The following is a 72,089-nucleotide window of genomic DNA, read 5'->3' on the forward strand; positions in this document are numbered from 1 at the left end:
CCCATCCTCCTACGACGAGTGGCCAACCAGCTCACTCACCAACCAATCTAAGTTGCAGCTACGACTGCATGGGCGCCCTATTTCTCTCTCTCTCTCTCTCTCTTGTCTTCACTGCCACAGGGTTCTCCTTCTCTCTCTTGCATGGGGCGGTCGATCGACATGTAGCAGCCTATCGACTGGTTACCACCCAGTACCCTGCGATGCTAATATCTTTCCTTCTCTGTGTCAGCGCCAGCACCCCAGCACGCCATGCAGTTTAGTAGTACCTATGTAGTGGCGTAACAGGCCTTATGCGCCTCAAGTCCGGATCATGAGCTCGGGACTGCAGACCCGTAGTACTCTCTCTCTCTTTCTCTCTCTCTCTCTCTATGCATGCCGAACACAATAGTGGTGTCCACACAGGCATGTAGCCCACTCTCTCTCTCTCTCTCTCTCTCTCTCTCTCTCCCCCAGCTACTCTCTCTCTCTCTATACAATAGCAACTCTTCCCCTCGTCTGTGGCTGGTGCTTGCATACATGTGGCATGAACTGGCCGCTGCTTCCGACAACATGCATATATGGTTTCTCTCTCATAATTAACTATAGCCATTGACGACGAGATGGAGGGAGAAACCCTAACTTAAGAGACTGCCTTCTTAGCTCGACCTTAGTCATGCAGCCCGCTACCACCCACCTTCACTACTGCATCCCACTCGAAGTATTGAGCGCTAACCATTGACCATCACTCTTGTGTTATGCATGGCGCCAGCATTGTTAACCCAGTCTCTCCCTCGGATGCAACCAACTACACCACCCACCGCTCACACTTTGGTGTGTACCTTGTCCGTAGTAATATCTCACCGCTACAATGCATGCAAACGGATACCACCCAGTTGGATTGTTTTTTTTCTCAATAAAAAGAACATATATAAAAATTATTATCATGTTATTTTCTTTCTCGACTTGCTCGCCAAGTCATTGTCTCCCACTCTCTCTATGGTGGTATACCAACCACCAACTTTCTCTCTCTCTTTCTCTCTCTCCACGGCTACCACAGGCTGCCCTCTAACAACCCCTTATCATCTCTCTCCTCATCTTGCCCTACAACAATTGAAAAACACAAATGCACTACTTCTCTCTCATTCAGCTAACAAGCAGGACCATATTGAAACTCCCTCCCAAACGCCTCCATCTAATCTCTCACTATCTTCCTTGGCTAATGGAGTCATCATCATTAACTCTATAATTCACATTGAGCTCAAATGCAAATGCTAGCTGCAACGGCGGCTTGGCGCACTATAACCTGCAGGAATTCCACCCAGTAGGCAACAAACTTGAATCCCACCCTCCACTGAGATCAAGATTCTCAAGGCCTCATATGCTAGCACAGCTAACCAGCGCGGCTGGCCTCAGTCTTCACAAGTCATGTGGTACGATGATGACATGGGCCACATAGTGGCGGCCACCAGCAACACCAAAGTTGTCATCGATAGCCCCACTGCAGACCAATGACGTCGCTCACCATCAAACAGCGTCGGCAAACAGAGTGACGTGGTAACTAACGGACGGCAACCATCTACACAGCTTCCACAATTGCATGGCGGCTCTTGCTTCTCCACCTTGGCATGCTGACTGCAAGTCCGTCGAACAAAAATTCGTGCCTGAAATGCTTCACATAATTTTTATAGTTTTTGAAGCTGATTTTGTATTTCCGCTTTCAGTTTGAGCCATACTTGTAGACACTTATTATGAAAATTAAACAAAAAATTAAAAATTAAAAAAATGACATAGTGTCTCACGATCGTCATTGATTGCCTGGAAACGTAGTACAGTTCTCCCTTGCTCTCAGCCATATGGTGGGCAAGCTGCAGACACTCAAAGGCATCATCACAACTAGGTCACAGTGCCCGTTGTCGAGTATTCTCAAGCATTGATGATGCTCACGATGATTTTTCCAGTCTTTTGCTTTACGACATTTTCTTTTTGTACCTAGGCATTAGATTAGATCCACAAGGATTGTAATTGTGGTCTTTTTAAGAATGTTAATATAACAGTTCCTTTCATTTCTTTTTCTTCCCTCTTCGTCGATAGTCGATGACATAGACGCATCGGACATTGAGGAAGCTCTTCGACGACCACTGCAATACTTTCTTAGACAAACACCTAATGCTCGGCATCCACGAGAATTGACAACGACAACGATGATTTTAGTCTATTTTTTGTATTAGATTCACAAGGATTTTCTCACTTTGTGTTCATAGGTAATTTTGGCATTTTAAAGTCGATTACTATAACATTTCATTTTATTTGTCTCTCTCTTCACAACCCCCCGTCACCTCCCTATTGTTATGTTTTTGTAATTGACGTCAATCATGTTAGATTTTTGGACAATTACGCAATGTATAATAATTCACTAATTGCAATAAAAATAATAATAATACATTCAGGACCACGCATCTACCTGGTACTTGAACAACGCAAAAGGCACGGCTCATATATATAATTTGGACACTAGTATCATACACTAACCACCCTCACAATTGACACTTACCTCGAGCACCTTTGCTCATTCTAGTTGAACATGGTCATTGAGTTAACAATAGTTTTTTTATGAAACTTTAAACCAAAATTAGGTGCTTCACAACTGCCTGAGCACAAGGTGCCATGCAACAACTTGCACTTCATTCTTGTATTTGTTTTTGGTTAGTGTGCCATACAACAACTTGCACTTCATTCTTGTATTTGTTTTTGCTTAGTGGCACTAGTTGATCTATGCTATTTAATTAGAAGAGTCAAAATTTTCTGTAATGGAATTGGCCTATTTAACTTGAGAGTAGCGGAAATTAATGAAAGTACTTTTGAGAAATGACTTTGTGAGAGTATTTCTAAAGTTTTCAATTTCAAGTTGGTTTGCAAATACGGGATGGGGGAGATAGGGGATAACTTCGCGGAATTGATCTCCGTGTTGTTTGAACCGAAAACTCTACAAGCTTCCATGGAGATGCCCCATGGATGGCAAAGGATTGCAAAACCTGGAATCGACAAAACGGGGATTGAACTTAAAAAAGTTGGCATTTTCGAAAAGACATTAACCATCAAATGCCTATGGCAAAAACTCACTTGTATTTTCTAAATAAATTTGGTTGGTAGATAATTAATGAAAGTAGGAATTAAGGTTGATAAATGAATGAACCTGGAAATTACAACTAGGAGTTAAAAGGAATCTCGAGAGGTGATAGGGATAGCCCATTGCAAAACATAGATTTAACTAGGAGTTTTGAAGATTGTCTGGAAATGACCGGGAACCAATATGGATCTTCTTGGGGTCAATTTGATTGAAAGGCCGGCCCATTGAGAGGATTCTCTTGGGGAACTTGTCGGTGATTGGCCCTTTTTGGCTAGGGCACGTAACTGGTAAGTTTTTATACCTAGGTCATTCATGCCCGAGGGATAAGGGATGAATGGGTTTGTTTTATTTTTGCCCGGCCGAGTGAAGTACCCACGATATCTTATTGGAAATCGGCCATAATCCGGGTATGGCCTGATGCCAATAGTTGGATGAGAAGGTTATACTCAGGGAGGATGATGTGAATTTAATTAAGGAAATTTGTTCAATTTGGTTGCTTAAAAAGGAACTGGAAAGGCTAGGAATATAGGGGCTATCCTGTGCATCTGTCACCAGATGGTGCTATATCTCTCGAAATAAAATGATTAGGAAGGAATGATTAAATAACTTGATGAGCCTTTCCCAAACACTTAATTCTGGGAAATATGGTGAAGGTGCTGCCATTTTGATGGCTTGTAACCGATTATCTTGGCCTGAATGGGGAGGCAAGATGAATTGGTTGAAACTAAATGTGTCGCATGATTAGTAATAAAACTAGTTATAGGCTAATTATAGCAGATAAAGGAAAGAAAATGAATTAAAAGTTTCTAAATAAAGATCTGGTGGGAACAACCATATGAATTTCCCTGAACAAGGGTATGCAACAGATTGCATGCTGCTTGTTGTTTGATGATGTCTGATAGACTGTTGTCTTCCTGATTTTGTAGTAGTTAAGTACTACCTCGGGAAGGGATTTTCATGAAATGGTTCGGTGGGTGGGCGGATCCGGAGGGTTAGATGGCCGGATTTTGATTTAAATTTTTATGTTAAACGCTAGGACTACGTGGGATAAAAATGGGTAATCGAGGACGAGCGAGACCACGTCGGATTGCAAGATCTCTCTTCTTAGGGGAAAGTGATAACTACCATGCCAGAAAAAGGGGTCTTCGCCATGAACCAAGGGAGAACAAGAAAGCAAGAGAAGATCCTCAAGTTAAAGATCAAGAGAATCAAGACTAAGTACCACGATTTTGGGTGCGAAAAGCTGTCAAAGACAGATTGATTATGAGAAGCGGATATAATCATTGAATGAAGGGATGTACCCCCTTGGGTTGGCAATCGAGATATGTTGGAGTCATGTCTGAGTGTCGGTCCCAAGTGGGAGGGATACCTGCAGATAGATCTACGTCATTCCCTGGAACGGTCTGGAGGACTGAGGGAGGTGAATAGGGTCAAGTCTGGGTATGGCCCTGACACTCAAGCACCAAATGGACTAGTCATCCATTCTGGAACGATGTCGTAGGGTAACATAGGTATCCTCTACTCGCTAGGAAAAAGGAATAATGAATATGCTTTATCTTCTACAGCATAGTCGAGGACGACTATGATTTCAAGCGAGAGGTAATGTCATAATAATCAATATCTAATTCTCCCAAATGATTTTCCATGTTAAACTGATCATTTAATATGGGAGAGTGCTAGGGGAGAAAAAGCTAGAATATTGGTTAAGCTAGCAGACCGACGATAGTAGGGATCCAAAAGGGGGGCCATCTCCAAAAGAGCAATGTGCACCAATGGGCTTAAAAGACCCTAAGGTTCAACCCATTAAGACTTCCAAAATGCTAAGGTTCCAAAATTCAAAGGTTCTATCCAAAGGTCAAAAGACTAGGGAAATTGGATGCTTTGTGTGTGTCCCAACTTCAACCATCCCTACATAGGAGGGGGCGAGCCCTAGAAGTAGGAGATGAGAGAGAAACTCACACACTCACACACACAAGATCCCTTTACACAAAGGGAATGAGGGACACATGTCAGCTCCCTAGCCTAGATGCCCACAAGGTGTGCTCACTTCCTATCGGATGGCCTTGGAGGTGGACCAATGAGAATTAAGCTAGAGTAAATCTAGTTTAATTAATTTAAAAACACTTAATAAAAGAACCAATAAGAATTAAGCTCTCTAGAAGACTATTGGTGGACAGTCTTCCAAGGGGTCCAAAGAGCATTCAGTAGCCCAATGCCTTGCCCTATTCCTATTGGCCAAGAGGAAAAGGGGTCTAATGAGAGTTTAGTTGAATTAAGTAATTACCTAAAGCTCTCACAAAAGGGGAAAGGGGGACACATGTCAAAAGACTATCACTTATGCGGCTTAATTTCCATTGGCTAGGCCTGGGGAGGTCCAATGAGATGTGAGGATCAGCAAATAGCAAGAGGGGTGGACCAAGAGAGAGAGGGGGCTGATTTTTGGAAGTCATTATATCACACACACTCACACAATCTCATGTGTGAAGCAAAGAAGACTCTCTCTCCTTTTCAAGCTTTAATGGAAAGCTTACCACCTACTCCAAGCTTGTGAGAAGGGAGGCCTACACCAACAACTCTTGGCTTTGTGATGCAAATCCAATCAAGAGCCAAGATCCAATACATGCTCATCTCCTCTACCATGCTAATTACTAAGCTAAGCTATGATAATATGAGTGATTATCTGAGGAGATGTACATCTTTCTCGTAAGAATACTCCTTCTTCCTCTCAATCTACTCTCATACCCCGCTAGCTTTCACCATCTTTGAAGGTGTGTGAGGTCTTGGGTCTGAGACCGTGAGGGAATTGATGTTGTGTTTGATAAGTGTTTTGCTTAGTGCATGAAGTTTCCATCTTCATTGCACTAGCTAGTATTGAAGGAACACAAAGAATTGTATTGTAAAATGTCTCTCTTGATGGGAGAAACCATAATACAAAGCCTTTTGGAGGGAGGACCGCCAGCTCCATGCAAATCCGGGCCTCAACTGATGTCAATTGCTTAATTTCTCTATCTTTTAAAGTATTGTTCATGCTATCTAACTAGGTGTTATGCTTTTTGTTGCTCTCCCCCCAAGCACTCTTGTTATTCTCATTAGGAATATATTCTAGTGATATGCTCACTATGTTCATGCTATTTTCTGCTAGACACAAGTTACTAGGCCATTAAATGTTACATCACAAGCTTTTGAATCTCTTCTTGAACGATCTTTGCATACTCAGGATTCATTGGGTAGGGTCGTTATTGAATTGGTTTAACTATGCTATCCATGAGGATTGTGCATTGCACCACGGAAGGTGGAACACCTTTCATATCATGATATGTCCAAGCAAATATATTCTTGAATTCCTTTAGAAGTTCTTTAAGTACTACTCCTCAGTCTCTGTCAAATCTTGGGCAATGAAGACAGGTTCGGACTTCTCACCTGGGTCTGCTAACTCTATTTCCTTAACTTTTGCTGGACCATCATAGACTCCATTGCTTCCATCGTTGGGTTTTCTTTGAGCCTTTGTATACATGCCCCTATAAAATTATGTATAGGGTGTAAGTCTGTGGGGTCTTCTTGTTCTCTGGATTATGAATTCACTTATGCTTCCTTTTATTGTTGAGGTAACTCTCAATTTCGTTGTCTCCTTACGGGACAACTCAACTTTGGCTTCTCTGTAGCCTCTAGTTGTGCGATGTCAATGGGTTGTGGACTACACCACGTAACGCTTTGAAGGTATTCACCCCAGTTATCTACCAACTTTCGATGAGCATCACATGCCCCTATAAATTTAAGCCATTCCGAGGTAGATTTCTTTTCATTTGATCTAGCATGGACATTTGCTCGATAATGTTGCCCCTTATACCTCTTAATCTTTTTGTCTAATTTTCAATTACGACCAATTTCTAGTGAAGAGTCACTAGATGAATTGCTACTTGTGTCTTCTGCAGACTCTCCTGGATAGATTGCCATCAAGGGTACCACTGGGCCTTGAATGGTTTGTCCCCACATTTGCACCAAGATTTAACTCGGATTATTCGTCTTGGGAGTCAATTTCAATTGATGAGTCTAACCCCGAATCGTGTGGGCTATAGTATTGTGAGACGCTTTTGGTTCCAATGCCAGTAAAAAACCTTCATCTTGTAGGTCATCAGAAGCTATATGCATTGCTTCTAGCATGTTTAAGGGTACTAATGGTGGCATTTCATCCCCCTCAAGTTTTAACCAAGTCGTCCCCTGTTTCCCCAGCTGTCTATGGTTGCTGCTAAGTGTACCCAATCTACATTGTCTAACTCAATCATCCCAGGTAGTACATCCATATAAGGAGAATCTTGCCCAACATCAGTGTCCACTTTATATGTGTAACAATACTGCAATAGGGCCAAGTGAAGTGTGGTGTCACATCTATGATCAATTATAAACCTGTTTCCTAGAGGATGTGTTGGACCAATTACAAGATCCACTCAAATGACAGAATCTTGGAACTGCAAGTAGACATGGTTTTTAGACCAATCATGCACCATTTTTGCTTCCCTCATGAAAGGACATCCTAAGATCATCTCAGTTGTCATAGTGTGGTTGGAGAAATCCATAACAATGAAGGTATTTCTTATTTTTGTGTCCAAAGACCTTGATCTTGAGATCTTCTAGCATCCCAATAGGTTTAACAATAGACCCATTGGCCATCTTCACTACTATGGTTGTTGTCCCAAGGTGAGGTCTTCCCATAGTCTCTCAGATATTTTTAGTCACAATGCTAATCCCAATGCCACCATCAAGGATTCCCTTCACAGTTAATCCCTTGGTAGTGATTCATCACCCTCGGTTCGGATAAATTCCTATCTTCTTATTGGGTCCTGGCCATTGTGGCTCATGACGATCTTCCTTGTTGGTCTCCATGGTTTCACCTGAATCAAAATCCTCCTTCAGTTTCGTTCATATATACGGGGTCATCACCAGTCCCTATGTTGGTCTTTGAACTAGGGTCTAGCTTCGCTACTTTTTGGAATCTCTTCCTTCGTGTTTTCTTCTTCTTGTGAGATTGGGTAATTGATGTTGTGTCTCTTTCTTCAAGAATATAATTTTTTTTTGGAGCATTGATCGTGTAAGTACATTTATTCGTATTACAAGTGTACTTTGTGATGGCTCCTTGGTAACCTCAATCAAGTTTAATGGCGCGATCTTCAGTGCATTTTGATTATTCAAACATTGGGCATTCAAATGATCTATGCCACATCAGTTACACATGAGTATTGGCATTGTAGACATGCTCGCTTGATTGGTTTGCATCAGTGTAGCATCTTTTTGTAGACCAATAGGACACTCGGCTACACAATGTGGACCTCCATACTCTTAGCATTGAAGAGGTGATCTCTTGGTAGTGTAATTGATATTTTGGCCTCTTGCCGCAAGAGCAACTACTTAATAGACAAGTTTGACTTGTCCCCAATAGTCCTCCATGTAATATTGTGGACTTTCTTCAAGCGCATCAATCCCATAGGCAATATTAGGGTCTTTATCTTCCTCACAGCTTTCCAAACAAGCAATAGATGACTCACAACCCACTTGATTCACAGAAGTAATTCTCAAATGTGGTGGTTGTGGTCCTAGCATTGGAGGTGGTAAGGGTGTTGTTTCAATAACATTTTGGGCCCTAGGCACCACGTGTTGTGACGTTTCTTCAAGAGGTGTGGCCGACATGAATGCAGACACTCAAGGTGTGTCCATCCATGCTAAGGTTGGTCTATTGGCCATCGCACGCTTAAATACTATGCAATCCTTAGCTTGATGACCATACCTCCCACCGACATTGCAATTCCCATTGAATTTTACTCTAAAAGTAGGGCATTCACTGGTACTATGCAAACCATAGCATACTGAGCACCATTGTTGCTCCCTTCTTGGATACATATGATTGTTTTGCGGATCACGATTGTCTCTAAGACTCTCTTGAATGGCCTTGGTGAGATCTTCTAAAGTCATCTCAGATATCTTTGGCTCCTTATCAATAGGCTTTAGGGTCATGGGCTGATGCCGTGATGCTTGCGAGCTAGTAGATTTAGGCTCAACCAACACTCCTTCTCCTTAAATCATTAAATTGTTCTCCAATTGGATCTCATTGGTGGTGACTGCTTCCCAAGTGGTACCTCTAATAGCCTAATGAATCTATCAAGCAATTGGTTATTATTGAAGCGCTCATTTGGATTACAACGAGAATTTCAATGCTTCAAGCGACTAAAAAAGTCTCTCACGGACTCTCCTTCCTCTCGTTGGGCTTTCTGGAGCTGAGATGCTACATCCCAAAAAACTCCCTCTCGTATGTATTCTTTCAAGAACAATCTCCTAAGAGTAGGGTAAATCGTTTTTTCTTCCACCCTTAGGGTTCTATACCAATCCCCAGCCTTCCCACTTAAGGTTAGGCTTAAAGCGTTACTCTTATGCATGTCATTTTGTTCTCCTAGAGAATCGCATATTTGTTCAAACACTTTGATATGCTTTCTCACATCCCCGTCTCCACTAAATTTTTGTGTGAGCTTGGCTATTTGTACTGCCTTACTTCTAGGCTCTCTATCAGGCATGTTACACATATTCTTAGCAATAGAACGACTGATAGCTTGAGCAAATGTTGCCAAGTAACCTAAGTGAGCAGGCATCATGGGTGAAGGCGCTCTTGAGACTACATGTGGAGTAGGTATTGGCATTGGGATTGGCGCATAGGAAGCCCTTGGCTTCCAAGTTTGGTACAGTGTTGTGCCGTGTGGTGGCCCAATGTTCATATGTGTGGCCCTAGGCATAGCAGACGTTGGATGTAACATGCTAATGCTAGCGGCTATGGTCCCATTGTAATAAGAGCTTGGGTGTTGTGGTTGTGGAGCATAAATATTTGAAACAATGGGAGGGGTTGGAGGTACATGAGTATGAGGACCCATAGGTGTATACGATTGGTACACACTTGTAGGTAGGCATTGAGCTACCATGTAGCGGTGCTTTACTAACAAAAGAGGTCTTGGCATGCCCATCACTGGGGTAGGCATGGTAGCCATGGTGTCATCAAGGGAAAGATGAGCTAGACGTGGGAAAGTAAAGCTATCACTTGTGGGCTCAAATTGCACTAAGACCCCTGGCAAAACAACATATGAATGATCCATCGAATTTATCTAGGGAGCCTTTATTTTCAATAAGGTTGGTTGTTTAGCCTTCCCTGTATCCAAGAATGTCATGAGACCCGTTGAAGGCATGTGGATCCCCTTGTTCTGTCTCTCTAGCTCAATAACCCTATGGATGACCCCACAAACTCTTTGTTATTGATCCTCTACACTAGTAGCACCCGTTGTGGATTGTAGGACATCTAACCAACCCATGTGATAGGTGTGACCTGTGTATAGGTCGGTTAGAGTTGCCGTTTGTAGTTCGTACTCCCAGTTCTCATTTAGGAACGCTCCATCTAGGATTGAGGTGCTAGGGGTGTCCTTTGAACTAGATGTAATGTGGATCTCTATGGGTTGACCCTTAGTGGTTGCTAATTCAAGAGCACTCGATTGCTCTCGTAGCAAGGATATTGACATAGGGGCTTTCAATTTTACTCTCTTCGTCGCTCCACCTTGTGTAAGCTCTTGATTTCCTTTTTCCTAGCCACAATGATATACTGCTCAACCTCTTGCACTTCAGCAAGGCTTCTACCATCAGGTAATATAACCTCGGAGGGGAATAGCTCTGAAGAGTCAGGGGGCGCAGTGAATGGAGTATTAACGTGCACACTCTCCAGGAGAATGGGGTCTACGTTGGTTATGAATGGCGAATTTACTTCTCCACCCTCCTCATTTACATTGTTAGCTCCATGTTCGGAGCGAGTGGCTCTACTAAAAGTCTCCTTCAAGCAGTTAAGCATGCTCGGCCCATATCGTGGGCCCATGGCATGTATGTCTTGGCTTGAGCTATCGGGATTAGGCATTGGGTAACCCTCCATGACATCGTAGTCAGAGGAAGAGTCACTAGACGTAATATGCAGGCCCTGAGTGGTACTGCCTAGGGTTCCCGTTGAGGGCCTAGAGCCTATGGTAGAGGAATAATGAGTGCCCGCATAAACGAAGACAGTCTTGATGTGCTTTTCGTCTAGCACACGACCAGAGCATAGGTGCATGTGACCTCAACAGTCTAGAATTGCTCGTGAGTGCCCGTGAAGGCCGCTCACCTAGTTGTTAAGGTGTTTACAACCCAATTTTTTTGGTATTTTTGATCCATTTTTTTAACCGAGCGATGGAATATGGTGGATGATAGCTCAAAACAAGTGTTTTGGCTAGGGGGACGTGCCGTGCTTTACAGCCCCCGGTTCGGTTACGTACAGCTCTCGGAATCCTAAAACTAGTCTTTTCCTAGGTGGGGAGAGGGCTAGAATTAGTAAGTCCAAAGGGTGAGTGGGAAGGGGATGGTGGAGGACTTGAGGAACTTGTGCCACATACCCTCCCTTTATTGAGATCCTAGTCTTTATATATAAGGTAGTGTGAGTGGTATATCATAAGACTGAGGACTGAGGCCTGCGCTTGGGCTTGGGCTTGGGCTTGGGCTTGGGCAAAGATCCCGATCACTTCCTTTTAGAATAATATTTCTTTAAATTTAATTTTTGAATTTCTTTTTGGTCCCAAGTATTTGGAGCGTTTTTATTAATATTATTTTTAAAATAAGTTTTTTTCTGAGGATAATGTGGCCGCATGGACACCGAGTGCCCAGGCGGACACAACACCTCCTAGGATGTTTAACCTCCTTGCAGCTAATTAACTGTCTAACAGAGAATTGCACACTCACACAGTCAACTCTGTTGCTCATTGACTACTCTACTTCTCACTGTCTACACTCACTAACAACTCTACTAACACCTGTACAATACAGATCTTGCAAATTAACAAAAACCAGTACAATGCAGCACTAACAGAGCTTACAGTTACTAACAAAATCTGCCAAAAACTTGCTAATCTGCCCTTTACAGTCACTAAACAGTCCTCACAGAACTGAGAAAAAAATAGAAAACAGATGGAAGAAAAGCTTCCAGAGGTAGCACTGAGTGGTCCTCAAGATTAATGCAAGGCTATTCCCCGGCAGCGGCGCCAAAAAATGTACGCTTTTCCGTATGTGTCGAAGGCTGTAGACTTGCCCGTGCACTGTGTGCCAACCGCAAAATTTTGCAAACACACAACTAGAGACTCCTAGCAAGCTCAAAGAAACAATGGTGTGTCACTCACCGCTCAATGCTTTCGTCGTGAAGGATCCTGTGCTGGGAAGAAGAAGGAGTTGTCGCTGATGCTGCGCTCAACCGCCTCACCGCCGTCGATACCGCTGCAATGCTCTCTCTCTCTCTCTCTCTCTCTCTCTCTCTCTCTCTCTCTCTCTCTCTCTCTCTCTCTCTCTCAAGCGCACGCACGCGCATGTGCACACACACACACACACACATGTGAGCATACGAGGGAGAAGGAGACAAAGATGGAGCAAGAGTATTTCGTAGCTTACACCTCATAGAATGAGGATTTTAGGTCAAAATAGACCTTTTTTAAGAGTTTAACCCATTCACATATGGGCGCCCACAGTGGCTGGTCAAAGTAAAAATAGTATCCAATGACATATGTGGTGCACCTCTCATAAGCGATCACCCAAGCACCTATAGGACCGAGAAGCCCAATCTCCGACTCAAAACAATTTGATATTTGTGGATGTTTACTGGGCCGATGACCATTTGCCAAGGTCAGCACCAAGCGATGGGGAGAGTTGGGCAATCACCAAGCCTCGTATTCACTCGGTGCTGACTCCACTGTTGCAAGTAATGACTTTATAACTAACGTCAGCACAACCAAGCGATAAGGAGCGTTGGGCAGTCCCCAAGCTTCCTATTCACCCAGTATTGACTCCACTGCATGACTTGTAATCTCATCACTAAAAGGGTCTCCATCGTAAGTTACACCAAGGTCGACATCAAGCGATAGAGAGCATTGGGCAGTCCCCAAGCTTCCTATTTGCCCAATAGTGACTCCATTGTCCCAAGGTATTTATTGTGGCTTGTAATGGCTTGAACACCAAGGTCAACACCAAGCGTTGGGTAGTCCCCAAGCTTCCTATTCGCCCAGTATTGACTCCATTGTCTAACTTGTCGGTTAACAGCCTCTCATTGGCTCCTGCAAAGCTTAGCCAATCATAAATTAGAAGAATAATTGATAGCCTCCTGACATGTGTCCCCCTTTCCCCTTTTGTGAGAGCTTTAGGTAAATAAAATAATTTATTAAACTCTCATTGGACCCCTACTATCCAATAGTCTTCTAGTGACCTTAATTTCTATTGGTTCTTTTATCAAGCATTTTAAAATTAATTAGACTAATTTTACTCTAGCCTAATTCTCATTGGTCCACCTCTATGGCCATCCAATAGGGATTTGAGGGAAGATTGGGGGCAACTGGCCTAGGAGTCTTCCATGTGTCCAGTATACCCTATGGGGGAAGCTTAGTGTGTGTGTGTGTGTGTGTGTGTGTGTGTTTCCCTCGCCTCCCCTACTCTTATGGCTCGCCCACTCCTTGATAGGGATGTGGGAAGACTTTTGAGTCTTCCCTCCACCATCCAATTTTCCAGACTTTGACCATTTGTACTTTTCAATTCAAATTTTGGAACCTTAGCCTATGGAAGTCGTGATGGAGCTGAACCTTAGGTCTTTTAAGCTCCAGTGATGCACATTGCTCTTTTGCAGACTGCCCCCCTTTGAATCCCTATTTTTTCTCCTTTGGATCCCTTTAGAAACTGGTCTGGCAGCCTTACGAATATTCTAGCTTTTATTCCCCTGGTACTTCCCCATATTAAATGATCATTTTAACACGAGAAATTCATTTGGGAGAATTAGATATTAGTTTTTATGACATTACCTCTCTCTTGAAATCATAGTTGTCCTTGACTTTGAGGTAGAGAAGATAAAGCCTAATCATTAGTCCGTTTGTAGCCGGCAGAGGATCCCTTACCCTACGACACCGTTCGAGAATGGATGACTAGTCCATTTGGTGCTTAAGAGCCTAAGCTACCGCAAGCATGTCTGCACATTAGTCCGTATCAATCTTCCATAATAAAGTGACAAACTCTATTTGGTGTTTGGGAGACGTCGTCTCCACAAACATGATCCTAAGTATGCATACTTATGAACATGTGTGCACAATAAAGAAAAGAGAGTCTTATAAGACAGACACTTTGTTCATTTATACGTATTTACATTTGCTTACTTTAGGGAATCATTGTAAGCATTGACAAGGTTTAGATTATCCTTTACTTGTATGCCTTGCATCCATCTAGCATCTTTAAAAGGATAAATTTTAAACTTGGTAAGATATTGTAGGATAGTCTTACCGCCTTGTAATACCTTGTCTTCGTGTCAGAGAATGGACTCGAACTGCAACACTTCTTCTTGTTCCTTGATCTCCAGTGGGTCTTCAATGGTTGCTTCTTGAGGTGGCTCTCCTTTGTAAGGCTTTAGTAGGCTCACATGGAAAGCATTGTGTGTGAGCCAATGGTTGGGCAACTTGAGTTGATAGGTCATCTCATTGATTGGCCTAAGAATCTGAAAGGGACCATAGTACCTTTTCGCTAATTTAGCATAGTAGTTTTGGTGTCCTGTAGGCTTCCTCCCCGTTGTGTGCCTTAATCGAGCCTTTGGAAACTTAAGCAAGACCCAATCATTTTATTTAAAGGCTAGGGCTCTTCTGTGCTTATTTGCAGTAGCCTTTTGCCTTTACTGAGAGATCAATATAGCATCCTTAATCTTTTGAAAAAATTCTTGCAGGTCTTGGCTATATTCATCTGCAACAAAGCTCTACCCATGTACCTTGAGTAGCAAGGGACTTTTTTATCTTCCCTCTATCACCTCAAAGGGTGCTTTTCCCATGGAAGTATGTACAATGTTATTATAGGCATACTCCACTAAAGTAAGTACTTCTCCCATTGGGACTTTTGATCTACTTCTCTGACATAAGCTTTTAGTAGATCAAGAATTATAAGGTTAGCTATTTCACTTTGGCCATCCGTTTGCGGGTGATAGGCCAAAGAGAAATTTATAAGGTTAGCTATTTCACTTTGGCCATCCGTTTGCGGGGATAGGCCAAAGAAAAAATTTATCCTTGTACCTAAATTCTCAAAGAGACCCTTCCAAAAATTACTGGTCATTCTAGGATCTCTATCCGACACTATGGACATTGGCAAGTCGTGGTACTTGAAGATTTGTGATATAAAGAGAGTTGCCATTTGATGGGCCTTGATAGTCTTTTTGACAGGTATGAAATGTGCTTGTTTGCTAAACCTGTCTACTATCGTCCATATTCTTGTATTCCCATGGATAGACTTGGGCAATCCAAAGATAAAATCCATGGATATGCTCTCCCATGGTGAATTAGGAATTGGCTAAGGTTGAAGCAACCCAGGTTGCTTCCCTCTATCAAACTTTGTCTTTTGGCATACCACACATCTTGTATGTTTGCTTTCATGGCAGGCCAATAGAAGTATGTTTCTATCCCTTTTAAGGTAGACTGAATCCCTCTATGCCCCACATAAGGAGGGGCATGTGATTCCTACATTACTTTCTCATGTAGTGAGTTAGTAACTCATAGTCTATTGCCATAGAGAAGATAACCATCTTGTAGGGTAAATGGTTCTTCCTTGTTCCCTAGTGCAAGGGCTGAAATCACATCTCTCAAATCGGGATCGATAGCGTACTCATCTATCATAGAAGATAGATAAATATGAGTTGCTATGGATATCACATTCACTCTCGGTCGTTGTGAGAGTGCATCAGCCACTTGGTTATGCTTGCCAGCAATGTGAGCAAAATGAAAATAAAATTGTAAAAGGAAAATTTTCCACCTCATTTGTTTGTCGGAGAGCTTGGCCCGCATCATGAAGTACTTAAGGCTTTGGTGATCCATTTGTAGAATGAAAAGAGTCCCCAATAAATAGTGTTTCCACGAGTCTAGAGCATGTAGATTTGCTAAGAGTTCCTTCTCATATATCCCTAGAGCTTGCTCAACAGGGTCGAGCCTTCGACTTTCGTAGGCTATAGCGTGCCCTTCTTGAAGAAAAACAGCTCCAAGGCAATCACCACAGGCATCGCATTGGACCTCAAATGGCTTTGAGCGATCCGACTGAGTTTCCTGGAAGAAGTTCAATTGCATGGTTGTCATCCCCTCGTTTGGGAGGTAGTTCACAAGGGATGTCGTCAATAAAAACATCTTAGAACCCCTTGAGGAAAGTGGATAACTCTAATTCCTTTTGATTGTTTATATTTTCTTTTGCTAAAGCATTAGGTTCATTTTGAAAATCTTTAACAAAAATCATGACACGGAAATGGAGCTCTTTATTGACTTATTGAAAGCTTGCTTATGTACAATGGGTATGGTACTACCCAACTCCTTAGCATCTTGTACATATCTTTTTCCCTGAAGCTAAAGTAGATTTGTCTTTCAGGGAATTTAACATTGGCAGCCATGCAATCAAACCATGGTGTCCCTAGGATTATATCCTCATGCTTGAGAGGAGAGATGAAGAAATCCTCCTTGTCGACATAGCTTTGGACATGGAGCCTCAATTTACCAATTAAGGGAGTGATTGAGGCTTCTTGCCCCTTGAAAGCACCATCGGCAGGTAGGACATCTCCCATCTCATAGGCTTGGATGCCTAGCTTGGTGGCTAGCTCTGTGGATATGAAGTTGTGAGTAGAACCAGGGTCAAAGAGAATGAAAGCATCATGTTATCTTACCTTTCCCCAAGCATGACATAGAGGAGATCCTTTGTGATGAGCATACTCTTGTTGAATTTCGACCAAGGTAGCTCTAGGAGGCTCATTTCGTGTATTCTTGTGGGGGCAAGCACGATAGGCATGCCCTTGCTCCCCACACTTGAAACAACAGTTATCTTTTCAATAACGTTCTAGCTCTTCAGGAGAGAGTTTATTTTTGCATTTATAAACTCCCTTCTCCTTAGCTTTATTGTTGTTGGCGTTGCCTTTGGGAGACTTTTGGACATTGTCCTTCGCCTTAGGCTCGTTACGGTCCTTGTTTTCCATGGGCTTAAGATTTCTCTTAGCCCCTTGCTGGAAGTTGATTCTTGAAGCCACCATGGTATGGTGTATGACTACGTAGATATGGTGCGTGGCCTTTGGGAGTTAACATACTCTGCCATATCCTCAATTAAACCCGCACAAAATTATTGTTTTTGCTCTCCAAAATCCATCATTTTGAAGATAGTGGCTTTGAGGTGTAAATCCCAAAACTTTTATACATATTTGTGAACAGATTCGTAGGGAGAGAGGTTCAAGCTTCGCCATTCAGTGATTACTTTGTCTTTGGAATCTTTCCATGTTCATGGAGCTTCATCGTTTTCTCCTAGGCTAGACCACCATTGTCTCGTGGAATTTTGAAAATGCATAGCTACATGACGTAGCTTAGAGGACTCCGTGAAGCCCTCATCTCCAAACACCGCATTGAATTGTTGGGTAAAGGCCAAGACTTTGTCTGTAGCACCAAAGGTGCCATCGTAGGTAAGAAAAGAGATGTTCTTTCCTCCCGCTTTGAACTTTTTGAGCTTGGACAACCTTTTCCAGGTGGCATAGGATTTCCTATGGCCTCTTCTTTTGGGTGGTTCAAGAGCTGCACCATCACTTTCTTCAGAAGAGGAAGAGTATGAGGAGGATGGAGAAGAGGGTGACCTCTTTCTTAACCTTTTTCTTCCCTTGTTCCTCCTTGTCTGCACCATCACTTTCTTCAGAAGAGGAAGAGGATGAAGAAGATGGAGAAGAGGGTGACCTCTTTCTCGCCTTTTTCTTCTCTTGTTTTCTTTTTTCCCTCTTTGAATTATGGTGTAGCGAAGTATGCAATCATATTCTCCATTTAGGGGGTGTTGGAGAGCGTTTTGCCCGCCATCTTCGTGGAGTCATCTCTGCCAAGGTGGCATGAGACTCACTTCTTTCTCGTTCTTTTGGTGGGGGCTCTACCGTTGAAACTTGGGTTCTCCTTTGGGAGGGAGATGCCTCATCGAGAAGTAAGTTTTTGAGCCCTTCGTACGGATCCTCCTCTTCTTCCCTTATCTGAGAGAGTCCTCTTTTGGAAGTCTCACCAAGAGCTTTCCTAGGTAATCTCTCTTCTTGATGGGGAGTTTGGAGAATACCATGGGTGCACAAGTGCTGTAGCACTTCACCTTGGAGGGATGGATTGCCCAGGGCTTGTTGGAGCCTAGAAACAAGATAGTTTACAAGCATAGGGGAATCATTAGTTGCTCTTTCATCAGCAAAATCAAAGCTATCACCATTAATTTCAATCTCTTTTCCCTTGTCATCCATACTAGCAAATTTTAGGTGTAAATGTTTAGTTGTACTTTGGCACTTCAAGCCCTAGTTGCTACTCCTCTTTACCTTCAAAGATAATCACTCAAGCATCTATACCTGTGGCTCCAAATATTATTAATTACAAGGAATAGAAGAGAGGGTTCAACAGAGCCAAGACAGCAACGGTGCTTCTAATAGGTCAATAATGGTGGAGAGAGAAATAGAACAATTGACAACAGTTGAGGACCAGATTTACATGGAGCCAATCCCCCCTACATAGAGGCTTTGTATTGTAGGTTCTCCCATCAAAGTAGACTTTTGTACAATACAATTCTTGTGCTCCTTGACAAAACTCATTGGTGCAATGAAGATGGAAGCTTCATGCACCAAATATGCTTGAAAAACACACCTAGTGTCCCTAGCCTCAGTCCCAAGACCTCACACACCTTCAAAAATGGTGAGAGCTAGCAATGAATGAGGATAGATTGAGAGGAAGAAGATGTATCCTATGAGAAAGAAGTATTCTTCTCACATAAGCACTCTAATAGCATAGCTTAGCTTAGTAATTAGCATGGTAGAGGAGATGAGCATGCCATTGAAGCTTGGCTCTTGGTTGGATTTGCATTCCATAGCCAAGAGTTGTTGGTGTAGGCCTCTACTTCTCAATGCTTGGAGAAGGAGATGGAGTTCTTCTTGCACACATGAGTTGTGTGTGTGTGTGTGTGTGTATAGAAATGTGCTAGACAAAAATGCAGCCCTCTCTCTCTCTCTCTCTCTCTCTCTCTCTCTCTCTCTCTCTTCTTGGTCGACCCCTCGTTCCAATCACTCATATTGGCCTCTCATTGGCTCCTACAAAGCTTAGCCAATCACAAATTAGAAGCATAATTGATAGCCTTGTGACATGCATCTCCCTTTCCCCATTTGTGAGAGATTTAGGTAAATAAAATAACTTATCAAACTTTCATTGGACCTATTTGTCTTTTGGCCAATAGGAATCAGGCAAGCCATTGGGCTGCTTGATGTTCATTGGACCCCTTGGTAGACTGTCCAATAGTCTTCTAGGGGGCTTAATTTCTATTGGTTCTTTTATCAAGAATTTTATAATTAATTAGACTAATTTTACTCTAGCCTAATTCTCATTGGTCCACCTCTATAGCCATCCAATAGGATTTGAGTGAAGATTGGGGGCGACTGGCCTAGGAGTCTGCTATGTGTCCAGTATTCCCTTTGGGGGAAGCTGGGAGTGTGTGTGTGTGTGTGTGTGTGTTTCTCTCTCCTCCCGTACTCTTAGGGCTCACCCCCTCCTTGATAGGGATGTGGGAAGACATTTGAGTCTTCCCTCCACCATCCAATTTTCCCAACTTTGACCATTTGGACTTTTCAATTAAACTTTTGGAACCTTAGCCTATGGAAGTCTTAATGGACTCGAACCTTAGGTCTTTTAAGCTCCATTAATGCACATTGCTCTTTTGCAAACTTCCCCCCTTTGTATTCCTATTTTCTTTCCTTTGGAACCCTGCAGAGACCAACCTGGCAGCCTTACCAATATTCTAGCTTTTACTCCCTTGGTACTTCTCCATATTGAATGATCAGTTTAACATGAGAAAATCATTTGGGAGAATTAGATATTAGTTTTTATGATATTTTTTTTCATTCCCATCACTGGGGTAGGCATGGTAGCCATGGCGTCATCAAGAGAAAGATGAGCTAAACTTGCAAAGGTAAAGCTATCACTTCTAGGCTCAGATTGTACTGAAACCCCTGGCGAAGCAACATATGGAGGATCTATCGGGCGTACCGAGGGACTCTTCATTTGTGATAAAGTTGGTTTCTTAGCCTTACGTGTATCCAAGAATCTCATGAGACCCGTTGAAGGCATGTGAATCCCCTTGTTCTACCTCTCCAGCTCAATAACCCTATGGATGACATCACAAACTCTTTGTTGTTGCTCCTCTACGCTAGTAGCACCCATTGTGGATTGTAGGACATCTAACCAACCCACGTGATAGGTGTGACCTTTGTGTAGGTCGGTTAAAGTGTCCGTTTGTATTTCATACTCCCAGTATTCATTTAGTAATGCTCCATCTAGGATTGAGGTGCTAGGGGCGTCCTTTGAACTAGACGCAATGTGGCTCTCTATGGGTTGACCCTTAGTGGTTGCTAAGTCAGGAGCACTTGATTGATCGACTAGCATGGATGTCGACATAGGGGCCTTCGCTTTTAACTCTCTCCATTGCTCTGACTTGCGTAGGCTCTCGATTTCCTTGTCCCTACCTGCAATGATATATCGCTCAACCACTTGCACTTCGGCTAGGCTTCTACCATCAGGTAATATAACCTCGGAGGGGAATAGCTCTGAAGAGTCAGGGAGTGTAGTGAATGGAATATTCACATGCACACTCTCCAGGAGCATGGGGTCTATGTTGGTCAGGAATGGTGAATTTACTTCCCCACCCCCTTCATTTACATTGTTAGCTCCATGTTCGGAGCGAGTGGCTCTACTAAAAGTCTCCTTCAAGCGGCTAAGGATGCTTGGCCCGGACCGTGGGCCCATGGCATGCATGTCTTGGCTTGAACTATCAAGATTAGGCATCGGGTAATCTTCCATGACGTTGTAGTTAGAGGAAGAGTCACTAGACATAATATGTAGGTCCTGAGTGGTACTACCTTGGGTTCCCATTGAGGGCCTAGAGCCTAAGGTGGAGGAATACTGAGTACCCGCGTAAACGGAGACACTCTCTATGTGATCGACCTCTAGCACACAACCAAAGCATAGGTGCATGTGACCTCAACACTCTAGAAGTGTTGGTGAGTGCCCGTGAGGACCACTCACCTATTTTTTTAGGTGTTTACAACTCAAAATTTTTTGGTTATTTTTTGTCCTTTTTTCTAATGAAGCCACGGAATATGGCGTGTGATAGCTCAAAACGAGCGTCTTGGATAGAGGAATGTGCCATGTTTTACAACCCCCAATTTGGTTAGGTAAAGCCCTTGAAATCCTAAAAACAATCTTTTTCTGGTCGAGAAGAAGGCTAGAATTAGTAAGTCCAAAGGGGAGTGTGAAGGGGATGGTGGAGGACTCGAGGAACTCTTCCCACATGCCCTGCCTTCACTTGAGGTCCCAGTATTTATATATGTAGTAGTGTCTATACTATATCATAAGACTGAGGACTGGGCTTGGGCTTGGGCTTGGGGGAAGATCCCTTCCTTTTAAAATAAGATTTTTTTCTTTTTTTTCTTTTTGGATTTTTTCTTTTGTTTTTGAATAAGATTTTTTTCTTTTTCCTTTTGTTTTTGAATTTTCTTTTGGTCTCAAAATTTTTTGAGCCTTTTTTTTTGAAAAACTTTTCTGTGGATAATGCTGCACATAGGCGCCAAGCTCACGCGCTCACATAACTGTCCCTGGCAGCTCTGTCTAACCTACTTACAACTAACAGAGCTAATTACGCTAATTATCTATGCTCACACACTGCCTAACAGTAAAATACAGACTGTCTACACTAACTACTGTACATTCTCTATACTTCCTACCACATCAAACTGCTCACTCACAGACTACTCAATCTACTCACTTTCTACTATAGATTACTTAACAACACTAACAAACAGACCGGCTAACACCTGCACACTACAAATTACTTAACAACACTAACAAACAGACCTGCTAATACCTGCACATTACAGAAATTAGCAGATGTATCAAAACATGTATATTACAACACTTAACAGAGCTAACAAATCCTACTAAACCTACACATTGCAGCCACTTAACAGATCTAACACAACTCAACAAAAAACCAAAAATGGTAAAAGTGAATGGCTTTCTGAGGTAGCACTGAGTGCTCCTCAAGCTTAGTGCAAGGTAGTTCTCGGTAGCGGCCCCAAAAATGTGCGCTTTGTCGCACATGTCGGAGGCTAGGAACTTTCCAAAACACCGTGTGAGCGAATGGCTGCAAGCACACAACTAGATAGTCCTGGCAAGCTCAAAGGGGCAATGGTGTGTCATTCACCACTCAATGCTTCCGTTGTGAAGGATCCTGTGCCGCAAAGAAGAAGGGGACACCGTTGCCGCCATGCTTAACCGCCCCACTGTCGTTGATGCCGATGCAATGCTCGATCACACACACACACACACACACACACACACACACACACACACACACACACACACACACACACACACATGAGCACACAAAGGAGAAGAAGATAGAGGAGGAGAAAGAGCACTTCTTGGCATGCACCTCAAAGAATGAGGTTTTTAGGTCAAAATAGACCTTTTAAAAGAGTCTGACCCATTCACACATGGGCGTCCACAGTGGTCAATCGTTGCAAAAGTACTGTAAAAATAAGATAAGTGGCATGCCTCTCATCGAAGATCACCTACACACCTATTGGACCGACAAGCCCGGTCCATGACCCCGGTCCATGACTCAATCAAATAAATAATAAGGCGTTCGTCGAAGGTGATAGGGTGTCTGTGAGGCTTAACATAAGGCACCGCTAGAAGCAGGAAGAGAATGTGGATGGCCGGTCAGAGCAGACCCGCCTTGGCTATCAAATCCGTTTCACTGCGAGCTTGAAGTCCACCTAGGCAACCTTTCGTTGTTAGCACCCTTTGTTGACTGTACCTTGGCCTACTATTTTTAGGCAGTTCCCACGATATTGAAGAATTTAGTTCCTGCCAAAAAATTCTTTTGATCATTAAATGAAGCTAAAAAGCTACACACACACACACGTACTTGAATTGTTGCAGTAGAATGGTACATACAAAAGCTTCACACACACACACACACACACACACACACACACACACACAACAAACACAAACACACACCTTAAAATAGGAAATCAAATTAGATGGGCTAACTGTGTGCAAATGAAGAAGTTAGGGGCTCAGTGGATTGTTGTTGACGATGGTTTGGCATTCACATACATTACACAAGGCAATGATGCCTAGAAGGAGAGCAACAATGATGCAAAATGGGCTCAAAATGAGTACAAAATGCACACTAATTGAGAAACTGCACACACAACCAATGCTAAATGCGAGTTCCCCGTCACTTAGTTGCCAAAGGGTAGTGGAGCATGCTCTTGCCCAAATGGTGATTAGGGATTGGGATTATTGAGTGAATGTAAGTAAAAATAGGGAATGCTAATCACACAAATGCATAACGAGAAACTTAGCTAGCATAACCTGGTGCTCTGATACCACTTGATGGGAATGGGATTGTGCTAGCTAGGGTGGATGAAAGAGAAACATCATGCACACAAGTGAGTGTGTGTGGCTAGATTATCACTCAAGCAAATTAGGTTCCAATATCAATTAACTTGGACTCATAAACATGATCTTGAGTAGTTGCTAAGCCATCACAAGCTCACCATAAACAAGAGAGATGTAATGCAAAATAGAATGGTTTGTTTATTCATGAAATGAGATTTAAGTATCATTACAACCTTGCACCAATACATGTGGGATAATTCCACCTTTTCCCCCCTTGACTCATACTTTACTGACTCTAGGACAAATCTCACACCTTACAATTTTATGATGCGCAATTTTAGACATGTACCTAAGCTTGGAAAGAGTGAATAGCTAGATGATTCAACATACACTGCATTCTTGGGGAACGGATCTTGGATGATAAGAGTAATCTTGTGGTTTGCTAAGGTCATAAGCATGGCACTCTTTACTCCACACATGTGTCTTACATAAAAGATGATTTTAGTTCTATAGTCGAGTTGGCATCTACCGAGTTGTGGTATAGTCGGCGAAGGCCATACAAACCATAAGGGAATAAAAACTCTAACATGTTCTTGTTACTTATCTGTTTTGAGTTCAATGTATTTTTCACATATGAGCATTGTATTTATTGCAAACAAACTAAGGTATGTACCCTTGCTATTGGTTAGAAAGCATCTTGAGCCACTAGAACTTGTACATAGCCAACCAAGTATCTAGGGGGCTAGCTATTTTGTGACATTCATAGATGACTCTACTAGGAAGGAGTGGGCATATCCTTTGAAACATATTGACGAGGTTTTCTCTGCATTTTAGAAGATTCTTGAATGAGTTAGGCAAAAAGCTCAAGAGCTTAAGGACTAAGAATGGGGGAGAATGTCTCCAAGGACTTTATAGAATTATGTGCTAGAAGAGGGATTTGGTGGTAGTTTACTATGCTTTACACTCCTACTTGAAATGGGATAGTTGAAAGAATGAATCACACGATTCAGGAAAGAGCCACAACTATGCCTTCTATTGTTATAATTATTACTAATTTTGGATATTTTATCAACTTTGCTTATGTTTTATTCTCAAAAACCATTCAATAGAAGCAATCAAATAGAACTCTCCTTTACCCACTATTCTTAGAGTTTAAGTGAAAAGCAACCACTTCTATTTTTGGTTTCATACTTGAATAGAGAAAGAAAATTTCAAAATCGCGTCTTCACGTGCATTGCACTTTTTCAGCAGGAATTAGCTTCTTGACTCTTTACGAGAAAGATGAGTGCTCCAAGAGCATCCTAGTGTTGTACCCCCCTTTCAAGCCAACGGAGCCATCAAAATCTCCATTAGAGCAAAGCTGCAAAAGATACAGTTTTGCCTTATTTTATGCTTATTTTCATCAATAAAGAGGTAGAAGCCAAGTACTTAATCATATTGATTGAGAGGGATTGTTGGTACCTAATATGGTGTCTTATGTTTTGTTTCTTGTTCATGTTGTTCCCTGTGTATGTTATGATTATTCAATCAATTGTTTTGCTGAATTTATTTTGCTTTAATGAATCAAATATGTGTTTTAAAATTTGGGAAGGTATCAAGAAGCCAACACTGGTATCATAGCTTTGAAAACGCTCTAGAACGTGTGTAGAAGCGAGAAGAGTGCTTCTTGTGGGCAAATCAAATAAATTTTGGCATGAAGACTCTTAAGAAGATCGCTTTTCAAACGATCTATAGGACAACAAGCTTCCTCATCTCAATAGTTTCAATCACAACTATGAGCAACCTCTTGGAAGAAAATGATGCAAGGAATTGAAGAAAAGCAAAAAAGGTAATTCATGCATCGCTTACACTCTCAAAGAACAACCACAAAGTGTTTAACATTAGTTTTGTAGTCGAACGCTCAAGTGTCCTGAGACACTAAAGTGTCTAGTTTTTCCAATAACTTGCTATAATTATTTGGTGAAGCTATAAAAAAGAGTTAGAGGTCACATTTATGCATTAGGTTAGTTATGAGGTGAAGAACATAACTAAATTTTGATTTTTCCAAAATTAATACCATTATGGTAATAAGTTTTAAGATGGAAAAATCATTAAAAAAATAGTGAAATTTTAACAAAATTTTAATAAGTTGAATATAACTTCTCATAGAAATAATATTTTTCATAGTTATTCAAGTTGTATGAAAAAAATTATTATAGTAAGAAATTAAGCTTCATAACTTAGTTGTGAGACTAGATTTTTGGTATGATGAAAAAAACCCAAATCTTGAAAGCACTGACAAAGAGGAAAATTTTGGTATTTTAAGGCTTCTTTCATTAACATGATGAAGTTATGGGGCAAAACCTAAGGTCTATAATATATCTATAGGTCAACACCCATCAACTAAGCATTTTTCAAGGTTTTAATCCCACATGCATCTTGTAATTTATGCTCATTTAAGAAAAATATTTCTTGAAAAAAAACATTTCTTTGAAAAACTAATGAAAGTGTGTATATAAATTCTCCAATTGTGTCCATATGAGCTATTTGTATACAAATAAGTGATATCAACGAAAAAATAAAAAAGTGAACTTTATTTCAAGTATAATCTTCGATAAATAAAAAAGAAGAATTATAACATGCATAGTTTTTGGGATATAAGATAAATCACCAAATGTGGCTTGCATAACCAAATTTGGCTTGCTCATTTTATTCTTCGACTAGAGTACGAGTTTTAGTGACATTGACTACTCTTTTGCGTAGGTGCTTTTCATGAGTGCAGTTTCTATCAAGCTTGTGTACAAAAGTGATGGATTATAATTATTATGAGTACTTTGGATAACCTTACAAGTTTGCAAAAGCATTTCTTAAGACGTTTTCTAGATTTCATGTATAATTTTATTTAAATTCATGAAAGAAGGACACAAAAATGTCCTTATTCGTACCAAACTAGTGTTAAAATTAGCTTCAAAGTCAATCAAAGTACCTACAATCATCAATGAAACAAGAAGAGGCTCTCTCAACTACTTCTATCCCACCATTTTGGATTGTTTAAAGGCTTTGCATATTCATTGGGGATCTTCTTGGAGTTTTTTGGCTTGTTCAACATAGAGAGATATCACCTTGTTCATTCTTTTATACTCTTTTTTTCTTTTTGCAATTTAAATCTTGCATATATTTTGGCTTTACATCTATATTTCAACTTTTCTTTTGCTTGAGATAGCCAACTATGACCACCCAACATTCTCTTGTTATGGATCAAAAGATTGATGTTCTTTTCAAAGACTTGAATAGGAATACACTGCATGTAATTTTCTTCAGCAGAAGCTTGAGAACTTACAAAAGTAGAGTTCCCACAAGTGCAATCATGAAGATGACAACAAAGACAAGTGGCTTATCAAAGTGATTAGGCATACTTTGGATGCTCAAGGCAAGGCAAGACAAAACAAAACAAGATCTCTAAACAGCCATTTATTTTATAAAGTGAAATGGAAAAAAAGATGCACGTATGCTTCTTTCTTGACTACTTTCAAGGAGAAAATTTCAGAGAATGAAGCAAAATCAAGTGTACAATAACCTAAATGAAAAAACATGCTTCTCTTTGGTGGGATGTGACTCCCAAACAACATATAGAACCATGAACTTGAAAGAAATTTCAAGGGATGATAATGAAGTAATGTTCCCTCTCCAACGTAAAGAGAAAGCTAGACGTGCATGGGATACTCTTCAATCTGGGACATGAAAAAGTGTCACACAGTACACAAAAAGATTTCAAGAAATTCTACTTGCTCTTCAAAATTTAGAGAAACTTTATTGCTCTACCTTCATGTTGGGGTTAAGGCCTATGTGCCTTGACCGGTCGCCCAGGTCATGGACGCCCGCCCACTGTTACCCTATACTTATAGTGAGTATACTGTATAGGGGGAGCTGCCACTTCACAGTCTCCCCACCCACATTGTGTGTGTGTCTCCTTCTCTCTCTCTCACTCTCCGTCTGTGGTTCTCCCCGATCCCCTTCAATTGGTATCAAAGCTATGGTGACCGCGGAGAGCACGACGGCTTTGAGAGCTTCGAGGCGATAGCTCGCTCACTCTCGACGGTAGAGAGATTAAGAAATCTTGGAAGCTTTGTGAGAATGCAATGGGAGCTCAGTTGAGAGTGATGTATGCTCTTGTGGAAGCTCAGAAAGGAGTGTGGAAGATTGTGTGTAAGTGAAGGTGCTGCCCTAAAACTGTGTGCGCAGCAGCACTGTTTTTAGATTCGTTTTTATCCTTGTAGAATGCAGATCTGAGAATTTTGTCCGCCTGAACCCATTCGTTTCGACGTGGTCTACAACTTTGCAGAAGAAACTTTTTGCAAATTCCTCACCGTTTTGCTGATATTCAACTCAGACTGACTGTATACAGAAATTCCAGATTTTCTGTTGTCGCATTGTGTGCCAGTTTGATGCACTTTTGGAAGCACGGGAGATGCTTGAAGTTGAGTGCATAAATTCCGAGCTGAAGATGCAATTGCAGCTTATGTTAAGCTTGTGGTTTGAGGATTTTTTGGTAGACTTGGGCAACGAAGTACGGAGGCGTTTACACACCACCGAGGCGGTCTCTTGAGAGACGCAGTTTTTGGAGCACACAAATGGAGCTTCTTTCACTAGTTTTCACAGAATACTTTGGCAGTGATTTTGTGCTGGGATTCATGGTCTTTGCGGATGGTTTGCATATGGTTATGGCGCATGGTTGATGTCCATTATACATGCATTTTAGCGAGCACTTTCAAGTGCCTGTGAGCTCTCTTGAGAGCATTGTTTTCGCATTGATCAAGTTTCTGGATTGCAAATCTTTTGGCGCTTGCTTATGCGCTGTCACTCCGTTGATGTACGTTGAGTGCGGATTGCCATTGTATGTGAAAATGTGGAGCCATTTTAGCATTTCTTCTCATTGGCATTGAGTAGTGTTATGGTTTATGGTAGAGATTGTACTTGAGTTTTTTGCTCAGTTTTCAGGGGAAATTCTGTCGGATTTTTCCCAGATTCTCACCATAGTTTGTGATCGAGTGTTTACTCTCACTTTGACAGGTTTTGTCAGTTTGGACACAATTTTGTGTTTTTGTATCCACTCTCGCAAGAGTGTGAGGAGTTGTGTATCTTTCTTTGCTTGAGACAGTGGTTTGCTCTCGGGTGGGAGAGTCTTGTGATCTCGAGCATTGTTTTCCATAGTTTTGCAGAGCTTATGCATGTATGTTGAGTGTAGTTTGATGCGCATTGATTGCTCATTGTATTGAGCTTGCAACACAATGGTTATTTTGTGTTGATAGCCATTGTGCGTCGAAACTCTGGCGAAATTTTCCCAGGATTTTATGTGTATCATTTATGCGATCTAGGTAGAGATTGCGGATTGCACTCAGCATTTGCGTGCGGTGTTCTCTGCAGTGGGTGGGAGACTTGTGTGTGTGTATACATCGATACCGCATAGTGTGGGCTTGGTGATTAGTTCACAGATTGTAGTGTGATACTAGAGCAGGCGAGGCTTGTATTGACATTGCGGGAGCTCTATTTTGGAGTGTGTCTCACAGGGTTTACATTGTGTTTCTGGCCATATTTGTAGACAGCTTCCAGGTGTTGTTGGTGAGGTGGTTTTGCTTTCTAGTTTGCTACATTGTGCTCATGGCAAAGACAGGTGATCGCTCAGATTATGATCTCTCCGAAATGTGCATGTTTGATGGGTCAGACTTTGCAGCATGGAGAGAGTGTATGCTTGATGCATTGACACAACGAGGGTTGCATCGACCATTGAGTGGTGATGCAGGTAGACCTTCAAACATGACTGACGATCAGTGGCAGGAGCTAGAGGAGATGGCACTATCTACACTCTCTTTGCACCTTGCGGAATCTGTATATGCTCTTGTTATGTATGAGACTACTTCGAGATCACTTTGGCGCAGATTACATGATATGTATGATAGATCTGAGTCATCACGGACTCATGTGAGACATGTACATTCACGAGCACGCCGACAGGTGACATGTTGGTATTGTGATCATTTTGCACACGTTAGACGACGCTGTTTTCGTCGTATGCGACATCATAGGAGACATGGCAGTCTCAGAGATGTATGTAGTGATGCCATGGACTCAGTTGCTTTGACAGTTGAGGTAGATGTAGTGTCGGAGTATACTAGTGATGGGGATGTCACTTTTACCTCGAGCTATGCACGAGATGCTATACATGTGGATAGTGCACTCCCTTCGCAGTGGTTGCTAGACGCAGATGCTATGTTTCATGTCACGTCAGATCGTGAATGGTTTTGTAGCTATTCTAGCGGGATGCTTGGCAGTGTACATTTGACCGATGGATTGGTGCATGCGATAGCAGGTGCAGGAGATGTGAGAGTGTCATTACCGAGTGGTGCATCTTACTTGTTACGACATGTGCGCTATGTACCAGATTTGACAGTGAATTGGATCTCGATTGGTCAGCTTAGAGATTGTGGATGTCAGATTTTGCTACGAGAGCGAGATTTTGTGATGCATTTGGGATCGCTAGTGATTGTGAGAGGTGCTAGGAGTGGTACAGGTTACCCATTGCATGTGGATCACGGGAGAGACGGTGTTGTCTCTGTGATCATGCAGCCAGGTAGAGAGCGAGAGAGCAGGCGAGTCTCTTTTGCTCGTGGGTTGCAGGATGCTTTGCATGGAGTGCAGAGCAGTGACCTTGTTGTGCAGGTTGCGTCTACGGATGCACAGGTAGAGCGGGACAGCTCTAGTGAGTCACAGCAGGATGAGTCATCAGAGGTGATGACAGAGATGACTCACATGGATGCTGAGATGTCGGCTATTGTGGAGTCATTTCTTGATATGCTTATGCCAGAGCTTGATGCAGATTCAGGACAGATGGATACTCTTGGTACACATGTGATCTGTGGTGGGCACGAGGAGTCACTCCAGAGCTCGGAGTCAGAGTGCCATGGTCTCTATGATAGGGGACAGGATTTCCATGAGTTGAGTTCTGAGTTGGAGGTGGCAGAGGTTGCCAGGGTTGCATCAACGTTCGGTGTCCTCATGTACGAGATGCTGATCTCGAGGCTCGACATAGCAGCTGCAGTGGGAGCATTTGCAGCAGGGTTGATTAGTTGTTCGATGACTGATCTCGGCATAGAGCATAGGGGAGGTTTGCAGGTATTGGACCGATACTTGCAGGAGTACATGAGCTCTTGTAGACTCTTTGCAGAGCTTGGAGCTAGCTCTGTGTGGCTTCCGCAGCGGGATGTTTGTATATCAGTAGAGCCGGATGCACTAGCTCATCGAGAATCAGTGGACATAGGTTGAGAGAATATCTCACCTTCTATTAGTTGTACACTAGTAGATTTTTCTTAAAGGCACATTGGCCTTTAAGTGGGAGGTTGTTGGGGTTAAGGCCTATGTGCCTTGACCGGTCGCCCAGGTCATGGACGCCCGTCCACTGTTACCCTATACTTATAGTGAGTATGACTGTATAGGGGGAGCTGCCACTTCAGAGTCTCCCCACCCACATTGTGTGTGTGTCTCCTTCTCTCTCTCTCACTCTCCGTCTGTGGTTCTCCCTGATCCCCTTCACTTCAAACCAAAAAATATTGCCAGCTTGGAGTATACTTTGTGTGGTGAGGTCAATAAATTTTTTCATAAAATTTAATATCTACTAACCCAAATGATTTTCTCATATTAAACTAATCACTTAATGTGGGAGAATAAATGGGAACAAGAATTAGAATATAGACATGTGATTATGGATCTATCTCACCACGGAACCAAAGTCAATGGGCCCGAATGAGAGATGGTCTATCAAAGAGCAATGCTAACTAAAGGAACTTCAAAGAGCTTAGGGTTAGCTTCATTAAAGACCTCCAAAGGTTAGTGTAAAAGTCCTTAGACCTTAGGTTAAGCTAGGCCTATGCTTGATGTGCTTGATGATTAAAAGGCATGTGATGCTTGATAACAAAGGTGCATGCTTTAAGCAAGGCTTGTGCTTGAAGGTCAACCCAAATACCTACAAGGAGGGGGCGATCCCTTGAAGCTAGAGAGAGAGAGAGAGAGAGAGAGAGAGAGAGAGAGAGAGAGAGAGAGAGAGAGAGAGAGAGAGAACCCATGCTCATGCTAAGCATGTACGTGCTGGACTAAGGTGCTTGAGAAGATTCCCATGCTTAGAGGGTAAGGTGCTTGAGGGGCTTGAGTCAAAGAGGAACCCTACAAAGGAGGGCGAACCCCAAAGCTAGGGGAATGTTTGACTTAACATCTCACTCACCCAAAGGGCACCCCTTCCCCAAGGGGCACAAGGACACATGTCAGGTTCTCGTTATGCTTAGCGACATGGTGTGCTTAAATCCTATTGGCTAGGCTAAAGAGGGGTCCAATGAGCATTTGTTTTAATTAAATTAATTGTTTATTCATTATTCGAGCCCTCTCTCTCAAAGGGGAAAGGAGGACACTTGTCCAAAGGCTACCTCTACTGCTTGAATCGACTTAGGCTTGAAGGAGCCAATGAGCATAAGGCATGAGCTACAAGAGGGCGTCGAGCCAAGCATGTAGGGGGCTAGCTTGCAACATATACACTCTCCCACACACACACACACACAGATTGTGTGAAGTGCTAAGTGCAAGAACTTCATCTCCTTCTCCAAGCTTGTTGAGGAGTTGAGAGCCTACACCAACACTCTTGGCTATGGAATGCAAATCCAACCAAGAGCCATGCTTCAATGCTTGTCATCTTCTTCTTCATCATTACTATGCTATTATGCTATGCTGAAGAGTGATGATAAGTGAGGGACTATTTTTTCTTGTAAGAATGTTTCTTCTTCCTCTTCCCTATCCTCATTCCGTGCTAGCTCTCTCCACCTTCGAATGTATTTGAGGTCTTGGGATGAGACCGGGGACAAGTTAATGCTTTCATTTAGCTAAGTTATGGGCATAATTGTGGTGCATGAATCTCTCTATCTTCATTGCACCATCAAGGTCTCAAGGAAAAAGCTTGTATTGTATCAAGTTCTCTTTATGGGAGAAATTATAATACAAAAGCTTTTGGAGGGGGGACCGGCTCCACATAAATCCGGTTCTCAAATGTTGTCAAGTTCTCTAATTCTCTCTCTTACAAAGTATTGTTCATGCCAAGTTAATTTAGTATAATGGTTATGTTGCTACTTCTAATTAAGTTCACCCTATATTTTCTCAAAGTAGTCTCATAAAAATGCTCACTATAGTTCTCTTACTTCACTATTCTCAATGTTCATAGGCTATTTACATTACATTGGCATCAGAGCCATTGGTTTGTATTTTCTTGGTTAAGAAGAGAGGTCCTTCAGTTGACCATGAAAGGTTGGACCTATTCATTCCAATAGTGTAAGTGGGACATAGATCTATTATCTTGGCTGAAAAGGACTTAATTCCAGGTACACCGTTGGGAACTATAGACTTAATAATGGAGTCTCTCAAGGCTTTCCTTTGGCTTAACCATTATTGAGCTACTAGAAAGCTCAATATGAACCATAATCAATTGGGCAATGTTAGACCCTCTCCACTATTCTTTGCAATCAATAGTCTCTAAACCATGGGTGTGGATGCTTGAGAACTAATTTTCCTAGGTAAAGAAGAGTAGCAGCTAAGGTTTTTGAGGGTACCAATTCACAAAGTAGCATACACATAAGTTTAATTAGCATGGTTGACAATAATCAAGAGAGTCGAATGTATATTAAAAGCTTTGATTTTGCACATGAAGGTGCTATTGATGATGCCCCAATGTTTGTCAACTATTTGGTTAGTAGGTTGCAATAAGTTATGGGAAACCCTGCCTTGCAAGCCGAAGTTACTCAACAACTTCGTGCTTATGGGATTTCCCTTCCTCTCGAAGAAGAGAGAGAGTTTAGGAAACCTCTTGTTGAGACTTCCAAAAAAAGACTCTCTCCGATAAGAGAAGAGGAGGAATCCAATGAATGAGAAAGAAGCGAATCTCCAAATTCCTTTGAAGATGTAGCTCCAAAAAGATGGCAATCTCAATGATCCCCAACTCCTCCCAAGAGAAAAATATCATCCTATAGTCCTTCTCCTTGTCACTCCAAAAGGGAAGAGAGGGAAAAAAGTAAGAAAAAGGCAAGAAAGAGGTCACCCTCTTGGCCTTCTTCTTCACCTTCCTCCTCTTCCGACAAAATCAACGGATATTCTCCTAGAGAATACAAGAGGAGAGGACATCTCAAATCCTACCCTCTTGGAGAAGGTCCCAAAAGCTTAAGAAGTTCAAAGAGGGAGGAAAGAGTATCTCTTCTCTCTTTTATTACTTATGATGGCACCTTTGGTGCTACTGACAAAGTATTGGCCTTCATCCAACAATTCGACACGGCCTTTCAAGCTACGTCATGTAGCTATGCACTTTCAAAAATCTGATCGTCTCAATGGTGGGCTAGTCTCCATGGGAATGACAAAGCCCCAAGGACATGAAAAACTCTATGAGTTTCCATCATGAAGCAATTCTTGGCAAGTGATGACAACGATAAAGTGCTCACTGAATGATAGAGTTTAAGGCTGTTCTCCAATGAGTCTGTCCACCACACTATGGTTGCATCTTGTATCAATTTCCAACACGGGGCTAAAAGGAATGCCAAGCCCATGGAAAACAAAGATCGAAATGATACAAAGGGAAAGAACAATGCTCAAAGTTCTTCCCGAGGCAATTCCAACAACAACAACAACAACAACAAGAAGGAGAAAGGAATTAACAAAAGTAAAAAAAAACTCTCTCCTGAAGAGCTATAGGCTTTTCGTAAAGAACACAAATGCTTTAAGTGTGGGGAGAAAGGACATGGCTATCGTTCTTGCCCCAAAAGTAATGCCCGCAATGAGACTCCTAGAGCTTCCACGATTGAAGCTCCCAAAGAGGATGCTCCTTGTTTCAAAGGATCATCCCTTTCATATGCTTGGGGGAAGGTGAGAGAGCATGATGTCTTCATCCTATTTGATCCTGTCTCTACTCACAACTTCAAAACAACAGAGCTGGCCACTAAGTTGGGAATTCAAGGTTTTTTGAGATGGGAGATATTGTAACTACCGATGGGGATTTCAAGGGATAGCAATCCTCCATTACTCCCTTAATTGGGAAGTTGAGGCTTCATGTCCAAAGCTACGTTGACGAAGAGGACTTTTTTATCTCTCCTCTCCAACATGAGGATGTTATCCTAGGGGCACCATGGTTCAACCACATGGCTGCTAACATGAAGTTTCCTGAAAGGAGAATCTACTTCACCTACAGGGAAAAGAGCATGTATATAGATGCTAATGAGTCTGATCGTACTATATCACTTGTAAATTCATCTGTTTTTGATAAGTCAATGGAAAGATAAGTTTCCTCGTACATGATTTTTGTGAGAGAGTCTCTAAATGATGCTAATGCTTTAACAAAACAAAGTGGTAGGAATCAAGAAGAACTAGATTTGTCCAATTTTCTAAATAGATTCCAAGACATTTTTATAGACGACATCCCTATGGAGTTACCTCCAAAACGAGGGGATGATGACCATATGATAGAGCTTCTAGCTGGAAGCTCACCACCTAATAAACCTCCTTATAGAGTTTCTCAAGCTCAACAAGAGGAGATTATGAGAAAAGTGCATTAGCTGGTAGACAAAGGGATCATGAGGCCTAGCTCCTCTCCCTTTTGGTCTCTAGTCCTTTTAGTGCAAAAGAAAGATGGTACATACTGCATGTGTGTGGACTATCGAGCACTAAATTGTATCACTATCAAGAATAGGTTTCCCATACTGCAGGTAGAAGATTTTTTTGATAAGATACAAGATTTGATCTACTTCGGTAGGATTGACCTTAAACGTGGCTATCATCAAATAAGGATGGTGAATGAAGATATCGTAAAGACCGCGTTTTCTGTACAATTTTGGGTCTTTATGAATATTTGGTCATGCCTTTTGGTTTGACAAATGCCTCAACCATGCTCAATCATTTAATGGAGAAAAATTCTAGACCCCACCTCAAGTTTATTGGAGTGTTCTTTAATGATATCATCATCTACTCCAAGTCATTGGAAGAACACAAGCAACATCTCCAGGTAATTTTTCAAGTTTTGAGGGAGAACAAGCTTTTTATCAATCAAAAGAAGAGTGAATTTTTTCTCCAAGAGATTTAACACTTAGGTCATTTTATTCCTCAAGATGGTATCCGTATGGCTCCATCAAAGTTGGAGGTGATAAAAGCATGGCCTAATCCAAGGAATCTACATGAGCTACGAAGCTTTATTAGCATGTGTGCATACTATAGATGCTTCATAGCAAAAATTTCTCAAATAGTAGGACCATTACATGACTTAACCAAGAAGAACATTAAGTACTCATGGACTGCTAAAGAGAAAAATGCTTTTGACAAGCTCAAAGAGAAGCTTACCTCCCAAGTAATGCTTATGATTTTGGTTTCTCAAAGCCATTTGGGTTCCAATGTGATTCTTGTGGTGACTGCCTTTGAGCAGTTTTGCTTCAAGAAGGGCATGGAATAGCATATAAGAGCCGAAGGCTCAATATCGATGAACCGGTCCTAAACATATATGAATAAGATCTTTTAGTTGTTCTACATGCCCTAGACACATGGAAGCACTATCTATTAGGGACTCCATGTATTTTGTGAATGGACCCCGACGGCCTGTAAAACGCCGGGGGCCAATGGCACGCCTCGAGCCGATCTCACGGTAAAGCGAACAGGGGGCACCACCTATCTTTGAGCGGCTAGGATGCAGACCACAGTGATATGAACACCGCAAACTTACACACACACACACACACACACACACACACACACACACACACACACACACAGAGAGAGAGAGAGAGAGAGAGAGAGAGAGAGAGATTGACAAATGATGAAAACCCTCGGGGGTGTGAGGGAGAATTATTTCTTGCAATATTTACAATGCCCTTCCTTCCGGCGAGGTGGCACACCGCAGTGATAGAGAGGTAGAGAGAAGAGATGGTGAATCTACTTGGTGCGTTCTCTAGAGACGACTCGATGATGTGAAACTCGCTACCAAGGATGTCTATGTGTATGCGCATCGACCATTGGAGTCAAGAGGTGGACGTAGCTCCCTTCACATGGTGCAATTCCCAAAACAAACCATCACACAAGTCCCCTCCCCGTAATGCCAATAATGTCAATTCCTCTCACTAAAACTCTACCAAGTGCTGACCTCTCATAAACTGCCCCCCCTCGATAGTGACCTCTCAGTGCCCTTTTATAGGTGTTGGCTGCTTGGATCAGGGTAATCCCGATTTGATTAGGGTAAGCTAATCGGGGAGACAAAGCAAGGCGGTGGGCCCAGTGTGGTTGACCCTTGCTTTGTCTTGGGAGTTATTAAAATGAAAACCTCTAGGTGGGCCTTTGTGACCATCACCTAGAAAGAGGGAATTTACAAATTGGGAATTTTACAAGGCTTGGGTGAAAACTGAAAAAATGATGATGATAACCTATGGTTTACTGAAAATGGTGTCATGGTTGCGTGATGGCGGCGAATGATTGGCTTGCCGGTGCATCAGTGTAGTGCGTATGTCTTTTCGAGGTCGGCCGGGACATGCCTTCGGCACATTTCTTCGCTTCGGTGTCGGCAGTGTGTGCTTTGGCCGCCTTCTTCCTTGTCGATGTCGATGTCGTTTTGGTTTTTTCTTCTTTTTTTGTATTTTTTATGGTGTGTGCGTATTCGCGTGTCGTGTGTATGTGTGTGTGTGTATATGTGGGCAGGCGTGTGTGTATATGTGTGAGTGCGTAAGCGTGAGTGTGTGTATATATGTGTAGGTGAATGTTATTTGTATATGTATGTGTGTGTGTGTGAGCATGCTTGGGAACGGGGGGTAATATGTCTTTTATATATATATATATATATATATATATATATATATATATATATATATATATATATATATATATATATATATATATATATATATATATATATATATATATATATATATATATATATTTATTTATTTATTTATTTATTTATTTATTTATTTATTTATTTATTTATTATTATTTTTTTTCTCTTTTTTCAGTTGGCGGCCTGCAGACTGTGAACGGGAGGATGGGGGGGGGGATGGTGATGGAAAAAGGGTGTGTGTGCAGCGTGTGTGTGTATGAGCGTGTGTGTGGTGGCGCTGCATAGACCGCGAGAGAGAGAGAGAGAGAGAGAGAGAGAGAGAGAGAGAGAGAGAGAGAGAGAGAGAGAGAGAGAGAGAGAGAGAGAGAGAGAGAGAGAGAGAGAGAGAGCTTGGATGTGCCTGTACATGCCTGAGAGAGAGAGAGAGAGAGAGAGAGAGAGAGAGAGAGAGAGAGAGAGAGAGAGAGAGAGAGAGAGAGAGAGAGAGCATCAGTTTTGCGCCTTCGGGCTGGAGTCGAGAGGTGGACTGAGAGCAAGAGAGAGAGTGTGAGAGGGAAAAAAACGGGTTGTGGTCTGGGCCTTGTGGGGCGTCGACATGAAAGCGAGGGAAGGGGGGGGAGTGTTTTGGCAATGGAGTGGGGCAAGGTAGGGTGTGTGGTGAGAGAGAGAGAGGGAATATTATCCCTTGCTTTGCATGGAAGCTCAAGGACGAGAGGAGGGGAGAGAGTCAATGGGGTGGGGAGAGAGGGAGAGGGGATAGCGGGCCAAGGGAGGGAGAAAGTGAGGCCGAGGGAAGGGTGAGGGGTGTGTGGGTGAGAGAGAGAGAGAGAGATAATATCTGGCTATTGGCTTGCACAGAGAGCGAGGGAGGGAGAAAGCGAGAGAGAGGTGGTGAGCGTGTGGATAAGAATACGGGAGAGAGTGAGTTCGTATGCGGCTATGGGCTCGACACAGAGGGAGTGCAAGAGAGAAAGCGAGGAGGGGGGGGGGGGGGGAACGCAAGTCCACTCCTGGCGGAGGGTGGCAAATAAGGTGGGGGGTCATTGAGGGTCAACGGGGTGTGGGTAAGAGAGAGAGGATATTAGAGAGAGAGTGTGTGTGCTCGGCCTCTTGTAGGCCACGAGGGAGATAGAGAGAGAGGATTGTCGGGCCACCTGCGGCCATGCGGCCACAAAAAGAGCTAGAGAGAGCGAGTTGTCAGTGAGAGAGAAGGAGTGGATGAGGGAGAGAAAGTGGGTTCCGAGAAGGAAAAGAGGGGAAGAGGAGGTGTGTAGGGAAAATGAGCGAGAGAGTGAGTGGGATATTTCATTCGATGCCCGCCTGGGGAATAAAACTACAGGGGGAGAGAGAGAGAGAGAGAGAGAGAAGGGAGAGTGAAACCGAGGGCGGCCTACTAGGCTGGGGCATGGACGAGCGAGGGCATGAGGGTGATTAGGCCGGCCAATCGAGAGGGGGGGGGGGGGGGGGGGGGGGGGCATGTGACCACGCCATGCCAGTAAAAACCAACGTCGTGAGGTTGACCAGGCATTTCCGAGTCTTCGAACGGTGTTGCCAAGGCTCCGGCAGAGGAAAAATAAACCTTTTTTCTGTTTTTTTTCTTTGATTTCCATAAATCGGCTATCATTAGCCCTCCCCTTTTGGCTAGAGGCATTCATGTCTTTAGCCTTGACTCTGATTCTTCTTCAGCTGAGCAGTAGGAGCCGATATCGAGTTGCCTTCTGAAATAGCCATTCCATTTGGCCATTGGTGAGATTTCTCGGATATTCATGAGTCTGCAACAGGTCCGGGTGATAGCCTGTTCCTTGGAATAGTGTCGGTTGATCAAATGGGAAGCCCATGGCTTCCAGAACTTTGTGCCAGTGTCCTCCTGGATCCCAAGTGAAAAATAGGATCATTGTCCGCAGTGTCCGAACAATAAAATTTGCATGCCAAATTGGACCAAATTTGTAACCACCAGTAGCGAGAGGGGAAATGAGCATCTTGGCTCTTGCAAAGACAGAACTGAAAATTATGATTCCCAAGAGTGTTCCAAGAATCCACCAAGAGTGTGCCAAATTGGACCAAATTTGTAACCACCAGTAGCGAGAGGGGAAATGAGCATCTTGGCTCTTGCAAAGACAGAACTGAAAATTATGATTCCCAAGAGTGTGCCAAGAATTCACCATATATGACCACCTTATTGGTGTGGTGAGCTCCATTTGTCTTCAGAACCCTGCTTATTGTCACGACCTGGAAAACTTGCAAGAACATCATGCTTCCCTTGGGTGTGCTCAAACATGTCAACTGTCTTTTCTGATGTTGATAGTAAGCCATCTACCTTGCGGCTTAAATACAAACGTGATCCACTTACCTCTCTCCAAAGAGAGGATGCACTTTTTGTAAAAAATTGCACCAAATTGGGAATGAGGTCGTCATTCTTGCATTCTATCAGCCTTTTGTCTATCCATGGCTCCTTAACTCTTATCTCCATGCTGATCTTACCTCTATATGTTATAGCGGCTCGCCATAGCCATAGGTCTGATGCATCCCATGCAAACACAATGTTGTGTTGTGGAGGACTCCCGAACATCCTTAAAAGGTTGGCAACATATTGATCATCAAACTTACTCTGAACATCCTTATATAAACTGGAGGCACTACCCATCTCCAAGTTTATAACATCTTTCATTAGACTAGAGGCATTACCCATCTCTAAGTCTATGACACTACACAATAAAGTCTTGCTCGGCTGTGAAGCCTCTGGAGCAATATACAACTCCAAACCTTCAGTTTTGCTTACCTCCTTTTCATGGTCCTTTAGTGAAACTTCCTTGATACAAGATTCCTTTAGCTTGCTACAATGTCCTTGGTCCATGCTGGTGCACAGGCTTCTGTTTTCAAAGCCCTCCCCTTTGCTCGATATGTTGTCCATCTTCTGCAAAGCCTTGCTAGTAGGTCGGTCTTCCTCTTCTCTTGTATCTTTCATGCCCTTTGCATTCCTCTTACTCTGGCGAGGTCTGATCAACACTTTACACCTTCTTACCCTTAGTGCCCAATGCTGTCGATTGATTGCTTTGGTGCCTATTTCATCCAGGGTTAAAGATGTACTTACCTTTGTAACACCAATTTCTTAACTTACCTCCCCCACTGGGGTAGCATCTTTTGATTCTTTAACCTCTTGTTCCACTGCTTCCGTCCTTTGAATAAAATTCTCGCTTGATCCTTCTTGTGTTATCTTCATCTTGACCTTTTCTGCAAGACCAATGGTACTTGGTGTGCGGGTACCAATTGGCGGTGGGCGTTGTAGAGTGCGCATGTGATGGAGAAGGTAGAAAAGAAGACTACGCAGACACACCAACACACACCGAGACATACACACACACAATCGTTACCCTGCAGCAGCCATTCAACGTGCTGCTCTCACTCTTCTTCTCTTTGAACTATTATCCAAAGTATATTTACAACATAGTATAGTCAGTGTCCGGCCGCCCACAGCACAATGGACATATTCTTTAACATCATATTCTTTAACACTCCCCCTCAAGCTCAGAGTGAGCTTGCATATGATGGATTCCCAATGCTTCACGAAAGTAGCAAAACTTCTCCTTTCCAAGAGCTTTTGTGAATATATCCGCAACTTGATCATTTGTCTTCACATACACCAAATCAATCTCACTTGCCAAAACTTTTTCTCTAATGAAGTGATAATGTACCTCAATGTGTTTGGTGCGAGCATGGTAAATTGGATTCTTTGCCAACATGATGCTGCTAATATTGTCACAATATATAATGACACTGTCAAGATAGTCAAAACCAAAGTCTACCATAAGTACTCTCAACCATGACTCTTCACATGCTGCCAAAGTTGCTCCACGATATTTAGCTTCTGTACTTGATAATGCTACAGTTGATTGGTTCTTGCTACTCCAACTTATCATACCATTGCCAATGGAAAATGCATAACCACTTGTAGATCTTCTATCCATAAAATCTCCTACCCAATCTGCATCTGTGTAACCATAAAGACAAAGCTTCCCATTCTTTTCATAAAACATTCCATTACTGACAGTGGCTTTCACATATCTCATAATCCGTCTCACTGCATCAAGATGACTTTTACATGGCTTTTGCATGAATTGACTCACAACACCCACTGCATAACTCAAATCTGGCCTTGTTATTGTCAAGTAAATAAGGATTCCAACCATCTTGCGGTACATAGTGACATCCTCAATGTAATGTCCATCATCAAACAACTTCACATTTTGATCAAGAGGTGTATCAACCGGTTTGCACGCTGTCATTCCATACTTCTCAAGCTTATCTAGCGCGTATTGTCTTTGTATCATCCAAATTCCTGATAAAGTGTCGACAATTTCAATTCCCAAGAAATATCTCAACTCACCAAGGTCCTTCATGTTGAATTCTCTCAACAAACTCTTCTTGACATGCAAAATTTGCTCATCATGACTTCCAGTGAGAATTAAGTCATCAACATAGATAACAATAACGACGATCTCTCCATCACATGCTTCAAAAACAATGAGTAATCACCAGTAGACTATTTAAATCCAATCTTCTTCAAGAATCTGGTTATCTTTTCACACCAAGCTCTAGATGCTTGCTTCAAACCATACAATACTTTCTTCAACTTACACACATAATATGGAAACTTTGGGTGTTAATACCCCTCTGGCTGTATCATATAAACTTCTTCTTCCAAGTCACCATTCAAGAATGCATTATCGACATCCATTTGCCATAACTTCCAACCGAACATACTTGCCATTGCTATCACCAATTTGACTGTTGTCATCTTTGCACCACTGGACTAAATGTCTCATCATAATCAAGACCTTTTGTTTGTGCATAACCTTTAGCAACAAGCCTCGCTTTGTATCTTTCCACACTACCATATTACTTGCACTTGACTTTGTATACCCATTTTGAACCAATTGTTTTCTTTCCACATGGCAAGCGAACCGAATCCCAAGTGTCATTCTTCACAAGAGCATCCATCTCATCATCCATAGCTGACTCCCATTCTGATTTTTCAATTGCCTCTTGAAAACATGTAGGCTCTTTCTGTTGCACACGTGAAACCATGTATGCATAATGTGTACGCATGTAACCATTGTATGTCAATCTATCAACTGGATAACGCACCCTCTCTGATCTTCTCAACTGAGGTGCACTCTTCTCTTCAACTCTTGCATATGGGGCTACATATTTCTCAATATTCTTACTGCCAGGTGTCCTCAAATGTGGTAAACCATGTTCTTCATCGAGGCTTTCATCTCCAGAACTCTCCTCAACCACTTTCTTCTTGCCTTTATCGTCTTGCTTCTTATCTCGCAAACGACCACTCCATGAGTTGACACTTCCTGTACTCTCCTCTGCCATATGTGGTCCTGAAATAGTTCTTGTTGATGGTCCTGGCTTATCAACAACATGACGTGCATTCTCTTGCTCTTCATACTCATCTTCTATCATCACTGGCTTTGGTTTATACCATGGTTCATGCTCACAAAATCCGACATCCCTACTGACATAAACTTGTCTTGTCGTAGGATCATAACACTTGTAACCTTTCTTTTCAACTGGGTAGCCCAAGAATATACACTTCACTGCCTTTGGCTCCATCTTCTTTCTTGCTTCATTTGGCACATGAACATAGAAAACACATCCAAAAACTTTCATATAAGACACTGTTGGCTTGATCCCATAAAGTCTCTCATAAGGTGAAATTTCATGAATGGCAGCTGTTGGTGTTCAATTCATAATGTGTACTGCTGTATGAACTGCTTCAACCCAATATGTTAATGGCATATTCATCTCATTCATCATGGCTCTTGCAATCTCTGCTATGACTCTATTCTTTCTCTCAGCAACTCCATTTTGTTGTGGTGTGTATCTGCAAGTAATCTGTCTTCTTATGCCTTGTTCATGTAAGTAATCATCAAAACTATGTGACATGTACTCTCCCCCTCCATCTGTACGTAGGCATTTAATTTGACAACCATTCTCTTTCTCAACCATAACTTTGAACTCCAAGAATACCTCAAATGTCTCTGACTTTGCCTTCAGAAAGTAAACCCATGTCATTCTGCTGTAATCATCGGTGAATGTGATAAAATATTGACAACCATTTGGCGTAGCATGATCACAAGGTCCCCAAATATCTGAATGAACAATTTCCAAAGGACTCTGGCTAATTCTCCCCCTCTTTGGAAATGGTAAACGAGATTGCTTTCCAAATTGACAAGCTTCACAAACATGATCAAAATTCAATCTGCCAAACTTTGGTAATCCACGTACAATTTGATTTGATTGCATATGCTTTAGTCTTCTAAAATTGACATGACCAATCCTCTTATGCCATAACTCTGCCCAATGGATCTCCAGCTTCCAATGAGAACAAGCGACCTTTCTTTCTTCCATGTGCCAATATCTTTCCTGGTCTGCCTTTGTGAAACTCCTCTATGAAGCAGCCATAACGATTAAAACAGACTTGCAACCCTTGATCTGTCATCTGTCCAACTGATGCTAAATTCTTTGTGATTGAAGGCACATATAGAACATCTCCCAATGTGTTGTATGTCCCGTCTTTTTCTAGCAATGGAACTGAACCAACATGCGTAATCCGATGCATAGTATCATCACCTATAGCGACAAACTCATCCTCTTCTAAATTCTCTTTTCTGTCAAACCATTCACCATGATAAGTCATATGATTTGTGGCACCACTATCTAAATACCAATCATCTGTATGATGTGGCTCCACCATGCTTCCAATAACATGCTCCATAGGAAATAAATGTCCACTTGATCTATTGTCATATATATTTTGATCATGAGGATTGTATCCAGCAAAGTTTCCTCCATGTCTGCCATAACCTCGGCCTCTTCCACCACGATCACGATTTTGATTTAGCCTTGGGTAACATTCTCTTTCAAAGTGACCATAAATGCCACATCTGTTACAATATCCATCTCTTTGAGGATGTACAAATCATCCACCTCCACGTCCATGAGGTCGGGCTCTCACCCTGCCTTTTTGGCTGTAATCATTGTAACTTTGACTTTGTTGGTTTTGCCATTGACCTCTTCCAGCATTGTTTCCACGACCATAGTTTCCTCTTACACCTCTATTGTTTCCACGACCTCTAGAGTAAAAAACCTGATCTCTGGAATTGTTATTTGATGTAGAAGGACCTTACTTGCCTAACTTCACCTCTTCTTGCAAACAAAGGTTTACTAACTCTTCAAAATCAGGCATGTGTTCTTGAACAGATATAGATGTATCCAATGACCTGTATTCCGGTCCCAAACCATTCAATGTCACTGAAACTAAGTCATCATCTGAAACTTCAACATTAATGCTCGCAAGATCTTCCTGTATTTGCTTTATCTCTGTCACATAATCTGATATGGATCTATTTCCTCGCCATACACAATGTAAACTTTGCTTCAAGTGAACTTTTCGTGGATTGGAGCTGTTCATTCTTGCTAGTATCTCCCATGCTTTCTTTGGAGATTGAGCCTTCTTCACATTTGGTATAAAGAAGTCACTAATGCATAGTGAAATCCAATGCATCACTTTCCTTGAATTCTCGTGGAACGATCCACTTCTTGTAAGCTTCTACTCCTGCTTGCCATGTTTTATGTGCTTCAACATTCTCTCTGTTTGGTTCCAAACCAACCTCGGGACACTCTTGTTCACCTGTAATGTAGTCCCATAAACCTTTGCCCATGATAAAGTTCTCCATCCTGTAAGACCATATGCTGTAGTTCTCTCTGGTCAGCTTCTCTCCAACAATCTGTGTGACTTAAGTTGAACTTTCTGCCATCTTCACTCTCTCAATTTCTTCCAAAGGATTTTGACAAAATTTCAGCAGAGTTCCGTTTGTATTTGGACAATATCTCAAGTGACAATCTCAACTAAAGTGCTCATAAACACTGACAGAAAATCTCTCACTGCCAAGGGAAAATCCACTGACTCACTTTGCCACAGACTGACTCAATACTATGCATAAATACTCTAAAACAATGTCCACATGGACCTGTATGCAAATGAAATCCATATGCTGTCCTGTACCACATATCCAGACATCCACCTTTTTCCCATAGTCGTAAACGACATATGAGGTCTTTCGCGGGGCCAGTCGGGGGTTTGCTCCAGTACCTAATCCACCTTGCCAAGGTACCAAAGCTCCCAAGGCAAGGCTTTAAAAAACCTCACTCGACCCTCACAAAGGCTGCAGTTTTCCAAAATACATTAACCGCAGATCCATACATAACCACAAAGTACTCAATCTGACAATATAACTGCCTCAACTTCTTCCCACAGCCTTTCTTACATAGGCGGCTGTCCATAACGGACCCACAACAACCAAACATAATCTTCGATAACACAATATCATGATACAAAAGCTCTATGTTGCTCTCCAAAACCTGTGTAAATGCTGAATTCTTCACCTGTAACCTGTAAATCTAATGTCGAGTGCAAAACTGGAAATCTCCTATGCTTGTGTGATCTGGCTGTTTGCTGTAGAAAATTGCAAATTTTAGAAAATTTGAGTATGCCAATGCATCCGGAATGACCAAAAACATAAAGATATACTCCTGGATCACTGTATTCCGAGTTCGGGTGAGGGAGTTATGACAAAAAAACCTCTCTTTTTGGCTGTTTTCCAGAGCTGCGGAAATCTGTGTATTGACTGTAGCTCCTTAAACTGAGCTCTGATACCACTTTGTAGAGTGCGTAGGTGATGGAGAAGGTAGAAAAGAAGACTACGCACACACACCAACACACATCGAGACATACACACACACAATCGTTACCCTGCAGCAGCAGCCATTCAACGTGCTGCTCTCACTCTTCTTCTCTTTGAATTATTATCCAAAGTATATTTACAACATAGTATAGTCAGTGTCCGGCCGCCCATAGCACAATGGACATATTCTTTAACAGGCGTAAGATGAGTGTAAGTGATGAATGTGGCGGTGGTTGCATCGGTGGCTGTAGGAATTGAACTGGTGGGGCTAGCTGTGATTGCACGGTTGGTGGTGGGATTTGAACAGGTGAGATTGGTTGCTTGGGTGGTGGTGGTCTTTTCCTCGGTGGAGAGATCTGATTCTGTTTCCCTCCTCTATTGAAATTCTGCCTTCTTGGATGTGGGCAATAGTACATACCATGTTGGTCTTCACCGCAATTGTAGCAGTGGTACTCTTGGTTTTTCCTTCGTTGTCCTCTTCCTTGTTCTGGATTTCTGACAGGTGCATGCCCTTGCTGCACCAAATGCACGGATAAACTCTCTAATTGGGTAATGATGCGACTTAGCAAGTCTTGCTACTCCTCTGATGCCTCTTGCGGTTGGGCCCTATGACTGGCCGTTGCAGTCACTGGGGTTGGTCGGGCCGAGCTTGTTTCCTCTGACTCATTTACTCTTGCTTGCATGCGCAGCTTCTTGTCTTTAAGGCGGGCTACTTCCTTCTTCAGGAAATTAGGCGCTCCTTCGCCTTCCTCCAATGAGGCAATCCATCTCTCCCATAAGTCCACAAACTTGGACTCGTAGGTGGCATACTCTAGCAAACCTCCCTGCTTCAATTCCGTCAGTAGCTGCCATAGCTTCGCCGAGGTTGTGCCTCCACCAAACCTCTTTACAAAGGCAGCCCGTAACACATCCCATGCATTCTTGGTAGCCTGGGGCAATGCATTGTACCAGGACATGGCCTCTACTTTCATCAGTAGAGGAAAAATTGGAAGTCGTGAAGCGTCGTCATCTTTGTTGGAGACCACACAAGCAATGTCGAAATCATCCAAAACGTCGGTGGTGAGATCTTCTCCCTTCTTTCGACTGAACATGGGGAAAGAAACACTTGCCATGGTAGTGAAGCAGGAAATTACAAACCTTTTTTTTTAATATGATACTAACAACAGTAGCCGCTCATAGCGGCTTTTTACAGAGTTAGATGGATTGATTAAAACAGGATAAAGATGGAAACATTGAGCTAGAACAGAATAAAGATGCTTACATCAAAAGAGTGGTAGTAATCAAGAAGGGGCAAGATGATCGGGCATGGAGATCTCAAGATTTCATCAAGCATCTCGGCTCCGTATAAGAAAACAATCTTTTGCTAGTAGAATATCTTGCTATCAATATAAATGTTTACATGCATGTGTTGCAAGAAACGGAAAGGAAATACTTCTAGCCTATTGTTATTATCCATGTCGGGTGTAGGGCAAGGATCTTGACCACTAGGGTTGCGTACCTCAGGTGTTGACGAGGTGACACCTTCACCACATGCTCCTACCTCTTGTAGTAGTCTGCACAATCCTCCACATTAGGTTCAAAACAGACTGGGAAAGAAGAGTCTACCTCAATCGGCTTTCCATTCTGCATGCGGCGAGACGGCGCTTGGGTGGTCGAACTTCATTTGAACTTTCCATGCCTAGAGAGAGTATAGGTCCACTTGTGTCCACCAAATGCTTTAGGCCTCCGGACGTAGACTTTGTGATTGATGTAGTTGACAACTCCTCTCGAAGAATTAGAGAGAAAACACTTGGTGCTACAGAAAATGTGACTGTCGTGAGAGTGCTGCAGTTTTCAAAAGCGAAACTCACCGTTCTTTCTTCACTTCTTCCGTTGGCACTCATTGACAGAATGTTGTGGTTGACAGTAGTGATGGCACTTCATAGGCCTCCCACCTGATGCTCTCAATTTGTGGTTAGAGCGAGCAACACGAGATGGGGAGCTTACCTCTTGAATACTGACGACACTACAGCCTCGCAACAGTACTTCAATGAAGGCGGCTAGTGCCTCCTTAGTCTCCTCCTCTTCCATCCTCCAGTTAGAAAATTCCTTCAGCCATTTGTCCATGATTGATGGCGTGCGTCACTTTCAACATTGTAAACTGAAGGTTTCTTAGAAGCCCTCCTCCGTGGGGGCACCAAATGAGCGGAGCAAAGCAAGACACGAACCTCGATGGCCTCTAAAACGTCGAGGGTTGATGGCACGCCTCGAGCCGATCACAGTAAAGCGAACAAGGGGCACCACCTATCTTTGAGCGGCTAGGACGCAGACCACAGTGATATGAACACTGCAAACTTACACACACACACACACACACACACACACACACACACACACACACACACACAGATTGACAAATGATGAAAACCCTCGGGGGTGTGAGGGAGAATTATTTCTTGCAATATTTACAATGCCCTTCCTTCCAGCGAGGTGGCACACCGCGGTGATAGAGAGGTAGGGAGAAGAGATGGTGAATCTACTTGGTGCGTTCTCTAGAGATGACTCGATGATGTGAAACTCGCTACCAAGGATGTCTATGTGTATGCGCATCGACCATTGGAGTCGAGAGGTGGACGTAGCCTCCTTCACATGGTGCAATTCCCAAAACAAACCATCACACAAGTCCCCTCCTCGTAATGCCAATAGTGTCAATTCCTCTCACTAAAACTCTACCAAGTGCTGACCTCTCATGAACTGCCCCCCCCCCCCCCCCCCCTCCACGATAGTGACCTCTCAGTGCCCTTTTATAGGTGTTGGCTGCTTGGATTAGGGTAATCCCAGTTTGATTAGGGTAAGCTAATCGGGGAGACAAAGCAAGGCGGTGGGCCCGGTGTGGTTGACCCTTGCTTTGTCTTGGGAGTTATTAAAAATGAGAACCTCTAGGTGGGCTTTTGTGACCATCACCTAGAGAGCCGGAATTTACAAATTGGGCATTTTACAAGGCTTGGGTGAAAACTGAAAAAATGATGATGATAACCTATGGTTTACTGAAAATGGTGTCATGGTTGCGTGATGGCGGCGAATGATTGGCTTGCCAGTGCGTCGGTGTAGTGCGTACGTCTTTTTGGGGTCGATCGGGACATGCCTTTGGCGCATTTCTTTGCTTCGGTGTCGGCGGCGCGTGCTTTGGCCGCCTTCTTCCTTGTCGATGTCGATGTCGTTTTGGTTTTTTCTTCTTTTCTTGTATTTTTTATGGTGTGTGCGTATTCGCGTGTCGTGTGTATGTGTGTGTGCATATGTGGGCAGGCGTGTGTGTATATGTGTGAGTGCGTAAGCGTGAGTGTGTGTATATATGTGTAGGTGAATGTGTATTTGTATATGTATGTGTGTACACGAGCGTGCGTGGGAACGGGGGGTAATATATGTCTATTTTATATATATATATATATATATATATATATACACACACACACACACACATATTTCTCTTTTTTCAATCGTCGGCCTGCTGACTATGAACGCGAGGATGAGTGGGGGTGGATGGTGATGGAAAGAGGGTGTGTGCGGAGCATGTGTGTGTGTGGTGTGTGTATGAGCGTGTGTGTGGTGGCACTGCACAGGCCGCGTGAGAGAGAGAGAAAGCTTGGATGCACCTGTACATGCCTGAGAGAGAGAGAGAGAGAGAGAGAGAGAGAGAGAGAGAGAGAGAGAGAGAGAGAGAGAGAGAGAGAGAGAGAGAGAGAGAGAGAGCCAAATGTGGTGAGCTCCAGAGGGAGAGAGGGCGGGGTGAGGTGGTGGGTGTGTGTGTGTGTGGATAAGAGAGAGAGAGAGCATCAGTTTTGTGCCTTCGGGCTGGAGTCGAGAGGTGGACTGAGAGAGAGAGAGAGAGAGAGAGAGAGAGAGAGAGAGAGAGAGAGAGAGAGAGAGAGAGAGAGAGAAAATTGGGCTATGGTCTGGGCCTTGTGGGCCGTCGACAAGAGAGCGAGGGAAGGGGGGGGGGGGGGGGTGGCAATGGAGTGGGGCAAGGTAGGGTGTGTGGTGAGAGAGAGAGAGGGAATATTATCCCTTGCTTTGCATGGAAGCTCAAGGACGAGAGGAGGGGAGAGAGTCAATGGGGTGGGGAGAGAGGGAGAGGGGATAGCGGGCCAAGGGAGGGAGAAAGTGAGGCCGAGGGAAGGGTGAGGGGTGTGTGGGTGAGAGAGAGATAATATCTGGCTATTATCTTGCACAGAGAGCGAGGGAGGGAGAAAGCTAGAGAGAGGTGGTGAGCGTGTGGATAAGAATATAGGAGAGAGAGAGAGAGAGAGTTCGTATGCGGCTATGGGCTCGACACAGAGGGAGTGCAAGAGAGAAAGCGAGAGGGGGGGGGGGGAACGCAAGTCCACTCCTGGCTGAGGGTGGCAAATAAGGTGGGGGGTCATTGAGGGTCAACGGGGTGTGGGTAAGAGAGAGAGGATATTAGAGAGAGAGTGTGTGTGCTCGGCCTCTTGTAGGCCATGAGGGAGATAGAGAGGGGGGTTCATTGAGGGTCAACGGGGTGTGGGTAAGAGAGAGGATATTAGAGAGAGTGTGTGTGTGCTCGGCCTCTTGTAGGCCATGAGGGAGATAGAGAGAGAGTATTGCCGAGCCACCTGCGGCCATGCGGCCATGACAAGAGCTAGAGAGAGCGAGTTGTCAGTGAGAGAGGAGTGGATGAGGGAGAGAAAGTGGGTGCCGAGAAGGGAAAGAGGGTAAGAGGGAGGTGTGTAGGGAAAATGAGCGAGAGAGTGAGTGGGATATTTCATTCGATGCCGGCCTGGGGAATAAAACTACAAGGAGAGAGAGAGAAGAGAGAGTGAAACCGAGGGCGGCCTGCTAGGCTGGGGCATGGACAATGGGGCATGGACAAGCGAGGGCATGAGGGTGATAAGGCCGGCCAAGAGAGGGGGGGGAGCATGTGACGAGGCCATGCCAATAAAAACCAGCGTCGTGAGGTTGACCAAGCATTGCCAAGTCTTCCAATGGTGTTGCCAAGGCTTCGGCAGAGGAAAAATAAACCTTTTTTTTTTCTTTGATTTCCAAAAATCGGCTATCATTGGTAAGCATAATCAAGTGGCGGATGTACTATCATGATGATCGAGGGTAAATGCGGTGTCTATAACAACTCACAATGATCTATCTTCCATGATAGATTAGTACGCTACTGACCCTAATTTTAGAGACATAATGTCACGCCTTGCCTTAGGGAAGAAAGAGGAACCATTCACCTTGCACGAGGATGGTTATCTTCTCCACGGCAACTGGCTATGTGTTACTCACTCCCTTCAAGAGAAAGTCATGTATGATATCCCATGCTCCTCCCTATGTGGGGCATCAAGGGATTCAACCTACTCTTCGAGGAATAGAAACGTATTTCTATTGGACTACCATGAAAGCGGACATACAAGAGTATGTTTCAAAATGTGTGGTATGCCAAAAGACCAAGTATGATAGAAGGAAGCAACCTGGATTACTGGAGCCGTTGCCCATCCCTAATTTTCCATGGAAAGTATATCCATGGATTTTATCTTTGAATTATCCAAGTTTATCCATGGGAATACAGGAACTTGGACAATAGTCAACCGGTTTAGCAAGCAAGCACACTTTATTCCTCTTAAAAAGACTATTAAGGCACACCACATGGCAACCCTCTTCATATCAAAGGTTTAGCAAGCAAGCACACTTTATTCCTCTCAAAAAGACTATTAAGGCACACCACATGGCAACCCTCTTCATATCAAAGATTTTCAAACACCATGGATTGCCAACATCCATCATGTTAGATAGAGATCCTACAATGACCAATAACCTTTGGAAGGGTCTCCTTAAAAACCTAGGTACAAGATTGAATTACTCTTTGGCCTATCACCCACAAATGGATGGCCAAAGTGAGATAGCCAATCTTATGATTCTTGAACTACTAAAGACTTATATTACACAAGCAGATCAACACTCACAATGAGAGAAGTACTTACCACTTTTAGAGTATGCATACAATAATATTGTCCATACTACTACGGGAAAGGCACCTTTTGAGATCATAGAGGAAAGACCTAAAAGTCCCTTGCTACTTAAATTACATAGGAAGATCTTTGTTGTCGATGAGTATAGCCGTGACCTACAAGAATCTTTCCAAAAGATTAAGGAGGCTATATTCATCTCTCAACAAAGGCAAAAATCTTTTGCTGATAAGCACATAAGGACGTTAACGTTCAAAGAAAATGTTGGGTCTTACTCAAGTTTGCCAAGGCTCGATTGATGCAGACAATGGAAAAAAATCCTACGGGCCATCAAAAGTATTATGCTAAACTAGCAAAAAGATACTATGGTCCCTTTCAAATCTTGAAGCCAATCAATGACATGACTTACCAACTCAAGTTGCCCAACCATTGTCTCATACACAATGCTTTTGATATGAGCCTACACAAGCCTTACAAAGGAGAGCCACCAACAAACCCAATTATTGAAGACCCCCCAGAAATCGAAGATGAAGAAGAGGTGCTACAACTCGAAGCTATCCTTCGGCATGAGGACAAGGTGCTCCCGGCATGGTAATATTATCAATGATATCTTATTAAGTTCAAAAATTATCCTTTTGAAGATGCTAGATGGATGCAAGGAATACAACTTAAGGATAGTATGAACCTTGTCAATGCTTACAATGCTACATCAGAGTAAGAAAATGTAAATGTTTCTTTTAAATGATCAATGTTCTTGTCTTATAAGACTATTCCTATTTTTATTGTGCACAAATTTAAGTATTATGCATGCTTCAAATCATGTTTGTGATGACTACGTCTCTCAAACACCAAGTAGAACTTGTCACTCTAGTTTGGGAGAATGAAATGGACTCGAGAGCAAACATGATGGCGGCGGAAGTTAAGTCTCCCAAGCTCCAAATGGATTAGTCATCCATCTTGGAATGATGTTGTAGGGTAAAAAGGGATCCTCTACCCGCTAAGAAACATAGACTAATGACTAAGGCTTTATCTCCTCTACCTCATAGTTAAGGACGACTATGACTTCAAGAGAGAGGTAATGTCATAAAATCTAATATCTAACTAACCCAAATGATTTTCTCATATTAAACTGATCACCTAATGTGGGAGAATAAATGGGAACAAGAGTTAGAATGTAGACATGTGCTTATGGATCTATCTTAGCGCGTGACCAAAGTCAATGGGTCCAAATGAGAGATGGTCTATCAAAGAGCAATGCTAGCTAATGGAGCTTCAAAGACCTTAGGGTAAGCTTCATTAAAGACCTTCGAAGGTTAGTGTAAAAGTCCTTAGACCTTAGGTTAAGCTAGGCCTATGCTTGAAGTGCTTGATGATTAAAGTGCATGACATGCTTGATAACTAAGGTGCAAGCTTAAAGCTAGGCTTGTGCTTGAAGTTCAACCCAAATTCCTACAAGGAGGGGACGAGCCCTTGAAGCTAGGGAGGATGTGTGTGTGTGTGTGTGTGAGAGAGAGAGAGAGTGAGAATCCATGCTCATACTAAGCATGTACATCTTGACTAAGGTGCTTGAGAAGCTTCCCATGCTTGGAGGGTAAGGTGCTTGAGGGGCTTGAGTAAAAGAGGAGCCGTACAAAGGAGGGACTGAGCCCCAAAGCTAGGGGAATGTTTGACTAAATCTCTCACTCACCGAAAGGGCACCCCTTCCTCAAAGGGTACAAGGACACATGTCAGGTTCTCCCTATGCTTAGCCACATGGTGTGCTTGAATCCTATTGGCTAGGCTAAAGAGGGTTCCTCTCTCTCAAAGGGGAAAGGAGGACACTTGTCTAAAGGCTACCTCTACTGCTTGAATTGACCTAGGCTTGTGATTGGCTAGGCTAAAAGGAGCCAATGAGCATAAGGCATGAGCTACAAGAGGGGGTCGACCCAAGCATGTAGGGGGACTAGCTTGCAACATATACACTCTCCCATACACACACACACACACACTCATTGTGTGAAGTGCTAAGTGCAAGAACTTCATCTCCTTCTCTAATATCGTTGAGAAGTTGAAAGCCTACACCAACACTCTTGGCTATGGAATGCAAATCCAACCAAGACCCATGCGTCAATGCTTAAGCTTGTCATCTTCTTCTTCTTCATTACTGTGCTATTATGCTATGCTAAAGAGTGATGATAAGTGAGGGATTATTTCTTTCTCGTAAGAATGTTTCTTCTTCCTCTTTCCTATCCTCATTCCCTGCTAGCTCTCTCCACCTTCAAAGATGTTTGAGGTCTTGGAACTGAGTCCGGGGAAAGTTAATGCTTTCATTAGCTAAGTTACGGGCATAATTGTGGTGCATGAAGCTCTCTATCTTCATTTCACCATCAAGGTCTCAAGGAACACAAAGCTTGTATTATACCAAGTCTCTCTTTATGTTAGAATTTATAATACAAAAGCCTATTGGAGGGGGGACCGACTCCATATAACTTCGGTCCTCAACTGTTGTCAAGTTCTCTAATTCTCTCTCTTGAAAAGTATTGTTCATGCCAAGTTAATTAAGTATAATGGCTATGCTTCTACTGCTAATTAAGTTCACCCTCTATTTTCTTAAAGTAGTCTCATAAAAATGCTCACTATAGTTCTCTTAATTCCACTATTCTCAATGTTCATAGGCCATTTACATTACATTGGTATCAGAGCCATTGGTTTCTCTTTTCTTGGTTAAGAAGAGAGGTTATTAAGTTGTCCATGAAAGGCTGGACCTATTCATTCCAATAGTGTAAGAGGGACACAGATCTATTATCTTGGCTGAAAAGGACTTAGTTCCACGTACACTGTTGGGAACTATAGACTTAATAATGCAGTCTCTCGGGGATTGCCTTTGGCTTAACCATTATTGAGCTACTAGAAATCTCAACATGAACCATAATCAACATGGCAATGTTAGACCCTTTCACTATTCTTTGCAATCAACAGTCTCTAAATTAAAGGTATGGCTGCTTGAGAACTAATTTTCAAAGGTATAGAAAAGTAGCAACTAAGGTTTTTGAGGGTACCAAAGCACAAAGTAGCATACACATAAGTTCAATTGGCATGGCTAAGAATAATTAAGAGAGTAGAGACATCTTTGATTTTGCACATGAAGGTGCTAATGATGATGCCCCAATGTTTGTCAACTATCTTGTCACTAGGTTGCATTAAGCTATGGGCAACCCTGCCTTGCAAGCCAAAGTTACTCAACAACTTCGTCATTATGGGATTTCCTTTTCTCTCCAAGAAGAGAAAGATCTTAGGAAGCCTCTTGTTGAGACTTCCAAAAGAAGACTCTCTCCAAAAAGAGAAGAGGAGGAATCCAATTAACGAGAAAGAAGTGAATCTCCAAATTCCTCCGAAGATGTAGCTCTACAAAGATGGCGGTCTCGACGATCCCCAACTCCTCCCAAGAGAAAAGGATCATCCTATAGTCCTTCTCCTTGTCACTCCAAAAGGGAAGAGAGGAAACAAAAGAAGATTAAACAGGAAAGTGATCACCCTCTTCTCCTTCTTCTTCACCTTCCTCCTCTTCCGACAAAAGCGGCGGATATTCTCCTAGAGAATACAAGAGGAGAGGACATCACAAATCCTAAACTTCTTGGAGAAGGTCTCAAAGAGGGAGGAAAGAGTATCTCTTCTCTCTTTTATTACTTATAATGGCACCTTTGGTGCTACTGACAAAGTATTGGCCTTCATCCAACAATTTGATGTGGCCTTTGGAGATGAGGGCTTCACAGAGTCCTCCAAGCTACGTCATGTAGCTATGCACTTTCAAAAATCTAATCGTCTCAATGGTGGGCTAGTCTCCACGGGAATAGCAAAGCCCCAAGGACATGGAAAACTCTACGAGTTTCCATCATGAAGCAATTCCTGGCAAGCGATGCCAAGGATAAAGGGATCACCAAATGGCGGATTTTAATCTGCTCTCCAACGAGTCTATCCACAAATATGTTGACAAATTTTGGGATTTACACCTCAAGGCTACTGTCTTTCAAAGGATAGACTTCGCCTAGCAAAAGCATCAATTTTGTGCGGGATGGGGATGGGGAATCAAGAAATCTTTTTGAGGGAGTGTTTTTTCAGATTTTTACTTGTAGTAGCAAAAATCCAAAAAAGCTCCCTTGTGGAGAGAGCTCTCTCTCTCTCTCTCTCTCTCTCTATATATATATATATATATATATATATATATATATATATATATATATATATATATATACATACATCTATATACATATACATATACATATACATATACATATACATATACATATATATATATATATATATATATATATATATATATATATATATATATATATATATATATATATATACATACATATATATACATATACATATACATACATATATATATATATATATATCTCCAAAGAGGCAAACTACATATGCTCTTCAGTGTAGGAGTCCAACTGTCAAAGCGTATATGCATAGAAATTACTGCAGGTTACTCCCAAGTATTCAACATTCAAAATTTCAAAATGTTGATATAATCAATGCATTTGGGACATTAAGAAACCATGGGGATAGACTCTTAGATTATATAGCCCCGGGGTTTGAGTGTGAGAGATACACAAAAACAACGTTTTTTGGCCTGAAAATGCGAAACAAAACCTGTTGTTGTTGCACTTGCTATACTTTTGAATAGAGTTTCATAAGTCAAACATATTCATTGCATTTGGAATGTGTCAAAACCCCATCTTAGACTCTTGGATCATATCCGTCTAACTCCGTATGTTGGAGATATGCAAAAATGGTTTTTCAAAGCTCAAAAATGGCAAAAACAAGCTGCAAACATTTTTGTTCCTGCTTTAGCTCTGCTCTCCATGATGTGATTTCAAGGTTTCCATTACCACTCCCCCTTTGCTCTGATACTAGTTTAAGAGTATGCTAGTGTAGAAGCTATGTGGTGTGGGTGTGCATGTGGTGAGTATAAAGAGATAGACTATGTGTTGGAGCACACTCTACTACATGAGTGGGACCCCTTATTATTTCATGTAAAAAGAATAAGGGTAATGGTCAGTTAAGTCAATGGGCGGCTAGACATCGGCCGTCGAACCTTGAGGCAAGGCACATGCCTCCTTTACTAGGTTGGTAATGGGACACTTTTATGTCCTGTTAAGTGATCAATTTCCCCGAATTATATGTGGAGACCCATAATGAAATTTTCAGTCCTCTATATCTATAATCTTCTGAGCTGGACAAAAACTTGACAATTTTTTAAGATACTAATTTCATCTATAACCCTAATATTGGCAAACATTTCACAACTTCAACTGATAAAAAAAATTTGCTATTTCTGGCTAGCTTCTAATTTTTGCTTTTGCTTTGCTCTTTGTGATGCAATGTCAAGGTTGTCATTGTTACTCCCTATGCTCTTAAATATCCATTGAAGAGTACACTAGTGTAGAAGCTTTGTGGTAAGTGTAAAGGGATAGTGTGTGTGTGTGGGTGAAGCACTCACTACTAAAGGAGCGAGACCCGATATATATATGTGTGTGTGTGTGTGTGTGTGTGTGTGTGTGTGTGTGTGTGTGTGTGTGTGTGTGTGTGTGTGTGTGTGTGTGTGTATGTATGTATGTGTGTATATATATATGTGTGTGTGTGTGTGTGTATGTATATGTATATGTATATGTATAGGATCTAGACATACAAATAATAATTGGGAAGATCCTAACAGAATTGGGAGATGCGAAAACAATTTAAATAACACAGACAAGGTGGAACAAAGATTTATCATAGAGGATTACAAGCTTTACAAAGATGAACTGCTAGGGTTAGGCTTGACTAGTAAGCTCCCTATAGGTAAGAAGCTATTCGCTCGGGAGTGGTCATCAAGGTCCCCCTTTGCATTGGAGACCTCCCTTCTTTATAGTGGAGGAGCCCAGATAGCTTCGAGCATACGCGAGTGCGGGTTGCTTTAGAAGGTGGGTATCTTTACAGGTGTCACCTAGAAGGCTTTCAAAATATGTGAGTGCAGGTTGCTTTAGTGCGGGTATCTTTACAGGTGTCAAGTAGAAGACCTTACTACATATATATTTTACAAAAGTAAGACATATCTTACATCACGGCTGAGTTCTTATCTTTTCTAGAAGTGTTGTATGACATCCTTGCTTAGGTTGCCTTGATGCGGGATAGCAAATCAGCAATATTATTTTTACAACCAGGCACATATTCATAAGTCACATCAAAATGACTCAGCTTGTAGGCCCATCTGTATATGCGAGCATTCCCTACTTTTCCTGTATTCTTTTCTTGGAGGAACTTATCAAAGTTCTTCAAGTCCCTCTTAGTGTGAATGGGATCCCCAATAGAAATAATCAGAATGATAACACAACATTCACACCAGCTAGCAGTTCTCTTTGAATGGAATGATACTGCTGCTCTTAAGAGCCGATTTTCAAAGGCTAAGAGGAGTGGCAACTAAGGTTTTGAATTGCCAAAGCATACACTAAGTACATACATAAATTTTGTTAATATGGTTGACAATAATCAAGAGAGTATAATGAACATTGATAGCTTTAATTTTGCACATGAAGGTGCTAATGATGATGCTCCCATGTTTGTGAATTATCTTGTCACTAGGTTGCAACAAGCTATGGGCAACCGTGCTTTGCAAGCCGAAGTTACTCAACAACTTCTTGCTTATGGAATTTCCCTTCCTCTCCAAGAGGAGAGAGAGCTTAGGAGGCCTCTTGAAGAGACCCCCAAAAGAAGACTCTCCCCCATTCGAGAGGAGGAATCCAAAGAGCAAGAAAGCAATGAAAGTTTAAGTTCCTTTGAAGATGTGGCTCCACAAAGACGGCGGTCTAAACGATCGCCCACTCCTCCCAAGAGGAAAAGATCAACACATAGTCCTTCTCCTCATCACTCTGAAAGGCAAGAGAGGAAACAAAGGAAGTAAAGGGCTAGGAAGAGGTCAGCCTCTTCTCCTTCTTCTTCACCTTCCTCCTCTTGCGACAATAGTTATGGCTATTCTCCTAGAGAATACAAGAGGGGAGGACATCGCAAATCATTTCCTGCATGGAGAAGGTCACAAAAGCTAAAGAAGTTCAAGGAGGGAGGAAAATGTATCTCTTTTCTCACCTATGATGGCACCTTTGGTGCTACTGACAAAGTGTTGGCCTTCATCCAGCAATTTGATGCGGTTTTTGGAGACGAGGGCTTCACAGAGTCCTCCAAGCTAAGCCATGTAGCTATGCACTTCCAAAAATCAACTCGTCAATGGTGGGCTAGCCTTCGTGGCAATGGTGAAGCCCCAATGACATGGAAAACTCTACGAGTTTCCATCATGAAGCAATTCCTTGCAAGCGATGCAAAAGACAAAGTGCTTACCGAATGGCGCAGCTTGAAGCTTCTCTCTCATGAGTCTATCCACAAGTACGTAGAAAAGTTTTGGGATTTACATCTCAAGGCTACTGTCTTTCAAAAAATAGACTTTGCCGAGCAAAGGCAACAATTCTGTGCGGCCGAATACATCAACTCTCAACGGTCTAGTACTATTAGCGAAGTAAACCATCACACCATGGTTGCTTCATGCATCAATTTCCATCAAGGGGCTAGACGTAATGTCAAGCCCATGGAAAACAAAGACAAAAATGATGCAAAGGGGAAAACCAATGTTCAAAATACTTCCCAAGTCACTTCCAACAACAACAACAATCGGTCCAAGGAGAAGGGAGTTTACAAAGGTAAAAACAAACTCTCTCCTGAAGAGCTTGAAGCTTTTCGCAAGGACCATAAGTGCTTCAAGTGTGGGGAGCAAGGACATGGCTATCGTTCTTGCCCCAAGAAGAATACTCGCAATGAGACTCCTAGGGCTTCCACCAATGAAGCTCCAAAAGAGGATGCTCATTGCAAAGGATCATGACTTTCCTATGCTTGGGGAAAGGTAAGAGAGCATGATGCCTTCATCTTGTTTGACCCTGGCTCTACTCTGAACTTCATATCAATGGAGTTGGCCACCAAGTTGGGCATTCAAGCTTTTGAGATGGGAGATATGGTAATGGCTGATGCAGCTTTCAAGGGAAAGCAAGCCTCCATTACTCCCTTGATTGGGAAGTTGAGGCTTCATGTCCAAAACTATGTCGACAAAGAAGACTTCTTCATCTCTCCTCTCCAACATGAGGATGCTATCCTAGGGGCGCCATGGTTTGATTGCATGGCTGCCAACATATAGGGGAAAGAACTTGTATATAGATGCTAGTGAGCGTGGTCGCACTATTCCACTTGTAAATCCTCTTGCTTTTGATAAGTCAATGAAGAGCTTAGTTTCTGCGTACATGATTTTTGTCAAAGAGTCTCTAAAAGATACAAATGTTTCATCAAATGTAAATGGTAGGAATCAAGAAGAGTTAGACTTGTCTAATTTTCTAAAAGGATTCCAAGATGTGTTCATCGTTGATATCCCTATGGACTTACCTCCAACGGGAGGGGATGATGACCATCGCATTGAGCTCCTTCTAGGAAGCTGACCACCTAACAAACCTCCTTATCGAGTCTCACAAGCTCAACAAGAGGAGATCATGAGGCAAGTACAGGAATTGGTAGACAAAAAGGATGGTGAGACCTAGTTCCTCTCCCTTTTGTTCCCTAGTCCTTTTAGTGCAAAAGAAAGATGCTACATATCGTATGTGTGTGGACTATCGAGCACTAAACCATATCACTATCAAAAACAGATTTCCTGTGCCTCATGTAGAAGATCTGTTTGATAAGCTACAAGGCTCTACCTACTTCATTGGATGAAGATACCGCGTTTCGCACAACGTTTGGTCTTTATGAATATCTAGTCATGCCTTTTGGCTTGACTAATGCACTAGCTATGTTCAATCTTCTGATGGAGAAAATTTTTAGACCATACTGCAAATTCACTGGAGTGTTCTTTGATGATATAAAGTGAGATAGCCAATCTTACGATACTCGATCTACTCAAGACTTATGTTACCGAAGTAGATCAATGCTCACAATGGGAAAAGTACTTACCTCTTGTAGAGTATGCCTACAATAATATTGTACATACTTCTACGAGAAAAGCGCCTTTTGAGATCATTGAGGGAAGACCTAAAAGTCCCTTGCTACTCAAAGTACATGGGAAGATCTTTGCCGCTAATGAGTATAGCTATGACCTATAAGAATCTTTTCAAAGATTAAGGAGGCTATATCCATCTCTCAACAAAGGCAAAAAGCTGCTGCTGATAAGCACAGAAGAGCCTTATTATTCAAAGAAAATGATTGGGTCTTACTCAAGTTTTCTAAGGCTCGATTAAGGCAAACGATGGGCAAAAATCCTACGGGCCATCAAAAGTATTATGCTAAACTAGAAAAAAGATACTATGGTCCTTTCCAAATCTTGAATCCCATCAATGATATGGCTTATCAACTCAAGTTGCCCAACCATTGGCTCATACACAATGCCTTTCATGTAAGCCTACTTAAGCCCTATAAAGGAGAGCCACCAATTGAACCAATTATTAAAGACCCTCCCGAAGTTGAAGACCAAGAAGAGGTGCTACACCCCGAAGCTATCCTTCGGCATGAAGACAAGGTACTACGACATGGTAAGATTATCCAACGGTATCTTATTAAGTTCAAAATTATCCTTTTGAAGATGCTAGATGGATGCAAGGAATACAACTTAAGGATAGTATGAACCTTGTCAATGCTTACAATGCTACATTAGAGCAAGCAAATGTACAAATTTCTTTTAAATGACTCATGTTTTTGTCTTATAAGACTAGTCCTCTTTTTAATTGTGCACAAATTTAACTAGTATGCATGCTTAGAATCATGTTTGTGATGACGACGTCTCTCAAACACCAAGTATAATTTGTCACTCTACTTTGGGAGAATGAAATGGACTAAAGAGCAGACATGCTTGCGACAGCTATGTCTCCCGAGCACCAAATGGATTAGTCATCCATCTTGGAAAGATGTCGTAGGGTAAAAAGGGATCCTCTACCCGCTAAGTAAAATTGACTAATGACTAAGGCTTTATCTCTTCTACCTCCAAGTCGAGGACGACTATGATTTCAAGAGAGAGGTAATGTCATAAAATCTAATATCTAATATCTAACCAACCCAAATGATTCTCTCATATTAAACTGATCACTTAATGTGGGAGAATAAACGAGAACAAGGGTTAAGATATAGACATGTGCTTACATATCGATCTCAACACGGGGCCAATGGTAAAGGGGCCCAAACGAGAGATGGTCTATCAAAGAGCAAGGCTAGCCAATGGAGCATAAGACCTTAGGGTTAGCTTCATTGAAGACCTCCAATAATGTGTGTAAAAGTCCTTTGACCTTAGGTAAGCTAGGACTAACCTTGAGGCGCAGGAACCTGACCCAACTCGAGGTGCTTGTCCTGCTTGCCATGCTTGATGACTAAGGTGCTTGAGGTGCTTGATGATTGAGGTGATTGAGATGCTTGAGGTGCTTAATGATTGAGATGCTTGAGGTACTTGACATGCTTGAGATTCTACGGTTGCACTTGAGGTGAGAACCTAGCCCAAGCTTAAAGTGCTTAAGGGCCAAGCTTGTGGTGGGAACTGGGTCTATGCATGAGGGGCTTGAGGTGTCAAAAAGTCAAATATTCAATCCCTACAAGGAGGGGGCGAGCCCTACATGAGGGGGGATGAGAGAGAACACCCACACACTCACACAAGGCATGCATGGTACAAAGAAAGCAAAAGGGACACTTGTCAAGTTCCTCCTCATGTTGCCCCCATGGTGTGCCTGAAGCCTATTGATTGGACACCCAAGGGGTCCAATGATAATTTTGGAGATTTAATTAATTGATTTTGCATTTATCTAGCCCTCTCTCTCAAAGGGGAAAGGGGGACACTTTCTCAAGGCTACCCTTGCTGCTTGTAATGCCTCCTGCTTATGATTGGCTAGGCCTGGAGGGGTCCAATGAGCTTCAAGCATGAGCTACAAGGGGGGGTCGACCCAAGCAAGTTAGGGGGCTGCTTAGGGGGTATACTCACCCACACACACTCACAAACACTCTCATTGTGTGCTATGCAAAGTGCAAGAGCTCCCTCTCCTTCCCCAAGCAAGTAGAGGTTGAGAGCCTACACCAACACTCTTGGCTATGGAGTGAAAATCCAACCAAGAGCCATGCTTCAATGCTTAAGCTTGCCATCTCCTTCTTCTTCATTACTATGCTATTATGTATGCTAGCAACAAGAGTTATGATAGGTGAGGAACTAATTCTTTCTCCTATGAAATGTTTCTCCTTCCTCTTTCCTACCCTCATCCTTGGTAGCTCTCTCCATCTTCGAAGGTGTTTGAGGTCTTAGAACTAAGGCTTGGGATAGTTAAAGCTTTCTTCAAGTTTATGTTATGTTTGTGATGCATGAAGCTTTCCATCTTCATTGCATCACTTAGGTCACAAGGAACACAAAGATTGTATTGTAACAAGTCTCTCTTAATGGGAGAATTCATAATACAAATGCCTATTGGAGGGGGGACCGGCTCCACATAAATCCGGTCCTCAATTGTTGTCATTTTCTCTAAATTCTCTCTCTTGCAAAATTATTGTTCATGCCAAGTTAACTAATTGCTATGATTATGTTGCTATCTTCAATTATGTTCACCCGCTATGCTCACAAAGTCATTTCTCAAAAGTACTCTCATTAATTTTCTCTACTCTCAAATTAAATAGGCCAATTCCATTAGAGACCCTGAATCCCATAATTCATCAAGTCAAAAAGACTGCTCAGATGGAAACTTTATCCAGGTTTAGAAATAGAAAGCACAATTATACTTGGGATCAAAGTTGATGATACTGCAATTATTTATAGGCCGAGTAGGGACCCAATTGGTGGGGGCTTCATTAGCAATTTCTGTCATAGCAACTACATCAGACAGATGATTAGCAATCCCATGAACATGATCAATATTGGTTTCAAGGGTAGCTAACTGATTTTCAAAAGAACGAATCTCTTGCTGCAATTGATCACATTTAATATGTATCTCCTGTATAGTCTTTAGAATGGCCTGATTATATTACTACAAATTTGAGTATACTCCCAAGCTTCGTTTAGAGGATGATCTCGAGAAGTAGAAGCTTCAGGTATCTCTTCGTCTAGTTGTATTGATGATGGATTATTTTGATATCATTCCTGATGTCTACTTGTTTATTTGTTGGCAAAGAAATGGGTAGAATCAGGTTCCCTTTTCTGATTCATCATCTTGTGCCATTCTTCCCTCTGAGCTATAACAGGGGATTCTTCAACCATATCCCTAAAAAGAGGTAGTGGATGAAACCTTTGTTTCTCTTTTCGGGACAGGTCGGGCTTAAGAGGAGGACAGTTGTTTCTCCATTCTTCTAGTGCTTCAGATGAACTCGAACCTGACTTTGGACTAGAGGATTGAACCCTTCTTTGCTTAGGAAAGGAAAAATGTTTTCTTACCATATTTTGTAGTCGAGGTTCACTGTCGTCAGAAAAGTTAGGCTCTTTTGGAGTCTCTGAGTTATAAGAACTTTCAGAGGTAGATTCTTCATCACGATTAAAATCAATATATTCTGCAATAGGGAAGTCCTTCTTTTGCAGGGTATTGCAGTAGATTACCTCATATTCATATATGTCTTTCAAGACAACATTTCCAAACTTCTTTGATCTTTTTGTGCATTGTGGAGCGATATGGCCAGGCTTGTTACAGATCTAGCATCTAACTTGTCTTCGCTCTTCTTTGCTCAATCTTCTTTTCTTGCGAACAACCTTGAATCTTTTTCCAAATTTGTTTCGGCGGGCTTTGACTTTACAGCTGCATTCTTTGGAGGTTCTGCATCCAAATGCTTTAGCTTTCGTTTCTTTTTCGCTTTACCTGCTTTATTTCTTTACGTGCTTTATTTCTTTACCTGATTTATTTCTTTAGCTGCTTTATTTCTTTATTAAACCCCTTTACCTGCTTTATCTCTTTTCTGACCCTTATCCTAGCACACTCCAAATCTGTAACTTCATCTATAAAAGAATTTATTTGTTCTAGAGAAAGGTTTTCATCCACATGTGAACCTGTTGCTTTAATCCTTTCTTTGATCAAGTTAGAGAAAGGCTCAGGAAAAGAATTCAGGTAATATTGCTTATATTCTGCTTTGAAATATCCACCAAGAAAATGATAAATGAGTTGTGTCATGTGTTGTTGATATTTCTTAACCTGGGTTAAGTCACAAAGTTTGCTTCTAAAAAAAGCTTCTTTGTTGTGCTCCTGTATCTTGTTATTAGATCCCAAAACTGCATAACAAGACCTGCAAAAAATAGAGAAATCACATTATCAAAATTTTCTCGTCCTTCAGGCGCACCTTGCGTGATGTAGGCTTTACTATCTGGACAGGGGTCATCCCACCAGGCTCTCAGCATTCCCTGAAAACTTGCTATAATCATAGACACAAATTGTCTCTGTGTTAGATCCTTATAGTTGATTCCATAATGGGTTGTGTTGTAGATGAACTCAAAAACCTTCCAAATCTGTTCTTGAGAAAGACCATCAATGTCGAGTATTGTCATATCCCCTATCTTTGTCACTCCCTTTAAATTCGAGGATGTTCACGAAGGTGATTCTACTTTAACTCCTTCTGTTTCCATTTTGATGGGATTCATTACCCGATCTTCTTCATCAGAATAGAGCATAATCTTGGAACTAATTACTTACTCATCCTCAGAGGAAGCCTCTAGGATAGGAAATATTTGTGGTAGCAACACATCTAGTTCATCCAATTCTTCTTCCTCATACTGCACGCATGCATCATCTTTAAAAACTATCCAATCACTATCCTCTGGTAGGATAGTTCTAACAAATTCACCTGGTTGTTGTCGTTGCTCCCAAGTTTGGACTTGAGCATTAATTCTGCCATCTAACATTAGGATTGAACCCATCTTCTAAATCCTCTGTTGCAAATGGTGACATATCTGCAGGAAATTGGGTTACTGATTCAATAGTGGGTTCATGCAAAATGGCTGAAAACATCCTTGGAAAGTTTTATCTGTAGATTGATCATACTGAATTAACTGCACAGAGTTTGCTTCCTTTCCTTCTTTCTTATCTATCATTTCCTGATATAATACGCCCGGGGAAAAAGAGGTGAAGACTGAGTAAGCAGGGAAAGTTTGTTAAGTACCTGGTACTGCAAAATAGCAAGCACTTTTAGAGCATTAGTGTGCCAATTTGCAGAAGACTCCAAAGGTTGTAACTGTGTATTTGGAGAAGGCACGATATATGGCATGCAATGAGACAAATCTTTATCATTGGTATCCTTATGATTCAAGACCTCAATTCCATTAGCAACATAAGCAAAAGGCATGATGGGGTTGCATAATTTACATCAAAATAATCCTTTTGAATCCTTGTAACTTTCTGGATGGAGACAGGCGAGCGATGGATGTGATCTAGCAGATGAAGTAGACTCAGCAGAGCTCGATGTACAAGCATAGTATTGGGGTTTAGCCAGTACAGATTCCAACTGCTTCTTAGACTTCAACCGACCAAGTGTCTTATACTGGTCGATAGAGCCCAGCCTTTGCACTTGCAAAGGAGTTGGTGCAGTCACTTCATTCAGAAGAGTCTTAGAAATATCCAACTGCCATTCATGAGGGAATTGAACTACTTGCCAATTGACCATTTCAGGTAAGGTACCCTGAGTGGTCTCATCAACCTTCATGATGATATTTAGTCCCTTAACTAAAGAAGCATCCTCTTTTAAGTACCCAGAATTGTACACCAAAGGTAAACATGTGTTCACAGTTCTAATGATCATGCGATAAGCCATTTGCAGGTGATTTGAACTATATTTGAGATCTAAACCATGGGTTTTGATTAACAAAGAGACAATATCATAGAAGTATTTGTCAGTGAGACTTCAAGGGAAGTTAGAAAAACACTCTATATAGATAGGTCCATTTTAAAGGCTTCCTTGCAAGACACTAATAGTTTGGTCTGTCAAATTTTTATGCTTAGTGTCCAGTAATGCTTCAATGCATGAGACGTTTGAGCCTTTGCGAAACAAGGGTATTATGCCTATGGCTATATATCCTATATGCATAAACTGATGACCTTTCTTCAAAGCTTTTTGCCTAAAGTCAGAAAGCTCTTCAAAGAGATGGATAATATGATTATCCACCTCATTGTCTCTAACAGTAAGTTTTCCATGTGTTTCATGATACAGGGTGTTGGCTGAAAGGGCAAAAACCTTGTGATGTTTATAGATTTGAGCAGAAGATACCTTTGGGAGGCTCCATTTTCCAGAGGGATTAGCTTCGTCGAATTCAATATGATCAGAAAGTAACTTCTGAAAGGAAGAGATGATCATAGCCATAATAATAGAGGTTAAGGATTCACACAGCTAGGTGATGTTGAGTGCAATTAGAGTACTAGGGTGCTAAGCACTTGATAGTGGACTTGATTGGAAGATATAAAGAGCTGACAGTGTCTGTGTCTAAGTGACACCAAGCCTAGCGACTGCGACTTAAATAGCTATGGGCTTCCAATTTCACTATGTGAATGTACTCAATAATTAGCTTTCACTCAACAATTACCACTTGCTATAATAAAGCACTTAAACCAACTAACACAAAAGGCTCTGATACCAATTTAAGCAGGATCTAGATATACAAATAATAATTGAGAATATACTAACAGAATTTGGAGATGCAAAAACGATTTAAATAACACAGACAAGGTGGAACAAAAGAGGTACTTCTTTTATCATAGAGGATTACAAGCTTTACAAAGATGAACTGCCAGGGTTAGGCTTGACTAGTAATCTCTCTAGAGGTAAGAAGCTCTATTCGCTCGAGAGTGGTCATTCAGGTCCCTATTTGCATTGGAGACCTCCCTTCTTTATAGTGGAGGAGCCCGGATAGCTTCGAGCATACACGAGTGCGGGTTGCTTTAGAAGGTGGTTATCTTTACAGGTGTCACCTAGAAGGCTTTCAGAATATGTGAGTGCAGGTTGCTTTAGTGGGGGTATCTTTACAAGTGTCGGAAGACCTTAGTGCAGATATTTTACAAAAGTAAGACATATCTTACATCACGGCTGAACTCTTATATTTTCTAGAAGTGCCGAATGCCATCCTTGCTTAGGTTGCCTTGACGCGGGATAGCAAATCAACAAAATTATTTTTACAACCAGGCACATATTCATAAGTCACATCAAAATGACTCATCTTGTAGGCCCATTTGTAGATGCGAGCATTCCCTAATTTTCCTGCATTATTTTCTTGGAGGAACTGATCAAAATGCTTCAAGTCACTCCTTAGTGTGAATCGGATCCCTAATAGAAATAATCGGAATGATCAATAACACATCATTCACACCAGCTAGTAGTTCTCTTTGAATTGAATGATACCACTGCTCAGCATCTTTGAACCTTCCAAAAGCCCATCTACAAATGATAGGGGTATCATTTACTTGTTCACACAATATACCTCCCCATGCTTCTTCGAATGCATCTGAATATACAATTAAAGAATTATTAGTAGGAATTTGTAAAGGAGGTATTTTCTGGCAGATCTCCTTTATCTTATGCACAGTAAATTCCCAGACTAAAAGAATTCTTTGCTCCTTTCCAATTGCATGAATGGCAGTAAACCCTTAACAAGATGAGGGTATTGTGGCACTATCCATTGTAGACAGCCGACAAAGGATTGACCTGTTTGCAATCTTGCAGCTGATCTAAAAAATCCAATAGTTTATTCAAAATAGCACTTAAACCAACTAACACAAGGCTCGGATACCAATTTAAGCAGGATCTAGACATACAAATAATAATTGGGAAGATACTAGCAGAATTGGGAGACAGGGAAACAATTTAAAGAACACAGACAAGGTGGAACAAAAGAGGTACTTGATTTATCATAGAGGATTATAAGCTTTACAGAGATGAACTGCTAGGGTTAGGATTGACTAGTAAGCTCTCTATAGATAAGAAGTTATTCGCTCGAGAGTAGTCATCAAGATCCCCCTTTGCATTGGAGACCTCCCTTCTTTATAGTGGAGGAGCCCGGATAGCTTCGAGCATACGCGAGTGCGGGTTGCTTTAGAAAGTGGTTATCTTTACAGGTGTCACCTAGAAGGCTTTCAGAATACGTGAGTGCAGGTTGCTTTAGTGCGGGTATATTGACAGGTTTCAAGTAGAATACCTTAGTGCAGATATTTTACAAAAGTAAGACATATCTTACATCACAGCTGAGTTCTTATCTTTTCTAGAAGTGTTGTATGACATCCTTGCTTAGGTTGCCTTGACGCGGGATAGCAAATCAGCAATATTATTTTTACAACCAGGCACATATTCATAAGTCACATCAAAATGACTCAGCTTGTAGGCCCATCTGTATATGCGAGCATTCTCTACTTTTCCTGCACTCTTTTCTTGGAGGAACTTATTAAAATGCTTCAAGTCAGTTCTTAGTGTGAAAGGGATCCCCAATAGAAATAATCGGAATGATAACACAATATTCACACCAGCTAGCAGTTCTCTTTGAATTGAATGATACCGCTGCTCAGAATCTTTGAACCTTCTAGAAGCCCATCTAAAAATGATAGGGGTATCATTTACTTGTTCACACAATATACCTCCCCATGCTTCTTCGGATGCGTCCGAATATACAATTAAAGGATTATTAGTAGGAATTTGTAAGGGATGTAATTTCTGGCGGATCGCCTTTATCTTATGCACAGTAACATACAAATTCTCAGACCAAAAGAAGTCTTTGCTCCTTTCCAATTGCTTGAATAGCAGTAAATACTTTGCAAGATGAGTGTATTGTGGCGCTATCCATTGTAGACAACCGACAAAGGATTGAACCTGTTTGAGATCTTGCAGCTGATCTGGAAAATCCAATAATTTCTTCAAAACACGGTCTCGCATTTGTATACAGCCAGAGGAGATTTCCACCCCTAAAAAGGTAGTGTGTGGTTGACAAAGCTCCATTTTCTTGAGACTGAGCCTAATCCAGTGGTTTCGCGCTTTTGCAAAAACCTGTTAAGGTGGTTGATATGGTTGTCAATGTCCTTAGAATAGACAAGAATGTCATCAATATATAGCAGTAACAGTTCCCTACAATTTGAAAATAAGACCTCAATGCGTTCTTGAAAGAGTGATGGGGCTGGCTTTAGTCCCATGGGCAATATTGTCCATTCAAACATTCCTTGTGGGACTACAAAACTGGTTTGATAGCGACATGCAGGTCATATTTTAAATTGCCAGAACCCGCTCTTCAAATCAAAATTTGAGAATACCTTACTTTCCTTGATTTTGCGAAGTAGATCATCCTTCAATGGTAAAGGAAATCGCCTTGCTTCCAGCCAATCATTAGCTGGTTTATAATTAATAACTAGTTGCTTCTTCCCTCTTTTCTTTTCTGAATGATTATTCACATAGAAAGCCTGACATGCAAAAGCATTGTTAGAGGGAACTATTAAGCTATTTTCAAGCAACTGATCAATATCTTCTTTGCATAGCTTCGAGTCTTCTAAAGACATTCCAGGATGAGTAGCCTTCAATCCTGCTGGCTGTGGGTTGCCAAGGAGTGAGACACGGTATTCTTCTTTCTCCTAGAAAGCTAAAGGATTTTCACTAGTTTGTTTGGCTAGCTAAGTGGCAATTGATTGTAGCTCATTGTGGTGCTTCAACTTTTCTACCTCAAACCATGCTAAAAAACGCTAATTCTTTTGTGGATTAGGAAGTGTGGGAGTTACCCCCCAAGAAAAAGAGCTCAAGCTTTAGTAAGAATTGTGTAATACCGGTTATCGAGCCGAATCGGATAGATAGATCAGGGCTCACTATGTAGGGTGTGATTTCATATATAATATCAGCTCCGATTATAAGATCGGTATTGGGATTGAGATGAAGATATAGAGTGACATGTAATTTAGCATATCCCAAAGCCATTTTGAATATTACAATCTTAGAAACCGGCCCACGAGTATTATTGGTATAAGAAACAGTGATACTTTGACCAAACGCTGAGGAACTAGAGCTTGGTTAATGTATGAAACAACAGACCCTGAATCCCATAATACATTAAGTCGAAAAGACTGCTCACATGGAAATTTGATCCAGGTTTCAAAATAGAAAGCACCATTATGCTTGGGATCAAAGTGGATGATACTGCAATTATTTATAGGCCGAGTAGGGACCCAATTGGTGGGGGCTTCATTAGCAATTTCTGTCATAGCAACTACATTAGATAGATGATTAGCAATCCCATGAACATGATCAATCTTGGTTTTAAGGGTAGCTAAGTGGTTTTCAACAGAACAAATCTGTTGCTACAATTGATCACACTTGATATGTATCTCCTGTATAGCCTTTAGAATGGTTTGATCATTTTTACTACAAATTTGAATATACTCACAAGCTTCATTTAGAGGATGATCTCGAGAAGTAGAAGCTTCAAGTATCTCTTCGTCTAGTTGTATTGATGATGGATTCTTTTGATATCTTTCCTGATGTCTACTTGTTTCTTTGTTGGCAAAGAAATGGGTAGAATTAGGTTCCCTTTTCTGATTCATCATCCTGCACCATTCTTCCCTCTGAGCTATAGCAGCGGCTTCTTCAACCATATCCCTAAAAAGAGGTAGTGGATGAAACCTTTGTTTCTCTTTTCGGGAGAGATCGGAGGATATTTGTTTCTCCATTCTTCTACTTCTTCGGATGAACTCAAACCTGAACTCAAACCCGGCTCTAGACTAGAGGATTGAGCCCTTCTTTGCTTAGGAAAGGAAAAAGGTTTTCTTACATATTATGTAGTTGTTGAGCCAGCAAAGGATCACACCCGCATTTTTGTTCACACCCATCATCTTGTAACCATTGATTGTAATAAATGTCTTTCCGACATTA

General features: G+C 42.0%; 1 pseudogene; it reads right to left on the minus strand.

The window, feature by feature from the left end:
• Positions 1-31,633: 31,633 nt before the first annotated feature.
• On the minus strand, positions 31,634-38,905 carry LOC147454766 (uncharacterized; annotated as a pseudogene).
• Positions 38,906-72,089: the final 33,184 nt, after the last annotated feature.

This window comes from Adiantum capillus-veneris, chromosome 7, assembly GCF_014529385.1.
Source record: "Adiantum capillus-veneris isolate H3 chromosome 7, ASM1452938v2, whole genome shotgun sequence".
Taxonomy (NCBI): domain Eukaryota; kingdom Viridiplantae; phylum Streptophyta; class Polypodiopsida; order Polypodiales; family Pteridaceae; genus Adiantum; species Adiantum capillus-veneris.